We start from the raw sequence: 72,089 nt of genomic DNA, 5'->3' as shown, positions 1-72,089 counted from the left end.
GGTTTAAATCTTCTTTCGAATGATCAAACATGTACTGGTGTGCTCACAGACGAATCGCCTTCATGCCCGACCGATCGACTTTCCCATGACATGCCAGGAGCATAACAAATCGCTTGATCAAAGATATGGTTATCGCGCGTTTTGAAAACCCTAAATTCGTGTTAACGACAGCATGCTACTGTCGCAAAACGATCACGACCATCCATCTTCACTAGCAAAATTGACTGGCTTAGATCTAATTCCAAACGACCAATAGGATGCCAGCATGCTCTTCGGAAACCCACCTTTACGTCTGGCCAATCGGCCTGCTCAAACCAACGTTCAACGCTTTGAATCGATTAGCCTAAAGAGGGTTGGCCACACGGCTTCAAAACCCTAAATTGAGTCAGCAGCATTATCCAACTTCGCTAGCCTAGTCGTACGGTTTAGATCTGATTCTGTATGGCCAACATGGTAATACCGTGATCACTGGCCACCCCACTTCCATGAGGAGCAATCGACCAAGCTACAACTTGCCCATATGGCCCCAAACGATCGCCCAAAGGTGGCCAGTCGCGCCATTTGCATAAAATTTTAATAATTCAACGGAAGCCATTAACTGCCGCAAATTATCTCGGACGTCCAACTTCGCTAGCCGAGTTGACCGGCCTAGATCTAATTTTAGGCGACAATAGGATGTCGCCGTGGTCGCCAGCCGTCACTCTCCTATAAGGACCGACCGGACTGCCTTTAGTGGGCGCGAATGGCTCCTGACAGCTTCCCGAGAAGGGTCGGTCACGCTCCTTTTAAGACATTAAGCTCCGCGACTAACTTAAACGAGATTTGTACAACGATGTTTCAATATATCGATTATTTTGAGCTGCTTGCTTAAAAGCGATGCTTTTACAAATATCGAAGATATACGATATTTTATGAGTATCGGTTTCACGAATAACTTAGTTATTTAACCTAATAGTGTTACATGCTATTCTTTGCGGCAAGTCTCATGACTTGACTCGTCACACATGATCACCCGCCACCTGGCTTGCGCGTGATTGGTCAAAATAAGTAGGTCTTTCAAACAAGACCTACACAACAACCTGCTGCATATTTTCCCACGAAAATACTCGAGACATCAAACATGTCACAAACTGAGGGATGATCATCAGGGTATTGGTCTGGCGGTTTACAGCGTGCGGCGTGCAACACGCCCATTATGAGAAAGTGTCAGGAAAGCGGACAGTTAGTGGCGGCAGAGAAGTAGTGGGTGTAAACTGACCTATCTTTCCTTCATAGTAGGGACGTTGTTTTCTACATTTTCACACGATCCCACTTCTCCATCACTCAACCACTCCCACTTCCTATGAGATGAGGGTGCGTTCAACTATGACTTGCATAAATAGGTTTCAACCTATTTCAAAACCAACGACAGAGTTTTGGTTAAAAACACAGTATCCAGAAAACACCAAGAACTAATAGCTTACATTCTGCAAGCCAGTTCCATATTCTGATACAAGTCATAAAAAAACCACACCTTCGTAATTCAAGATTCTGATCCCAACACCTTCTTCGCTTCCCTCCCTAAGATCAACCCTTCTTCTTCACTTTGTGACCGAATTGAATCTGAAACGACCATTTCTTGGTTTAGGATAGAGTCTTACAGATTGATCTCTCGAATCTAAAAGTACTCATGTGCAGTACATTTGTTTAGGGTTTGAATTCGTTTCTCATCAACACACCCAAATTTACCAAAAACAGCAGAATCCGTTTTTACCCCAAAACACCATTGGTTTTTGAAAATTTCGAATTTGGGTCAACTACTGTTAGAGCACTGCTCGACTCGCATGCGTTGCTATCTCAAGCATGTTTGTCAATGTTAGTGATCAAAACTATAAGTCTTGATTTCTAGTCTACTATAGCTAAGTCCCGGACTAGGATAGAAAGTGTAGTTGAGCTCAAGAACTCCATGGCGATCATCATTCAAGACGAAGAACTACTCAAGGAACTGGTGGAACTTCATCGACTAAAAGGTATGTGGAGACTTGAACTTATCTATCACTCAAAAGTATATTTACTCTATCTCCTATCTTGAGACAAAAGTTGTTTTGCTATATAGACTTTGATTATACACATTTGCTATTTCTAGCCGAGTTTATCTCGCTTATCTATTTCTCGAAATATGTGTTGGTAAGCTTTCGCTTTGGCCAAGTTCATCTTTACCTAGTGATGAAAGTCATGTTATGTTTCAATCACTTGAAAATGGCTTTGACGAAAATAGTTTGTGAATAACAACTATATAACGTCCTCTAAGAATGTTTCAATGATTGAAATGAGAGTTTAGATTATATAACCATTTGTTTATGGGTGAAAACTATTCCTGCCGAATTTGGTAATTTGGGGTGTGTGGATGAGGAATGAATCTAAACCCTAAACAAATGCACTGCACGGGAGTGCTTTGTGATTGAGAAATCAATCTGTACAATTCTGGCCTAAACCAAGAAATGGCCGTTCCAGACTTGCTTCGGTCACAAAGTGAAGAAGATGGGGTTGATCTTAGGGAGGGAAGCGAAGAAGGTGTTGAGATTGTGAAGGTGTTGGCTATGTACGACTTGTATCAGAAAGCTGAACTGGCTTGCAGAATGTAAGCTATCAGTTCCGGTGTTTGAAGATGGTTGTATCAACACTCGCTTATGTTGTCTTGTCTTGTTTGAAAATAGGGAGGAGAACCTATTTATACAAGTCATTGAGCCTAACCCACGTCTCTCATGGGAAGTGGAGAAAGTGGAGTGATGGAGTAGTGGAGTTGCGTGTGTTAGTGTTACACGATCATTCTTGCCCACTTCTCCCATCATCACTAACCGTCCATAGCTTCCTGACACGTTCTTGTGATGGCGCGTTGTGCGCTGCACGCTGTAAACCGCCAGACCAATACCCCAGTATGTATCCCCCAGTTTGTGACATGATTGATGTCTCGATTGTGTGGATCGTGGGACCCACAGAAAGTAGCATGTAATGCTAGGTTAAATAACTAAGTTATTTGGGAATTTGATACTTGTAAAATATCACGTGAATTCTATGCATTAATGCATTGAATGTATTTAGCATGAGTGAAGCATCGCTGTTTTAAGGCTTAATGGAGTAAGTCACGATTAAGCGTCTTAAAATAGATGCATGTCTAGCCATCTTCAAGTGATCGTTTGGAGCTGTACAGGTAAGTCCTGACTTGGCCGATCACTTGGTGTGGTAGAGTGACGGATGGTAATCACCACGACACCTCATTGACCAGTTAAATCCTGACCAGGGTTGTATAACCAAGCATATGAAGTTGAACGGACGAGATGATCTTTGAGACACTCATCTGCGACCGTTAGTGGAATTAGGGTTTATGAAGAGGTGCGCAAGCATCACTCTTCAGCTTGATCGAATCCAAGCTTGGGACACGATTTTGGCAAGGCTGATCATGCATGCGTGTAGACGGCATGTCGGTGTACATGGCCATACCTCATTGTCCCGTGAAAGTGTGATCTAAGCCACTCGATTTTTCCGGTGAATAGGAGTGGTTAAGATCAATTTGCGACAGAAATCCGGTGCCGCAAAGGCCGCGCGTCATGCCAACTTCGGGCGCGCGTTTCGAGGCGACCAAGCCTGGTCGGTCTTGGCCGATTAGTATGGTGTGCAGACGACGGGCTGATGTACACGCATGTATTTAATTTTCCCATAGAAACGTGATCTAAGCCACTCAATTTGTCCGGCAAAGTTGAGTGGTCGAGATTAGTTTGCAATTGGGAGGTGTGACCACGCCTAGTTTGGGCGTGCGAATCAAGGCAACCAGGCATGATATACCTTGGCCGACCGGGTGTGGAGATAGATGGGCCCACGAAGATCATGTTGATGCACACCGGACCTGCCTAGTCTATTCCTGGACCCTTCATTCGTGCAGGAGAAAATGGACGCTGGTGATGTTCAAACCCTAATTAGGGTTTCACCGGCCGTGCGTCATGCCTTGTTTGGGCGCACGAATTGGAACGACCAACTATAGTTGGTCCTGACCGATCGGTCATGTACGTAGGCGGTCCCATGGTGATTGTGTTGACATGCTCTAGGCCCTTTGAATGTACATCTACACCCTCCATCTATGCCTGCGAAGATGGATGATTGAGACTGCTTTGCGACACATGTAATGTGCCGCAGACCCTAAATTAGGGTTTCTCGTCCGCGCTTCCTTGGCTGGACGATTTGGAAAATCATGCTACCCTTTTGGGGAGGCCGACCATGCGGGGCTCGCATTGGGGAGGCCGACCATGCGGGGCTCGCATTGGGTCGGTGGTGAATTCTCCAATACCTTCCTGGGGGTTATGGATCCGATCTTAGCCATCCTATCATACTGGTGAAGTTGGATGGTCGTGATCGTTTCTGAGACTGATACGGACAGTCCAGATGCTCGATCGGGCTGGTATAACACTCCGAGAGTTACAGCATGTATGGGTATTTCGTACATGCCTCCTTATTTAATGCTTGGAGATTCGTGTTGCTCTGCTGAGAGAGATCACTCAGTCGTCATGCCGCACCAATAATGAGAATAGAGTAGTACATGAAATACAAGGCTGGTCATGCATTAATTGGTAATGCTATAAGTTTATAGTGAAGAAGTATTCTCCACTTTATCAGTGGCTTTATCCTTTGCAGGATGTTAGGCGTATAGTTTTGGCTTTTACAATTTTAGCCTTAAATGAAAATCCACCATCAACACCATTGTTGGATATAAGCATTGTGTGGAAACACATACATGTATAAGTCCTTATTCCTTGAACCAAAGTATGCGTACTTTGCTGCTCGGGAAACCGGAACACAGTCCACGAACCCAGTCCGCGTACTGTCGGAGGTTCTCTTCCTGAGAAAATCTGCTGGAGTTTGTGAACTAGTTAAAAACTTATTCCGGGTACTTAAGTCCGCGTACTTAGGTTGGTTATTTTCTAAAAACGATTATCCGTGAACCTATACTTATACCAACTAAGGAATGCAAGTTTGCAAACCGTGGCTATAAAGTTCATGAATCGATTCGAGTGAATGAAATCGTTTTTGCTTCGATTGTGTCTTGTATCCTTCTATAGGATCTAATAAATTGAACAACTCTCTAACTAGTTCATTTGAACTAGTTATGGTAAAGAAGAATATGGTTGATATGAAAGTGCTCATATGGCTAACCATTTGGTTAACTACTGTTGAACCAACGAATGTACATGTTTGGGTACGGTTACACAAACCTAAAAAACGTGCATTTCATTTGTGTGTAACAAGCTAAGTTTTTGATCTTTGAAAGACATTAGCTTGAATCTAATCAGGTTTTCATCTAACGGTGAATATTGAATGCTTTGTTACTAAGCTAACATTGATTGCAAACCCTGATTTGAAAGACTATATATAGGAGAACTCTAGCAACTGAGAAACCTAATCCCCACACCTCCTGTGTGATACTAGTTGTATAAGCTAGAGTTGATTCTCCTTTAACCTTAGGTTTCTACCGAGACCCTGCAGGTTAACGACTTGAAGACTTCATTGGGATTGTGAAGCCAGACCGATACTACTTTCTTGTAGTTGTGTGATCTGATCTTGATGTTTCTATCGTATTGAGTACAATCGTAACGATTGGCTTGAGATTGATATCTACGATAGGCAAGATATAAAAGTAATCACAAACATCTTCGTCTCATCGTTTGTGATTCCATAATATTTTCTTTCGCCGCGTCGATTAGGATTATTGTGAGGTGATTGATAATACTAGGCTGTTCTTCGGGAATATAAGTCTGGTTTATCAATTGGTTCCTGTTCACCTTGATTTATCAAAAGAAGGAACAAAAACTCGTAGGTATTTCTGTGGGAGACAGATTTATCTATTATCGTAGACATTTTCGTGTGATACAAATTTTTTTATTAAAGCCTTCGACTTTGGGTCGTAGCAACTCTTAGTTATGGGTGAGATCAGCTAAGGGAATCAAGTGCGTAGTATATTTCGGGGATTAGAGACGTAGGAGCATAACTGTACCTTAGATCAGTGTGACATTGATTGGGGTTCAACTACAATCCATACCGAAGTTAGTTTGTAGTAGGCTAGTGTCTGTAGCGGCTTAATATAGTGTGTGTTCAATCTGGACTAGGTCCCGGGGTTTTTCTGCATTTACGGTTTCCTCGTTAATAAAAATTCTGGTGTCTGTGTTATTTCTTTCCCGCATTATATTGTTTATCTTTATAATTGAAATATCACAGGTTGTGCGTTTGAATCAATCAATTGGGAAATCCGACATTTGGTTGTTGATTAAAATTGATTGATACTTGAACATTGGTCTTTGGTACCGTTCGAGTGATTTCTCTTGTATTCAATTAGACTCGCAGATTTCTATTTGCTTGAGTAAGAGTTAAATCGAGAAAGAGAGATATAACTCTTTGATATACTTTATTAAGATTGAGTCTAGTTGATTCTCTTGAAAGTATATTGGAGTTAGTCCATACAGATTGCTAATCAAAATATTGGGTGTGGTTGTTGTACCCCCGCTTTTTCAACTACCACAATCGAAACATGAGAAATTGAGTACCATTGGTGTTGAAGGTGCTTAAGATAGGTAGATAAAAGAACATCTCGAGACTACCGATTGTACAATCGGTAGATAATAAACATCACAAAACTACCGATTGTGCAAATAGAGAAATTCAAAATTCCATTGGTTTTTGAAAATTTCGAATTTGGGGCAACTACCACAATCGGTAGATAAAATAACATCACGAGACTACCGATTGTACAATCGGTAGATAATAAACATCACGAAACTACCGATTGTGCAAATAGAGAAAATTCAAAATTCCATTGGTTTTTGAAAATTTCGAATTTGGGGCAACTACCACAATCGATAGATAAATGAACATCACGGGACTACCGATTGTACAATCGGAGGATAATAAACATCACGAAACTACCGATTGTGCAAATAGAGAAATTCAAAATTCCATTGGTTTTTGAAAATTTCGAATTTGGGGCAACTACCACAATCGATAGATAAATGAACATCACGGGACTACCGATTGTACAATCGGCGGATAATAAACATCACGAAACTACCGATTGTGCAAATAGAGAAATTCAAAATTCCATTGGTTTTCGAAAATTTCGAATTTGGGGCAACTACCACAATCTGTAGATAAAAGAACATCACCCGAGTACCGATTGTACAATCGGTAGATAATAAACATCACGAAACTACCAATTGTGCAAATAGAGAAATTCAAAATTCCATTGGTTTTTGAAAATTTCGAATTTGGGGCAACTGCCACAACCGGTACATAAAATAACATCACGAGACTACCGATTGTACAATCGGTAGATAATAAACATCACGAAACTACCGATTGTGCAAATAGAGAAAATTCAAAATTCCATTGGTTTTTGAAAATTTCGAATTTGGGGCAACTACCACAATCGATAGATAAATGAACATCACGGGACTACCGATTGTACAATCGGCGGATAATAAACATCACAAAACTACCGATTGTGCAAATAGAGAAATTCAAAATTCCATTGGTTTTTGAAAATTTTGAATTTGGGGCAACTACCACAATCGGTAGATAAAAGAACATCACCCGAGTACGGATTGTACAATCGGTAGATAATAAACATCACGAAACTACCAATTGTGCAAATAGAGAAACTCAAAATTCCATTGGTTTTTAAAAATTTCGAATTTGGGGCTACTACCATAATCGGTAGAAAATTAACATCACGAGATTACCATTTTAACTACCGATTATAATTTTCGTAACACAAACCAACATACATCAATATAAACTACCGATTGTAGTATTTTCTACCGATTATGGAGGGCATTTTAGATATTTCAAAAAATTTGAGATAAGGGGTGGCTTTATTTAGTTTTGGGTGACCCTATTTTGTCTTATTAGTCTCCCCTAATTCTTTCGGGGTCTCCCCTAAAGACGCCAAGAAATTACTCGAGTTTGAAGTTAATTTTCTTTAGAATACGTTGTTCTTATAAACCTTATTCTTACCAAAAATGAGCACATTCTAACACCACCATCTAATACTATGAAAATCAGTCGTTGGAAAAAAATTCAACTGTAAAAATCAAGCTTCAAATATATAAGTCGGTTGTCCTTGTGATGGTTCCCAAGGGTCAATAAAAGCACTTAGGTTTACATTTGTTTTTTGAGTTTCACTTAGGTTTACATTTCCATGATCTTGTTCAATAGTAGCGGGAAGCCTGCTGAAGTTCGACCCGGTTTTTTTGGGGTCCTTGGAGAGGGATTGTGTTAGAGCATATCTCGGATGAACCCACCAAGCGTTGGTATGTCAAGTTTGGCTGTCATATTTTAGTGAGCCAAAACTCATTTAAGAGTCGCTTGATTATGTACTAGAGTCAACTTCGGATAGGTTAGCTTGAAAGTATTAGGATATGAGACATTACAAGTATTGCGAATACTTGAAGAAGTGAAGAAGTAAGGAGCTACAACGACAACATCATCCTTCCACTTGAGGTTAGTGATATTTGACTTGAACAGTTTCATTCCCTAAGCGTATCTTTCAAGTCGTGCATATTGAAAATAAAACTGTGAAGCATGAATGATTATACTCTAGTTAGACATAGTATTAAGGAATACAATACGAGGTTTATTGCTTAACCATTAAACTTTGTAGATAAGGCATCGACATAATCGTTTGAATGCTATTTTGATTATGTATGGGTATAAGGTGAAAATTTCATCCTAGGAAACAATGTTTTACATTTTTTTTAAGGAAGTAAATTCATGAACTTGTTTTGTGAATCGAAAGAGAAATCGCCAGGCATTATTGGTATTGTTATTCATTGCATATCTTTTGAACTACCAATATGTGTGATCAGTATAACCGCTCATGACTTGTTTATGTTCTTGGTAAAACTATTCACAAAGGCCTGACTTTTGTATTGGTATGACTTTTATTGGTGAAATCGATCTTAAGTAATCACCTGAGATGGTATGATCAATTTTGTGTTATTGGTATGACCGACTCTGGGTAAAAGGAAACCGGTCGTAGTAAGAGGTGAAACCTATCACAAAGGGTAATCGATCCTTGTATGAGGTGCAACAAGTTTATAGCAGAAAGGGGAACCGATCCTATGGACATGTGCAACACGTTTTTAGGCAAAAGGGAACCGATCATATGGACATGTGAAACAAGTACAAGTTAGATACCATATATATGTGGGGAACCGATACTAGTACCTAGTCAACTGAATTTTGGAAAGCTAGTGTGACTATGCACAATACTCACATGGAGGTAGAACCGAAACTTGTTTTGGTAGAACCGTTAAACCCATGATTTGTGATTGAGTGTTCTTGATCAATCACATATTTCTTGAAAGTCAAATGAACCAATTCTAAACTTGTTTGGAAGTGTGGAAAATCGGTTTCAAGATTGTAAGTATGAAAGAGGACTTACAAAGTAAGGATGTTGACATACTTTGAACATGTGTAGTAACACTTATCTTTAATTGTTCAAAGTTATTCCTTAATAGCTAAAGGAAGAAAATCCCAGATCGAATAAAATAAATTGAGAATCTTTTATTTAAGGTTTTTAATTTTATTTTAGGAAAATGAAAATTAGTAATTTGCATTTACTAGTTGGAGATTTTCCAAGAGATTTTCGGTCAATATTTGGACAAAGCATTTCCAAGAATTATGGAAACCGAATCTGGAATATATTACATATCTTGAGAATATTTTCAGTTTTGGAAATTCCTTGGTGTCCAAACTTCCTTGGTCTATAAATATGAAAGTTTGCATTTCGAACAAACTAATCCTCGTACAGCAAGAACTATCTCAGTTGTGTTGCTATTGGTGAAGCCGCCTATTCGGAGAGGAGAGTAACCTAATTAGGAGAAATCTCTTACGACCGCTTAGTTTAAAGTATTCTTTGGGATTGAGAAGCTCTATTAGTACCGTTGGTGGAAAACTAGATAATTGCGGTTTATCTTTTGTTTTCTATTAATTTGATTGACTAACAGTGGTTGAACTTTGATTGCACTTAGTTTGTTTATGCTTGAGAATCTTCTCTTCTGATATAAGATTCACTCAAACTAGATCGAAGTTTCGACGGGGATCTTTAGGCTGTTTGTAGATCTAAAGACGTCTTGTGATAATCCATTGTTAACAGACTCTGTTCTGTGCGTGATTGATCACAAGAGATTCAAGTTGATTGTGTGCAGGTGTTTATTGAAGATCTAAGAAGATTTGAATACAAAGAAGACTTTGAAGATTTCTGATTTGGGATTCATAATCTTTGGTGTACACAATGCTTGTTTCGGTAAAAGAGGATCCAACTATAATCGTTTTATCCTTGTGGTAGATTAGATTGATTAGTTATGTAGATCGGAATCAATCCAATTCTTTGTGATTAAAAGTATTGATTGCAAAATCTTAACAATTACTTCGGTAGTTAATAATAATATAGATCTAAGAACCTGACGAAGGAGTTTATTGATATAAACAGAAGAGCCTTTGTCGAACTCATATCACTTGGTTGAAAAGAGTTGATACCAAACAGATTTGTTGTTCCTTTACTGTTTGGAATACGAACTAAAGGAATTGTTCCAAGTACGTGACTTATTACAGGTCGGAGGCGTGGGAATACAGACGAAACTAGGTGAACTATAGGTTTAGTTGCTTGGTCTCAACTATACGAAGTTGGTTTGATTTTGTATAGCGGCTTATTCCTGAGTGTATTCAATTTTGGAAAAGGTCCCGGGGTTTTTCTGCATTTGCGGTTTTCTCGTTAACAAAATCTTGTTGTGTCATTTACTTTTATTTTCCGCAATTATAATTGTTGTTATTATAATTTAAAGTAAATTACACAAACGTTAATTCCAATTTACTTGATAAGCAATCCTATTGTGTTTGGTTAAGTCCGAACCTTTTATCAAGTAAACATACTTCTTTGTTGTATTGTCTCGATCTCATATCCATAGAGGATGATCACACAAAGTGTGAACCGATTTGTTGTATTGTCTCAACTCAGTCCATAGACAATCACTTTTGGAGAAAGGACTTATAGGTGGAAAAGTTTTAGATTGAGGTATATTTGGGTACCCTCTTCTTTTCAGATTGGCCTTTCTAACTCCTATTGTATCTACAAGCATCTGATAAGTGCATAATTCATATGATTTTAATGTCCATTCCATACTTGCTTTAGTTATTATTCTTGCATATCTTCGTATTATTACTCTTGTTTTCTCTTATTTGCCTCTATTAGGTGAATCATCAAAAAAGGAGCTACAAAGTGATGAAAAGAGCTAAGAAGATAAGTATTCCAAGTATCTAAGTGCCCAAGTCCAAGAGAAGTGGAAGAAGTGCGACGAAAAGGAGCAAAACGCTCAAAATCAAGAGAAGGGCCAAATACCGATCTTAACTCATTCAAATTAAGGATTTTTCATCTCCATCTTGAAGAGAATTGGAAGATAAAAATAATGCAAAAATAATGAGGTCATTCCGAGTTCGGACGAAGAAGTTGTGGCCAAAACGAGTTTTTATTGAATACCGAAGACACTAGGGTACGCGTACGGGTACGCATACCCTAGTTCCGAAAATTTCTGCTGGAATTTGAGGTACGCATACGGGTACGCATACCTAGAAAGTAGGAAAACGTGTATAAACTCCTTGGATAGCCTAAGGGCACGTTTGGGAACGTTATTTTGTTATTTTGGGTCGGGTTCTTGAACCGAACTAAATACGTGAAGACCAAGCAATGTAAACCTATAAACATGTGTTAGGTTATGTAAAACGATATATATCATTAGGTCACGAAATTGTAAGTCTAGGAGAGGAGAAATGTCAAATCTAGGGTTTCAGAGCGATTATCAATCGTAACGATATCTCTAACCTTTTTTTATATGTATATCATGGATGTTTCTACATCCATGAGTAGATAAACACCTATTTGATTGAGGATGAATTCTAAGTTGTAAACAAGATTTGAGTTATTATATTAACCTACTTTTAAGTTCTTCATATGATTATCGATTGTTTATACTATTTGAATATTTATGATTGATTGATAGATTGTTTAAGTCGCCAACTAAATTGATTTGTTGATTCAATATATTGCTAGTATTGAGTTAGGAGATAAGTAATCGTCGAATAACTAGTACACAATTGGAGAACACAAAACGTTGCAAAGGGATTCTGTGGAGCGATTGTGTGTATAAACAACACTAAAAAGTGGACCTTGATCTAAGAGTCTAACTAGTAGGATCAACCTATAAATTCACAAAAGATAAAGCATTCGACTAAATTACACCTTGAGTGATCTACTACTAGGTGGTTTGGGTGAATAGAATTTGGTAGGCGAGAACTTCCGTATCCAGTGATATAAGGAATTTAGGGGATATCACTGATCTAGCTGTTATTCCACGGTTGGTGATAATCTATGATTAACGACGAGTAGGAAATTATAATAACTCATTGACGGTTTATATACGAAGAAGGATTCCTCGATCACATCTCTCTATTGAATAGAATACAATTTTATTTGCTTTGATTATTTACTTTATTGAAATCTAAAACAAAACCCCCCATTTGTGACACTTTGACAACTAAAACTCATTGCTCTTCGTGGGAACGATCCATACTTCCATTATATTACCAGTTAATTGTGTGGAAATAAGATTATTAATTTGTTGAGCCTATGACACCCATTAACATTTCCCAATTCATACAAGCGCTTTCGATCGAAGCATCAAGCAACGCAACCCATTTCCATTTGACTAAGCCCGTGCTCATCCAAGAAGGGAGTTTACTTACTTGCTAGAATCAGGATCCAAGATAAGAGTATGTCCTAATATAAGGGAGTTTTCTTTCTTTACCCAACTAACCTGTGGAACTAAGGGCACCGACCATACATTTATGAGTTCCGAATGAAGAATTTAATCCATGCTCTTTGGTTTTGAAGTTGGTAAAGACCCACCAATTGTTTCAGCCAAAATAAGTCGGGGCCCCCCGAACATTAGCTTCTCCAACTATTAACGGTAGCATCCCGTGTATATTCAATATTATAGCATGCAACTAGTTCAGCTTTCGTTTTTGGGATCAAACTAAGCTCGATTAGTTTATGCTAGACAAGGAATAAAAAAAATAACCAATTCGAGAAGAGGGAATACGGAACCATATTTACTTTTGCGCCATGACAATTTCACTCAAATTACAGGAACCTGCACATATTAGTATAATAATCAGAATTAGACCAATAAAGATTTCATAAGAGACTATTTGAGTTGCACACCGTAATGCTCCTAGAAAAGCATATTTCGACTATAGATGATTTCCCAACAATCAACGAGTTGATCATACCCCTGAGCATGTCCTCTGTCACCCCCACCGCACTGACGGCTCTGTACCCTAACCCAACTTGCTCAAGCCTTGAGTCTTACCTTCCTCTTCCTCAGGTATGCAGACCGTGAGAGTATGGAGGCGGTATCTATTGAAGATATATTCTTCTAGCGTAAGAGTCAAGACATATTCTTCTTACTTAGATGCATCCACATGAACTTGATTGTATAAACAATTACGATTAACTTTCCAAAAGAATGAAACTCATTTACAATAGTCTAAGAAGATTAAATACAAAAAATATTTGACTCCACTTAAGATTAAAAAAAAAAAACTAGATCAAAACGTGGTTGAGCTCTTTTTCATAGCTGCTATAGAGCGAAAGCAGTTGTACAAAGGAGAAAGTTGTGCTTAAACTTCAAACTTAACATGAGTCGTTTGTTGAACTTTTGTTGACATCTAAGTTAGTTTTTTTTGTAGCTTGGTCGAGTGTGTTTCTCTAGTTATTATGTAATGATATACCGACAATTCGAACCTACAACAATGAGAGGTCTTTTTTGCATCGGATGATAGGCTTCAAAAAGTACCTTTTTTTTTATCAGAGAGAAGCCTAAAGAATTCCTACCTAAGGCTTAGACCTATTAAAGATATCGGTGTGATTGACCAGACTGCGCTACACCTTGAGCAGATCTATCGTCCTCCTCATGATAATCCTCCTAGGATTAATTGCGTTTCGTAGGACTACGTGTTGTCTTTTCAATTTATTAGTCCTATGCATTGTCGGTACTATGCCCCAATCATGGCTACTAATAAAATTAACATATGAACCAAAAACCAGACGAAATAATAGGTATAAAGTAAATTTCCCAATGTTTCCAAATTAGTCCAACTTTGTATCTTTTCGGCGTAAACTGTATATTTCAGAGAGGTCGTCTGGATTGGTAGTGACGGAAGGGTTCCATTTTCTAAAATAAAGAACATTTCCCACTAAAGGATCAACCCAATAGTACGACTCACTAGTAAATAGCGCAAGACTTCTTCGTGAATCTCCGCTATTTGAATATGGAACATCATCACAAGGGATAGGAATGAAACAAAAATAACTCCTATATGAACTACTAGGAAGATCATAACAGAGAAGTTGAGACCTAACAAAAGAAGCAATGAAGTGTCACGAAAGACTAGGATGAGAAACCAAACGGAACTTACCGTACTTTTTGCACATACAACCATCAAACAAGAGACCAAAGCAGGGCTCAACAAAACATAAAGTATCATGGTACGTAGTCATTCCCTTAAATAGAACTTTCATGCTTGACCAATAAATGGCATAAAATTCGATCTATTACGACCAACGATGTTGTTCATTATTTCATTTTCTCTTCTTCCAAGCCGTTCTTAGAATCACTGAGTTACATAGATTCAAGTGTCTCGTGATGCATGATAGAATAACTATATAAACAAATAGAACTTCTATATAAACAAATATAAGATGTAGCACCTTGCATCAACCATTGTTCTATATATGTAGCGAGACAATTTAAGAACAACAACAAAAAAAAAATCACCGAGCATCAACTCTTGTTAATTAGATGCTAGATATTTAGGTGGTCATTCAATTCGACCAAGATGCCTTCTGCATTTCTATGAACTGAGGGAATTCTCCTGATCTAACATGTCAAACATGAAGAGTGAGGTTTCATATCTCAGAATTCGCTTGGTAGGAACATAAAACTTTGTAAAAGGGACATATCCATAAAATATTAGCTATAAATTCGTTATCTTTTAGGTTTTCTAAAAAAATGGCGTCTAAAATGTGAAAATGATAGTATTGTTGTGAAATAAAGAAGAATAAAGGGGAAGGAAAGAGAGAATTTCCTATTAATGCATGCGAAATACAAAGGTTTAGCGCTAAATTTGTAGTGTTTAGATACTAGATTTCCAAGTAATAAGGTCCCACAAAAGTAGGCATATACATAATAAAATTTTGTTTATAACCCTAGATGACCACCATATCTAAGCTAATTGCGTCGTTTAAACCCTTGTCAGGAAAATCCAAAGGCACAAAACCTGATCTAAGGGAAAAGAGTATGTGAGAAAAATTAGAGAAGAGTTGGACATGCATATGTCGCCTCGTTAAAACCTTGACAAGGGAAACACAGTGGGACAAAACCTTGACGAAGAAAAAAGAACATAACATGATAGTTTAGTAATATACCCGATGCTTGCTGTAAGTGAAAAAAATTACTCAAGATATTTCTCACTAGTTAACTAGTAGTAAAGCGATAGTAGGGATCGTTCCCGCAGAGAGATGTGTAATTGATATGTTATTTCGATTAACAAAATTATATTAAAAATAAATAATAAGGGAGATTGGTTGAATAGTCAACTAAAAAGAATAATAAATAATAAGATGAAAAGATGATTAGCAATCATTTGTCTTTACCAAACATTGATTCGCATAATATGTTGGTTTCCCTTTTCATTCTCGTTGAACTATCAGTTCTTGAGAACTGACAAGATTAACTTTTTCTTTTGCCCAGAACTTCCTTGTACGACGTCAGAATGACCTCTTTTTTGCGCCATCGGCTTCGTATTTTCATCTTCGAGATGATGAGAAGAAATTCTGGATTTTAACGAGTTCCACTTGGTATTTGTCCCTTCTTCACTTGTAGAGTTCACATTTGTAGCTATTTCCATTTATTTTCGGATGATTGACCTAACAAAAGACATAAACTAGAAAACAATCATAATACAAAGTAATATGCAAGACATATAGCTAAAAGAAGTAAGAAATTGACATTCAAAACATGTAAGTTTAGCATTTATCAATACCTCTTACTATGATGCATCATATGATAAATATTTCAGTTAAATTTTGGCTTGCAAATCTTTGATTTGAGACTCCCAATTTCGATGAACGAGTTTCTTGAATGCATAATATCGTTGGTGATGTCTTTTTTTGTGCTAGTCTTCTTAGTAGTGTTCTCGATTGTTCATGCTTCTTTAAATACATTGAGAACTTATGTCTTGGATTACTGGCTTCTTGGAGATGATTTTCAAAAGTAGTTGATGTAGTATTGTAATACCTCGATTTCGACAGTGGTTAGCAGATTGGGACATAATTAATAGTTTGTCCTTTCCTAATACCGAGGCTATTTCAGTATAATTGGCTCAAGAGTTGGCATAAAATTCTGCATAGTTAAGTGTGTTCGGGCGGGAGTAATCCAGGGATGGGTGACCTTCCGGGATGCTGTTGATGGATTAACATAAAGATCTTCACTGAAATCCGCACACTGCCGGATAACCGTAGTGGCCAAGTGAGGAAAGTATCGGTGGAGGGTCGGGTCATTACAAATGGAATCAGAATAGATGACCATTCGACTGCTGAGGGACAGAGAGTACTCTGGACGGGATATGCGAGGTGCTGGTTTCATGAGAGGCAGGGAATGTCGGAGATCTTGGATTGAATATATATTCTGGAGTGGAGGACGATTCCAATTTAAGGTGGTGGTATTATAATACCCCGATTTCGGTAAATGTTACCAGATTGGAACATAAATAATGGTTTGTCCTTTCCTAACACCGAGACCTTTTCAACACAATTGGCTCCAAAGTTGGCAGAAAACTCTGCAATTAAGCATGCCCGGGAGTAATCCAGGAGTGGGTGGCCTCCTGGAAAGTTGCAGCCGGATAACTGCAGCGATTCCCGTTGAAAACCCTACACTGTCCTATATCCCACTAGTGGAAAACAACCGATTTAAGATAGTTAGGTAGTGTCGTTTTTAACGAATTAAACGACACTTTCGGAATGTTGCTGAAAGTGTCGTAGATTCAGTGCCTTTTTATGGAACGACACTTTCTGAATGCCCCTGAATTACGATGCTTTCTGAGTGCCGCTACGCACGACATCTGAATATCGTCGTAGATTTAATTTTTTTTAATATAAAAAAAAGTTAGTCAGATCTGGCTAGCTGATTCCAGTTATTCAGACTGGGCTGAAATAAATCTGATTCAAATTCAAATTATACTAAAATGAAACTCAAATTATACTGAAATTTAAATGACAATTCAAATTCAAATGAAATTACTCAAGTTCTCAAATTCAAATTCAACTTCCATATAAAACCTGATTCGTCTAATACCAAATGACAACTCCATTACATTGAACTGTACTCACAAATTTAGTCCAAAATCATTAAAAAAAAACTTCTAATTATTAAGGTTTCTTAAGTGATACAAGTCCTGAGAATTTCAACAACAAATTCAGTCATTAGGATCTTGGCACTAGCTTGCGTGAGAGCAGAACTGTAGACGCACAACCCTTTCCAATATTTCCACATCTAGCAGGAACAACGATCTTACCATCAACCATGGCATTAGTTAGCCTCATGAGACAATCGGGAACAGAGTGACGACATCCATGAAGGTATCAAACTACATTAAGGAGAAGAGTAAGTCATACCTTATACCCAACAGAATTATACATAACATTCAAGTGCTCACTTTAAATTTATCTACCTCCATGTACTCCCCAGCTTCCTCTCCAAGATGCAACCTAATATCAGTTCCTCGTCCTAGTGGTTCATTCCATTCATCCTCAGAAACAACAATGCTTCAACATCCTTAGACTCTCATACGTACCTGAAACCAATATTATAAGATTGTAAGATAGTTTTAACTAGATCATGAAAAATATCTACTAATGCAATAATGTAAAACGCCAACTGTTTGTCATCATTGTGTTTGCTAATAACTTCGATATAACTGGCAACAAGATGGGCAGAGTAAAAACCAACTCCAAACTGCCCAATTAGATTGAGGTCACCACTTGTCTGCATTTTCTCTGTAGTTGCAGGAAATCCTACACTACACCCCTCACAAGATTTCATTAACATTCAACTCATTTTTGGATTAACAATCTTAATTTTATTGATGAATCTTTGAACAATCTTACAAGAAAAGATAAAGGCATTAAGAACAACAACCACTCTTGATTTTCTCTCTCCTAATTGTTTTTTATTCCTCTCTCTAAAAAGATCTCTCCCTTTCCTTTACAACTGAACGACTATTTATAGGGAATTATATAGTGGATGACAGCTAATCTGTCCTTTATTTTCGGATATGACTTGCGACATTATCGCAACCTTATAAATATCAATCTCGCAAAACTTCCTTATTTTCGCAGGACCGTCACACTTTTCTCATGATTTGGCTGATGTCGTTTACTATGTCGTTTCTGAAGTTGTTCTGCGACACTGTCGTGTTGTGTTGTTAATAGTTTCGTTGAGGCATTATTGCTGCGATATTCTGATCCTACATCTTGCCTCTTCTCATATCATCTCTGCGAAGTAGAGAACGATGTGAGAAATGCCGCAGCTATCCATCACTTCATATTCTGCATTTATCACACGTATCCTTTCTCCCATCTGTTTCTTGACACGTCTTCTGTAACCGCTGCTTTTCAACCGCTCACGTCTTTTCACATTAATTATGTTTATCTTCTCGAAAATCTCCTATATATATACTCTTATTACTCTCCCTTTTCTTCTTTCTTACTCTCTTTTTCATCTTCTCTACAACTTCATCATTTTCTCCGTAAATTCCTCTGCTGTAATTTTTCTTTTTTCTTCTTCATTCAATCTTTTTAATTTGTTCTTCATCTCCATACTGTTCTCTCTGTAGATCTTCACTGTTCGTAATTTTCTTCCTTTTTAATTTTTACGAATTAATCTTCCTGCTGGTGTTTTCCATGGATTCATCGAGGTTAGTTTTCTTTTTTTTTCTTTCTTATGGGTTTTGCTGAAATTGATCTTGCTTACTGCCTTATGTGATGTTGTTTAAGTGATTCCCATACTGTTTTTATTTCAGCAAAAACGCCTCTAACACCAAATTTATGGTTCAGAACCCTAATATTCCCAAATTGCAGCATAAGGTTGTTGTAAACAAAAGAAAGTCTGCGGATCATAAGGTAGTAAGAAACATTATTCTTTTCTAATAACAATATTGTTGCCTCTGTTTCTTATCTGGATTGTGATTCGCAGGGTGATAAGGATGCCAACAAACCTCTCAAGAAATCTCGCCACCTCAAAACCGTTGAAACCTCTGTTCCATTTCCCTTACTTATCCTTTCAAAATCTCCTGTGACATCTTCGCAAGTTAAACCATTATCTCCAATTCGCGAAAAGGTTGCCTCATATTTCATCCCTTCAATTGACCTTTCAATGATTGAAACCCCCCTTATTAATCCTTCTGTGAATGAAACTTATTCTCCTCCTATTGATAATGTTTCCCAACCTTCTATCATTGCCAGTTCTCTACCTGAGCCTCTTCCTTTTTCGAAAGAAACTGTGGAAGGAATAGATATTGCTTTCAAAGTTTTGTTTGAGGTTCTGGATGATGTTAAGAAGTATCCCATTGATCCTGTCAAGTCTGGTGTTTGCGAAATTCTGAGTAAGTATTTTGGCTCTGACAGAGCTGCTTCGCAAACAGCTTTTGGAAAAAAAGGTTGAAACCTTGAATAAGAATCTCCAAATGATGACTTTAGAGTGTAATGCTCTTCTTCTAGAAAATCAAAAGCTTCAGAATGTTTCGCTGGATCGCGACAATCTTCGCAAGAAGAATGATGAACTGAGAGGTATGATTTCCTTATCTGTGTCTTTAATTTGCCTTTCTAATGATTTTATCCTTTCCATACTTATAAATATTTTGTTTTGTCATGTGGTCTTATTTTGCCTTCCTAATTAAAGGTCTTATTATGCCACTTCTTGTCATTGCGACAAAATCGCAGGACGTCCTTGTATTTTCATGCAAAAACCCATTGATCTTGCCTTAAATTTTTTTTTTGTATTATTGCCTCTTCAGGATTATTGCGACAATATGACAGGCCTAAATATTCTTGCGAAAATAAATCCCCATGACATTGTCGTCGTGCGACGAAATCGCAGAACGTCTTCTCACTTTCATGCGAAAACCCATTGATCTCGTCTTATCTTTCTCTTTAGTATTATTGCCTCTTCAGGATTGTCGCACCAATATGACAAGCCTTAATACCCTTGCGAGTAAAAAGCCTCATGACATTTGCGTCTTAAGACACTTATCATCTCCCTAATGGAGGGTGTCGCCCTTATCTCCCCCCCTGGTTGCCCCTTCAAGGAGGCGTACCTCTACCATACAAGGTTGGCTCCTCCCATCCGGTCTTAACAACAACCAGTTGTTTTCGCAGCCTCTTATCCCTTTTACCTATAGGGTTTATGGTTACGAGACTGCACCCTAAGTGGGGTTTTCTTCGGGCCGAGTGCATTATAATCCAAGACTTGTCAAGAATGGCAAGGTACGCTCCAGACGCCCCTGGCACTCTTGACTCAATCGTGTACCTCGGCACCTTGGTCAGATTCTGCACTCCTTGGGAGAGTCCTTATTAACTTAGTCGCCCAACCTAAGTCATATGCTTAAGCTGAGAATCCAAGGTGCCTCTCCCGGATGGGCTTTATTGACCCCAAATCTCCATGAGTCAGGTTCCGGTGGCGGTGTAGCCTTTCCCTGAGGCATGTAACAGGTACCCCCTTATATGATGTACTTTAGGTCTTACATTTGCCTCTTGCAAAATTTTATTCACGAACTAGGGTGTACGCCATAAAGGTTCACCCCTTTCTATTTTGTCATTGTTCTCTGATTGTCTTTTGTAGAATTTAATATCTATGCGAAGTTCTCGTATATCATGATCTTTTTTTGTAGAATCTCGCAACTATTCTTTCATTGAATGTTTATTCGCAATCGTTTTGTTGCGTCATACATAACTTCTCAAAGCTTCTTATGGATAATATCTCTTTAAGTACAATCTGTTCCATGGTCTGTCAAGTCTATGACCAACATCTCTACCTTCTAGATCCATTAATTTATAAGCTCCTGTCCCAACTATCTCCTTAATGATGTAAGGTCCATCCCATTTTTTCGCTAACTTTCCACCATTTTCTCGCTGATATATTGGTGTCTCTCGCAGAACTAAATCTCCTGGTTGAAATTCGCGTACTTTGACACGTTTATTATATTCTCGGGCTCATCTTCACTGATAATTCTCCATATGCCGTAAAGCTCTTTCTCCTTTTTCTTCTAATTCATCAAGTTTGCTTAAGATCAAACCCGCACTAAGATTTTTCTCCCAAGCTTCTCTCTTTGTCGTCGGAATAACAACTTCTGTTGGTAGCACCGCTTCAACTCCGTATGTTAAACAAAAAGGTGACATTCCAGTAGCTTCTCTCCTAGTTGTGTTATAAGCCCATACTACATTATGTACTTGTTCGCACCATGCTATATGATGTCCTTCTAATTTTTTCTTTAATATATCTGCAATTGTTTTGTTTGTTGCCTCTGCCTGTCCATTAGCTTGTGGATACAGAGGAGTAGACTTTCCACATTTTATCTTAAATGCATTAAGTAACATTTCTATGTTATGTCCTTCAAATTGTTTCCCATTATCAGATACCAACTGCGCGGGAATTCTGAATCTGCAAATGATATTTTCGAATATGAATGTAAATATATCTTTGTCGCTAATATGTTGTACTGCCTTTACTTCTGTCCATTTTGTGAAATAATCTGTTGCGACTATTAAGTATCTTCTTTGTCCAGATCCTGACAAAAATGGCCCCACAATATCTAAGCCCCACTTTCCAAAAGGCCATACACTGGTTGAAGATGATAATGGTGCTCCAGGTGCATGTATTTTCTTTCCGTGCCGCTGACAATCTTCGCAACGTCTTGATATTTGTTTTGCATCTTCGTGCATGTATGGCCAGTAATAGCCTTGCATTTTTGCTCTATGTGCCAAAGATCTTCCCCCTTTATGATTGCCAACATCCCCACTATGTAACATTTTTAGCACCTTTTCTCCTTCTTCTCGTGTCAAACATCTGAGTGATGGTCTATTAAAGGATTTTCGGTATAGCAGCCCATCTCTTAATTCATAATTTGTTGCGCGACTTTTTAACTTGTGTGCTTCCAATCTGTTTCTTGGTGTTTCTCCTTTCGCCAAATATGCATGAAGTTTTGTTCTCCAATCTGCGATTTTGTTCGTTTTTTCTTCTTCTCCACCTTCCATCATCATTACGTTCACTTCTTCTTCTTCTTTATTGATTGATGGTGACAAAAGTGTTTGTATTTTTATGCATCTCGCAGTTGGATCTGTCATCAAGCTTGAGATGAAAGCAAAAGCGTCTCCGAGTCTGTTATCCTTCTTAGAAATGTGCCTCCATTTTATCTTTGGGATTTTCGCTGACAATTCTTCAATGAGCTTCTTGTATTTATTCAAGGATGGTTCATTTGTAGTGTACTCTCCCGTTATTTGGCGAATAACTATCTGCGAATCACTAGTGATCCTGGCATTTTCTAGTTTCATTTCTATTGCGAATTTTAAGGCATGTACCGCAGCTTCATATTCCGTTTCGTTATTAGTGGATGCGAATTCCAATCTGAATGAAAAAGCCATCTTCGCTCCTTTTGGTGAAATTAAAACAATTCCAACCCCATTGCCTTCCCCATTTGATGATCCATCTACCAATATCTCCCATCTATTTGGTTCTGTTAATAAGTATTTTGGATCTCCATGTTCTTCTTATATATCCATCATCTCCTCCACCGCTTCATCATCTTCTAAAGGAAATTCTGCTAAGAAATCTGCGACAACTTGTGATTTTGGTGAAGATAATATTTCATACTTGATTTCGAAATGTCCTACTTGTGCATTCCATCTCTCCACCCTACCTGATCTTTTTGAATTTTTCATCACTGATTCAATTGGTACTTTTGTTAGCACCCTTATTTTGTGTGCTTGAAAATATATGCGAAGTTTAAATGCGGCGTATACTAATTCTAAAATTAGCTTCTCAATATTTGAATAATTCCTCTCTGCAGCATTAAATGTTTTGCTGATGTAATAAATGGGCTTTTCCACTCCTGCGTCCGTTCGCAATAACACAGCGCTTAAAGCATGTGATGTTGTCGCAAGATAGATCAATAGTTCTTCTCCTGGTTCTGCCTTTTGTAAAATAGATGTATTCATAAGGTGTTCTTTGATCCTTTGAAAAGCTTTTTCACATTCACCAGTCCATTTGAATTTTGCACCCTTCTTGAGTATATTGAAAAAATGTTTACATTTGTCTGATGATCGCGAAATGAATCTTCCTAGCGAAGCTAAAAGTCCGTTCAATTTTTGTACATCCTTTATCGTTGCTGGTGTTGGCATGTCACGAACTGCTTGTACCTTTTCTGGATCAACTTGTATTCCTTCTTTTGGTACAATGTAGCCTAAAAAATTTCCCGATGCAACCCCAAAAATGCATTTTTCAGGGTTCAGTTTAATGTTATGATGGCGCATCTGTTCAAAAATCTCCCTCAAATCTTGTACATGATCTTTGGCTTCTTTACTCTTCACCAACATGTCATCCACGTACACCTCTAATGTTTTGTGTATCCATTTTGCGAACACCTTCTCTACCATTCTTTGATACGTTGATCCTGCATTTCGCAAACCAAACGACATTTTTGTATAACAATATAAACCCCTTGGAGCGAAAAAAGAAGTATGCTCTTGATCTTCTTCAGCGAGGGGGATTTGGTTATAACCTTTGTACCCATCTAAAGAAGACACTCTATCATTTCCCGCTGCTGATTAAACCATTTGAGGAATATCCGGCAATGGAAAACTGTCTTTAGGGCAAGCCTTGTTTAAATCAGTGAAATCTATGCAAATTCTTATCCCTTTATTTTTCTTTAGAACAACAACCATGTTTTCTATCCACTCTGGGCATTTAGCTTCTCTTATAATTCTCGCCTCAAGCATTTTCTGTAATTCTTCTTCTATTTGAGGATGGTAGGTCGTTGCGATTTTTCTTATTCTCTGTTTAAATGGTCTCACATTCTTGTTAATCTCCAACTTATGACATGCAATTGACGGATCTATTCCAGGTATCTCATCCATGCTCCCCGCGAAAATATCTCTATATTCCCGCAAAAGATTAACAGTTTTTTCTTCCTCTTCTGTATCCATCTTGGTTCCAATCCTCAGTATTAGGGGTTCTTCTATAGTCCCAACATTTTCTTCTTTTGTTGGTTCTGCCGGAGTGTAACTGGCCTTGGGTTCTCCCATTGGTGTTGGCTCTATCTTCTTCGCAGGTCCATCTCCTTCCTCCGAAATTTCGTTGGGTATTCCTTTACCTTCTTTTGCTCTTATCATGTACACTCTAAATTCTTCTTCTTTCTTTGCCTCCTTTGCTATTTTTCTGCGAAGTTGTCGCTTTCTTGCTCGTCCTTCATAATGCTTTACTTCAATTTGATAACATAATTTCGCATTGTCAATATCTCCTCTAATTTCACCTACTCCATTTGGCATGGGGAACCTGATGCATTGATGCAACGTTGATGCTACAGCTTTAATTGTGTGTATCCATGGCCTCCCCAACAACATGTTATATGGTGATTCCATATCCACTACGCATAGTGTCACTTGTGTTTCGATCTCTCCTAGTGGAATTCGCACCACTATTTCTCTTTTAGGTTTTGTTGTGGATTTTCCAAAGCCATGAACAAGATATGTTGAACAAGACATTTCTTCATCTTTGAATCTCATTCCTTTGAACGCATGATAGAATATTATATCCACTGAACTTCCTGTATCGACTAAAGTTATGTTCAATATCCATTCTTCCATGGATTTTGTTGTTGTCCCCTTCTCTTTTCGTGTAATAGGTATTGTAATAACCAATGGAGATGTGTGGCTCAAATTTTCTTTTGGTATTTCTGCTGCCATGAATGTGATTTTTTGCTTTTCCCAATCTTTCAAGGGTGATGTTTTTTCTACCGCCATAATCTTCCTTCCTTCAAAATCTCGTTTATGTATCCTTCCTTTGATGTTTTCATGGAATTCATTAACCATTGTTTTTCTTATCATATTACACTCCAATCTTTTGTCATCTTCATTGACTCTAATCATTTTTCTTTTAACTGGTTCACTGATTTGTTTAATCACTTTCTTGATTTGAACAATCTCAACAACAATCTTTAACTTTCACAGGTTCAATCCCTGTTTCTAGCGCCATTATGTAGTTGCAGGAAATCCTACACTACACCCCTCACAAGATTTCATTAACATTCAACTCATTTTTGGATTAACAATCTTAATTTTATTGATGAATCTTTGAACAATCTTACAAGAAAAGATAAAGGGATTAAGAACAACAACCACTCTTGATTTTCTCTCTCCTAATTGTTTTTTATTCCTCTCTCTAAAAAGATCTCTCCCTTTCCTTTACAACTGAACGGTTATTTATAGGAAATTATATAGTGGATGACAGCTAATCTGTCCTTTATTTTCGGATATAACTTGCGACGTTATCGCAACCTTATAAATATCAATCTCGCAAAACTTCCTTATTTTCGTAGGATCGTCACACTTTTCTCATGATTTGGCTGATGTCGTTTACTATGTCGTTTCTGAAGTTGTTCTGCGACACTGTCGTGTTGTGTTGTTCATAATTTCGCTGAGGCATTATTGCTGCGAGATTCTGATCCTACATTCTCCACAAAGGTTGTATGTATAGAAACCAATATTACCCATAGTTATCCATCATCCGATTAAAAAATGGAGGGAAACGTAAATAAAAGGTCCCATACGTAGAAAAATTACCAGAAGTTACTGATTTTGCAATAGTTTCCAAGTTCTTAATAAGATCTTCCTTTGTCATTCATATACCACGGTCACGAGTTGGCAGGATTTTCTTTTCCTCATCTAATTTCATCTGCAAATAAACAAAAACAAAAATATTTTTAGTCACGGTAGAAAAAGATGGTTATCAGCTCATACAAGTCGCAGAATCCACACTTGTATAAACTTCACTAAAAGAATTACTCACCGGAATCTCAAGCTTTGTATCATCACCTTCTCCTAGAATTTCCTTATCGGTAAGAACAAGGAGCCTAATCTTATCCAAAGCCTGAGAACGAAAGCAAAGTTTGACATTAAATTAGCTCCCTCAAGAAGATATCTTTGTTACTATGAAGAGAGTTGACAATGATATCCATAAGACGAGAAACCTCATCCAGGAACTCAAAATTCTCAGTGGATTTTCTAAGAGAGATTTCCTTGACATTGATTCTGACTCCCTGGTTAAAAACCACCATATTCAAACACCAATTGAACAAAACATTCTAATGATTATATGAATAGACAATAGAAAGAAAACAAACAAAAACTTAACACATACCTCTTAACAACTTCCGAATCAGTGGATAATCCATGAGGAACAACACCAAGCTTATCTTCAATCTTTGGTTGATCAACTAAGTTATCTGATTCACTTTCTTCGGCATCAGCTTGGTTCTTTCATCCTGTTATAATCCAAAGGTCATTTCAATTTCAGTCAGTACATGTGTATACAATCAATTTATTCAATCTTATGCGTTCTTAACATCAATAGAAACAAGCAATTACAATAACACTAAGAATCCTTAGTGAAAATCATATGATCTAAGTAACAATAACCTTAAAATAAAAAATCAAGAAACCCGGATCAGTAATCTAAGCAACAATAACCTTAACCTTAATGTAGTTCCATGATTCCATCCGACAAGAATATAGATCCAGATCCAAAGTGATGCACTATTAAGTACTACCATAATCTCAACTTGATTTACATCTCTATAGGATGAAATTAAAATATCAGGAGGAGTTCTAAAAGAACACTAAACAAAATCCATGCTTATCTCATCAAAATCCTACAACATATTTAGAAAAAAGAAAGAAAAAAAGAATGAAATAAGGCCATCAGGAAATCGCCTGGCTTAATATCTTAATGCAAGAAGATCTAGCATAAACTAATTCAAACCAATTGACCTGACAGAAGCATTCACAACCGCGATAAGGACATGACTAACAGAAAACTTTAGCACTCAAAAATAACAACATTATCAATACAAAGTTTAAGGAGGCTTACTCATTATCTTTAGTTCAAATTGGAGGACTTAACTATAGTTGAGATAACAACACAGAAATGATAACCATATTATGAAGCGAAAATGGCTTCACCAGAAGAACAATACAATATCAAAGTCCAAATCAAGATAACCAATCAAGGCTTAGGAATTTGGTGCTCCTTTCTCTGGATGCTTGTCGACTGAAGCAGCACTAGGAAGATCGAGTCCGCGAGGAATCTTTCCAGGATAGTTAGCAACTGAAGCATCTGACCCTATCAAACCACAAATTCAGAAGGAAAAAAAAGAAAGATTCAGCATCAAGAAAATAAACAAGGGGTGCCAACAGGTTTGTTCCCTTAGTTAAACCAGAGAAAGTACAGCCGAGGAGCGAATATGCTTACCCGGTATCAACGATCACCACAGAACGTAGCTCGCAGTTAGCAAAGCTGTAAACGAAGAGTAATAAGCCCAACAACTGTCAATGATAAAACTTACAAGAAATGTCTTGACAGGAAAATTCTGGGGCCAAAGTACAAATTGTCTTCTAAAAGATTCCCAAATGGTTATTTCCAATGTAAAATTCATTAACAGCTATTATTACAGGGAGATCCAATAACACTTACCGATTGCGGATTTCTTTCTGCACAATTGGGTGGCAGTCATCTTCAAATGCACTGAGGGTTTGAAGCAAGAATGCACAATGGGCCACAACTGCAATCTCTTTTTTTTTTACGAATTCACAACCTAAATAAGATATCAGATTTTACTATGTTAGTAATTATTGTCCTTAACTAAATCATTCCCAGCAATGCTTAAATTCAAAGGGGAATTAAAAACCAATTGATAAATTTCATTCCCCTGGCAGCAACAACTTTTCTTGACTCTCTTACATCAGCCTGCCACAAAACATCCTCCTCATCTTCTATCTGCAGCAGATACATAACACAGAGGTTGTAAGCTAACTGCAAAGCTTATTCAGTTGAAAAATTCATTATCATTTCAATGCGATACGTAAACTGTGTGTTAGTGGGATCTTATAGAGCATCATCAGATACTTGCCAGTGAAAAATCGATTGCAGGAAAGATGGTCTGATATTCGGCTATACTTCTCCTCCTATCACATGGGTGAACACCCTGTAATAAGAATTTCAAGTTAGAAATCAATCTCTCAATTGTTCAAAGAAATTAAGATTAAGAAGAAGAAATCACTGTAAATATGAATATGAAATCTTTGAAGATTAAAGTTTCCCACTCCAACTCCGTCACTTGTTTGTTCAACGCTAAACCACACAAAATCGCAAAAATCGAAAACCAAATCTCAAAAAACTAATAATCCATACTTAAAAATATGTAAGAAATGAAGAATTGCTCATTCGTTACCAGTACAATACCCCAATTTTAAATCCCCCAATTATAAAAACCTAGGGTTTCATTCTAATTAAAATCCACAAAATCGATTCCACGAGAAAACTAATTTGGTTGATTCTTCAATTACATCTGAACCCAAAACAACTAAACTCAAAACTAATCATTAAACTTACCCTGCTAATGATTTTTCATCAGTTATTAAGAGAAGTAAGTTAGTTGATTCTTCAATTGTTGGTGAACGTGAATCACTGTGAGAAAGAAAGAAGAAGAAGAAAAAGATGAAGATGTTGGTGGTGGTGGTGGTGAGGTCGTGGTAATGGAGGTGGTGGTGGCGGCTGGAGTGAGCGGAGAGGGAAGAGAGTCTGAGTCTCTGATGAGTAAGAAACTAGATTTAGGGTAAGAAACTACAGGAAATTAAGTTTTGCTGGTTAGTGGTGGTGACTGAAGTGAGTTTCATTGTTTTAATTTGCTGATTCCGTGGATGAGAAATGAAGTTGCAGATCTGGTATAGATTTTGGTTTGGTGTGAGGAAATGGTGGGATGAAGTTCGCTTCATCTGTGAAGGTGAGAGAGAAAAAGAGAGACTACAGTGAAAGGTGGAGAATAATATGTTTTCTCTCTCTGCATTGAGATAGATAAGCTGATCCAGTTGTTTATCACTTTTAAGAGCAAATCCTGACCATAGAGGTGGAATATCCTACCAAAGAAACCATACTACATGAATGGCGTTGTCTAAGTCAACAAAAGTCATAACCAACGACAGTTTGACTTTAGTCAAGGACACTATAGCTAGTATTGTTGTCTAAGTCAACAAAAGTCCAAACACAACGACAGTTTGACCTTAGTCAACAACACTTTGGGTATGTAGTTGAATCGCGACATTCCCTTATGTGTCATGTCATTGTGTCTCTGATAGCCATTTTCCACTAGTGTCCGAAATGGCTAAGTGGGGAGAGTATCGGTAGGTAGACGGGTTGAAATCACGAGGGTACCCAAGTACACCACAATCTTTTCGTTTGATCACAACCTATTCAAGACCACCATGTATAAACCTTTTTAAGAAACAATCACCAAAGGAATATTTCAACACGGTGTCCACTTGGAACATGGTTATTTCGGACTGGCCTAACAATGTGAGAAATGAAACCCAAGTGGCGAATCACAATACACTTTGTGTGATCGTCTATGGATACAAGATCAAGAGACAATACAACAACAAGATGTTCACTTGATAATAGTTACAGTACAAGACCGAAACACTATATGATCAATATCAAGTGCCTAGTTAATGTACAAGTGTATTTACTGTAATTATAATAATACAGAGACAATTATATTGCAGAAATAAAGTAAAGCACATACCATAATTTGTTAACGAGGAAAATTACAATCTTGTAGAAAAACCTCGGGACCTAGTCCAGTTTTAAATACTCAATGAATTAAGACGCTACAAAAAGTAAACCTGCAACTTCGTGTGGAAGAGACCAAGAAATCTAAAATCCTAGTTACTCATCTTTGGTAGTATTCTTGTTTTGATAACATCTAGCAGAACCGCAGTTCTCAATGGACGTTAGAATACTAGATATCCTAGCAGAACAAACATTCTCTTTAGGACTAGATATAGTAGATCTATCTAGTAGATCTTCTTAGTGGTTCACAATAACTTCTTAATGGTTCACAATCTTTCAAACGGTAAGACGAGATTTCTTTGGATCGTATTCCAAACAGTAAATGATCAAAACTATTTGGTAACCAAACTCACTTTCTAATCACAATACCGAAATATATGATAAGAGCACAGTTACAGATCTTCTATTTTTGAGATCTGCTATCAGATCTGCTATCAGATTTGAAGCTCCTACATTACGAGATCTAATAAGACAATGACTATCGAAATAATCAATCTTGACTACAAAGTTTGTGATAAAATCACAAACAACTTTTAGATCTCAAAAGTCTTATATTTATCGAAATAAACAACCTTTTAATCCTGAAAATCAAGTCATAGGACCTGCTCTCGATTTATTGATACATGTACATATCCCCATGTATATATACCCAATAGTGGGGGAAATAGACGTTTGATCCTAAGACCCATTCCTCAAAGCCCAACACATTGTTTTTGGTAGGTTTGTTAAACTTTTTGAGCTACTGTTGCTTACCTCTAGTAAGCCTCTTGAGTATATTCTAATCCTTCCTAGTCAAAAAATAATGACATAACACCAACGATATTAAACCGTTTAATCGAATAATGATTTTGGTTATGTTATTAGTTTTTTTGGTTGGAAGGGAACATGATAGAGAAAAAGAAAATTAGATTAGCTCAGATTTTTGTTTAACTAAGTTATAAATAGGTCAGAACTAATGAGTTGACTATCATTCTTAAACTTTCTAGAGCACAAATCTTAAAAGGGGAGGAGATACCCATAATATTACTCCCTCCGTTTTAAAAAAAGAGATATCATCACTTTTTTAATTTGACCTATTTTTATCTCTTTTTCAAAACCGGTAGTAATAATTTCTGACCAATAAGAACATGTACTAGCAAATTTTGAACTCAAATTCTCGGTATCATCACCTAATAACTTTATCACTTTAGAATGAATTTTAACAAATAGTAGACACCCCACAACAAACGATAAAGAAATTTTGATTTTCTCTCAATGCCTCTTAGATATTTTTTATTTTAGTTCGATTTTGAGTTATTTTTTCAGATTTATAAGTTGCAGATGATTAGATCTTCACCCATTTAGCTCCTTAATCTAATTGTTAGATCCTTTATTCCTTATCTTAATTAGTTCTCGTTTTTCGATGGGGGTTTTCTTTAGCTATTTGATTTATCTGTGTTTAATGGTGTTTTAATTTTCTTGCAGGCTTCTTCTGATTTGTAATGGATTATATCCTGTGTTGGATCTTTGTGCTATGGTTATGCATCTTTCAGTCGATATTATTATCAAATGTAGAAGTGTTGCAAAATACACCCCTCCTTCATCCAACAGTATTGCACAGTAAGAAGATATCAAGTTTGAAGCTTTCTCGGTATTAGACATACTTTCGTTTCCCTTGTCAATTTTTTGCAACTATGAGCAACCAGTGGATTAAACTGATCCAATACCCGATTCGTTATCAAAAAATTCAAAATTCAAAATTTCCCCCTAAACCTTCCCGTGATTTCAGTAGCCAGCAGAATTATGTGGATAACATGTAAATCATATCTACCAGAATATATTTTCTTCCTTACCCACTTTATTCTAGATTGTTAATTAGGAAACAATATATTCTTGGTGTAATTAGATTTGATCCCCTTTTGTGTATAAATAAGAGAAACAACTAGTGCCATCTTTAAGCTTTTCATCAACCATACCCTAAAATTTGTCTTCGTCTTTATAAAGTAATGGAAACTGGTATAACAACAACAACCTAGTAAAGATCACTGAGAGGATGAGGAATACTTCCATTAGAAGAAACAGAGGTGTTATTGGTTCTGTAAGAAATCTGAATGCAGCTGCAGTTGGATGGGCTAACAGTTTGATTGGAAAACTTATAACCAATGATGATGAAATAGAAACATCGCAGGTGAAAGATGATCTGAATATACTCTGGAAACAATACAAGAAGAGAGAAATGAAAATTGAGGTAAAGCATCTGTATGTTTTCAAGTTTAATACCCAGAAAGAGATGAAGTATGTGTTAAAAAAATCTCCATGGAATGTTCAACGAAGTTTACTGGCTCTGCAGGAATACTTCACAGTAACTGTGTATAAAGATTATGTATTCACTACTCAAGAATGAACTGTTTATATGAAAGGATTACTCCTTGAACATCACCATGAAGCAGTAGTCAATGAAGCAATATAAGACTTGGGTAGGAAAATCTCAACAGATCCTAAGAACTGCAGGCCTTGATCTGGTAATATGATTAAAGCTCGTATTGAAATTGACCTGAAAAAACCTTTGAAGATGGGAGAATGGTGGAACTCAAATTCAGGAGAACTGGTCTGGATCAGGTACCATTGGGTCAAGTAACTACACAATCTCTGTGATCAGTGTTATATAGTAGATCATGATGACACAACATGTGAAGAAGTTGCTGAGATTCTGAGGGAAAGAGAAATGACGCAGGATGAATATGAAGTTTATTGTATTGCAAAGAACCAAAAGGCTGAGCAAAGAATTGAAACTGAGACGGAAGACAAAGATCTCGATTATGTTCATGTTGAAAATGATTCTTTGAATGATGCTGAAGAGGATGAAGAGGCTAGACACACTAAGAGGGCTAGAAACCAACCCATGCATTAAAATGGCTCCAATCCATCTATACAAGGTCCCATACTGGCTGCTCATGGTGGGAACATTAACAACAATGGTGTTAATGAAGCTCATGCTGAATTTATGGAGGGGGTGGAAATTGATGCAAACACAGATAACAACACTAGCACAAAGCTGAATGTCATACAAAATCAGGAGAACCATGCAAGTCTTGTAAAAACTAAACTCATATCTTATTATTTTCTTAAATATTTTGTTATTGATGCTTTTTTAGTTAGTAGTTACCTGTTTGTCTTTGATACTAATATTTTTTTTTAGTTTCCACATAAATGCTATATCTCAACAATATGAGAGTCATAGCATGGAACTGTCAGGGTTTCGCAAATAAACCCACTGGGACCATCTTAGAGATCTCACGTCTAAATATGATCCTGATATAGTGTTCATATCAGAATCAAAAATAGGGTTAGACAAAATGAATAAATTCATTATACCTTATAAATATCCTAATAGTAAACTTATCCCTTCCAGAGGACTAGCTGGTGGTCTAATTTTACTATGGAAAGATAGTTTCAATTTTAGCATTGTAAATTCGGATACTTGGATCATTAATTGTCTAGTGCAGGATGACCCTTCTAAACCAGATTGGATACTCACTTGTATGTATAGGTCACCATACCCAAATAACAAGGAGAAGCAATGGATACGCATCAAAGATCTGAACCCTACAATTCATAATTCGTGGGTCATTATTGGTGATTTGAACTTGGTTTTTTTCAAAATGAGAACATGATTTCCGTTAGTAACAGATCCTCCAACACTTCTTATTCATTTACTTCATCTTCAAGAGATTCTTCCTTCGTTAAATTAATTCATGATGTCGGTTTGGAAGATATGAGTTACACTGGAAGGTCTTTTACATGGTCTTCTAATGTGCATGTAACTGGAGTTCGTAGATCAAGGCTTGATAGATCTCTTAACAATGAATATTGGGTTATTAATTTTGCAGATGCTAATTAAGCTTATTCACCTTCCACAGTTGGGCTCGGAACATTGCCCAATTATGCTTTATACTTCTTCTGCTGATGGTGATAGAAAACGTAAGTGGAGATACTTTCAATGTTATGAAAGAGATGAGACATTAAAATCTGAAGTTGTTGCTGCCTGGAATCACCAAATAAATAGATCCCATGCCTTCCAGTTATCAAGGCATTTGATTATTACAAGAAATATGTGGCTAAATGGAACAGGGAGAAGTTTGGCAACATTCAAAGTAATATATTCCTTCTTCACCAACAACTAGAAGTTATCCAGGGAGGAAGACAAGATCACAATGCAACCTCTCAAGTTCAACAGGTGGAGAACCAAATAGAACACTGGCACCAGGTACAAAATGAGTTTTGGGGGCAAAAATCTAGAGATGAATATTATCTCGAGATGGACAGAAATACTAAATACCATCATGCAAATTCTAATAAAACACGTTCGAGAAACAATATTGTGGCTTTGAAAGATGGAAATGGAAATTGGCGTACCACGAGAATAAAATTGGAGAATCTGCTCACACAACACTATGGTACTTTACACACCACTAGCTCACCAGAAATAAATGACCAGATACTTCAGTGCATTCCTCAAGTGATAAATGATGCAGATAATGCTAACCTGATGAGAATTCCAAACAATAATGAAGTTTTCAAGGTTCTATAAAAGCATGAAGTCCTGAAAAGCACCTGGTCCAGACGGCTTTCCTCCAGGTTTCTTCAAAACTCATTGGGATATTGTAGGAACTGAGGTGGTAGAAACAGTACCACAATTCTTCCGCACATGCTATATCCTCGAAAGCTTAAATGCTACAAACATGTCTTTAATACCAAAGACAACGAACAAGCAATTTACCTCAGATTTGAGACTTATTGCATTATGCAATACGTCTTATAAAATAATTTCCAAGATTATGGCAACAAGAATGAAGAAGTTAATGGGAAAAATAATTTCTCCTCAACAAGCAGCCTACGTCCCGGGTAGGCAAATCTCTGACAACATCCAACTTGCTCAAGAAAGTGTGCATACTATGAATAACAAGAATGAAACTACAAATTCTCTAGCATTAAAGTTGGATATGTCAAAAGCTTTTGATCGACTTGAATGATCTTTCTTGAAGGATGTTATGCTTCAAATGTGCTTCTGTCCAGACTGGTGCAATCTCATAATGCAGTGTATCAGCACTATCAAAATCTCAATCCTTTTGAACGGCGTTCCATGCTCTGCCTATCAGCCAACACGGGGTGTAAAACAGGGTGATCCCCTATCACCCAATCTATTTATTATTGTGATGGAAGATTTTTTGAGACATTTATATCAAGTTGAGCAGTTGAACCAGATTGAAGGGATCAAAATTGCACAAGGCGCACCATCAGTCTCGCATTTATTCTTCGCGGATGAATTTTTTTATTCTTAAATGCTGACCTCCATAACGTTAATAACGTGCTAAAATTTATTGAAGATTTTGGAGCTGCATCAGGTCAATTGGTTAACTTCAATAAATCAAGTGTATACTTCAGTGCTCAGGTACCTTAAAGATTCTGCAAACTACTGTGTAGAAGATTGAAGGTTCCAAGAATGAATTCAAATTAAAAGTATCTTGGAATACCCCTCATAGTTGGTTTGAAAAAGATCAAATGTTTTTCCCACCTGTTTGACAGAGTAAAGGGTAGACTCTCAGCTTGGAATGGATGCACTATGTTGCAATGTGGTAAGTCTTTAATGATAAGGAATATTACAAACACAATCCCAACATATTCTATGAGCTGCTTACAGATACCAATGGATACAATCAACAAAATTGAAGCTGCGCAGAGGGATTTCTGGTGGGGCTTCGAGGAAAAGAAGGGTACATATGTTACTTCCTGGAAAAGAGTGGGTATACACAAAAATCTGGGTGACCAAGGTTTCAGGGATTTGAAAGTTCTTAATCAAGCTTTATTGGTGAGGGCTGCTTGGTGAATCTGCGCAAACATGGAAGCTCAGTAGGTGAAGGAAATGCAAGCTAAGTATTTCCAATATACTAGTATGCTCCATGTAAATATTAAAGAAAATTGTTCATGGACATGGAATGGTGTACAAAAGCAGATAGGTTTTATAAAGCAACACAGTCACTAGAGGTTGGGAAGAGGGAATAAAATAAAGATTTCATTAGATGTTTGGGTTGTAGGTCTTAATATTCCACCTGTTCCGTGAGAAAGTGTGACAGACAGTAAGAAGTATGTTTGGGTACAAGAACTAGTGCTTCAAGAAACGAGACAATGGAACACTGAGCTAATACGACATCTTTTTGATACACAAACTGCAGAATTAATCATGTGTATGAGAATCCCTGCATCTGCTGAAGACAAGCTGGTGTGGAAATTAACAAAGAACGAAAACATCACACTTAAATCAACATACAACAAGTTGTATGAACTTAGTTTGGTAACATACAATTATCTCCTATTGTTCCTGGTACATCCGTTCGATGGAAGGATTTCTGGAGCATCCAAACCTGGCCGAGAATTAAACATTTTTTCTGGAAATGTTTAATTGACATTATGCCAACAAAGGAACGTATATCTAGAGAATATATTAACAGAAGTGCCTTTTATGCAATCAACATGATGAGGACTTAATGCATGTGTTGTTTAAATGTCGATTCTCTAGAGCAGTGTGGATGCTGATACCTGGAAGTTCTAACATTATTTCTGGAGTTCACAACAACATATCTGTTGTGTTTGAAGATTGGTTGCAGCAAAACCAACAGCAAGGGATAAGCAATAGTTAGTTATTTACACTTGGGTATGGCAGTATCGTGGACTATTTGGAATACAAGATGTGATGTAAATTTCCAGAATATGAAAGCTACTCCACAAGGGGTGGCGAGAAATCCCTTAAGTTTCTCTAGCTATATTGAGAAACTGTACAGTAGGCAACATGATTACAATAATATAGAACATCACACTATGCACACTACAACACATTGGAAACCTCCTGTCTTTTCTTTTCTAAAGATTAATTGTGATGCATCATTTGATCCTAACACTGGTCTAACAGGTATTGTACTTGTTTTACATGATTTTGCAGGGAAATGGAGGGGCTGCCTCTCAAAGTGCTATGCAGGAATAAAGAATGTTGAGCAGGCATAATGTCTTGCTTTCTACGATGCTGTCATTTGGAGATTGGAGTTGCAGCTGTCCCTGATAGTGTTAGAGACGGATCTTCAAGGAATTGAAGGCTATATAAATAAGGATGCTCCTGTGATTTCATGAGAGAATGAGACTATTCTGCTTGACACTATTGAAAGGCTAAAATCTATTCATAAATGGGAATGTCAGTTTGTCCCTAGAAAGTGTAATAAAACTGTTGATATACCAGTAAAATTTAGCAGAAAATTTGATGTCACTATGACCTGGTTTGAAAAAAAAAATCACTTGACCGCACCATAATATTTAGGCACAAGGGAATGTGGACTTTGCAACGGACTAGGGTGCATCTGAGTCAAAAGCGACCGATGACTTCTTAAATGAATTTGTATTGGCTTACCAAATTCTAAAGATGACTTTTGAAATGAATTTTGCTTATCATACTCGAACCAAAACCGATGGTGCTGGACTAAAGAGATCTTGCTAGAAGAGATCGATTGGATTAAGGATTTAATAATTAGTTGGTACAAAGTACCTTCTAATCTAATTTTGTAAATTTGTGCTCTTACCGTTAACATGTCAATACCCCTGTTCGTTTTTACTGAAATTCTAAAAACATAATAATGTTAAAAACAATTTAAAATATCGAACTAATCACGTGTACCTTATTCGTCGGTTTCATCCAACGGTCACAATTCTGATTTAAATCTAAATCATACAATTTAAGATAATATTAGTTCAGTGACTAGTCACTACCTAACCAGAAGTACTAGAGTACAAAACAAGAGAGCATTATAGAGTTGATTTTATTCATAAAATCGTCACTGATAGCACCATTTCAGCGGCTACTCCCATCTCTTTCTTGTGCTTGTATTTGGCGGTTCAACTCCTTTATCTTCTTCTCCTTCTATGTTTTTATGTTTAGGTGTATGACTATTTCAGTTGTTGAGTATTAAATTTCTTAGAAACCAAGTTCACTTGTTTTCCAAGTACTCTTAAATTTAGAAGACAAGTTTTAGACTACACATATTTTGCCGTATGTTTGTTTTTCCTCGTGAATTTTGTGCCTACGCTACTACTGTCTTGTTGATTGGGAAAGGAGTTTGCAGTTCTTGTCTTTCTCGTTTGATTTGATTTTGAAGAAGTTTTTTTTTCCTTTTCTTTTGGTTGTTTTCGAGTTTCAATTTCATGTCAGTCTGTCTTGAGAGTTTTCTAACAGAAGGAATTCAAGCTTCTGTCCATTGAGTTCCGTAATGCCTTTTGGGTTAGTCACAGCATGGAAAAGGAGGCTATCCAAGTCATCTGATCAGAATGATCCATGTATAGTTTTTCTACTTCTGTTCTTTTCTTGTGTTTATTGATGTGGTTTAGTGACTCATAATTGTGCACTTGGTTACAGGGAAGTATAAGTCTTTGGAATACTGGCAATTAGATGATCGAAGACCATCAGCAAAAAGACGACAAGGGTCGGCAGTGTTCACCCTGAAAGAAATGGAGAAAGCCACAAGTTCATTTAGCGATGAGAATTTACTTGGGAAAGGAGGATTCGGAAGGGTTTACAAAGGAATTCTATCTTCAGGAGAGGTATGAAATGTGCTTTTAGATAAACCATCTCTGGTTTACTACAGAACAGAACAGCTAATAACAAGCAATATATTGAGAACTTCAATTTTTCATCTGAAGGTTGTGGCAGTCAAGAAAATGGAGCTCCCGTCATTCAAATCAGCACAAGGTGATCGGGAACGTGAATTTCGTGTAGAAGTTGATATCCTGAGCAGACTGGAGCACCCAAATCTGGTTTCCCTGATAGGCTATTGCGCTGACGGAAAGCACCGCTTTTTGGTCTATGAGTTTATGCAACATGGGAACTTAGAAGATCACTTGAATGGTTAGTTCATCAATATGCTACAACAAGAATATCTACTGGTCCATATGGACCATATCAAATCTTAGCTGTCAGTGTACAAATTTTTGCATCTATCCAATATCTTAGAATGCTTATTCTTGGTTTAGGAGTTAGTGAAGTGAAGATGGACTGGTCTCAGAGGCTTAAAGTAGCACTTGGAGCAGCAAAGGGGCTCGATTATCTTCATTCTGGTTCTGCATTAGGAATTCCTATTGTTCATAGAGATTTCAAATCTACCAACATCCTTTTAAGTTCAACCTTTGAAGCAAAGGTAAAATGCTTACATGACTTGGGGTGAAAACATTATTTGTTTTTCATGACTCAAAACTGTTCTTGTTCTCAGATATCTGATTTCGGTCTTGCTAAGATGATGCCTGAAGGTCGCGAAATGTACGTGACAACCAAAGTTTTAGGCACTTTCGGCTACTTCGATCCAGAATACACATCAGTGCGTGTCTTTACCTGTTCAAAACTTGATGATATATCTTACCGACTTAACCTTCTAATTTGTCTGTCAGTTGTTAGAATATTCTACTAACGAATAAGTTTTCTGAAACCTGATTTTGTACACAGACAGGGAAGCTGACTCTTCAAAGTGATGTTTATGCATTTGGAGTGGTTCTTCTTGAGCTCTTGACTGGACGCAGGGCACTCGACTTGCACCAGGGACCGAGTGATCAAATTCTTGTACTTCAGGTACAAAATGAGATAAAACCTCCCCATCATCAACAGATTCTCTTACATCTTGGTATGTTTAACTGTAACTATCAAAATGTACCGACACCAGGCTAATAACAATATGTACTTTATTGTTCCCAGGTTAAACATATTCTAAATGAACGAAAGAAATTGCGGAAAGTTATAGATCCAGAGATGAGCCGGAGTTCATATACCATGGAGTCAATCACTAAGTTTGCCAACTTGGCAGCTCGCTGTGTTCGTGGTGAGAGCACCGAAAGACCTTCCATGGCGGAATGTGCTAAGGAACTTCAACTAGTCATATTTGTAAATAGAAAAGCCACAAGTACGGGGAAGAGAACAGTCTGAAAGTTTGTGTTGTTGGTGCAAAGCATTTGGTTATTGAGTGCATAGTGGAAGTACATAAAAATTCAACTACAAATAACTCAACAGTTTGTCAAAATTTATCTGATTCTTTTTCTTCTTATTTTTTGAGTCTTGTTTTGAGACTTTATATAGAGACTGAGTTCAACGGATGTGTATTAGCTACCTATTTCTAAGCTGAATATGCCATATGTTCCAAGTATTTCCAATTAGGTTTTCATTATAAGATGAAAGAAAAAATATCAAACTATACTTCAGAATTTACAGCAAAAAGACTATGTGAAAGGTACACAACAGAACTAAACAGTTACAAAGAAGAAAACGAGAATTGCCGAATGTGGTTGTGAATGAAAGAACTTCAAGTAGTTAAGGCAAGTACCTTCAATTTGCAGAGCATACACGGATTTCCGAGGATGGATCATTTCATAATGGAAATTCATGAAGAGGATAATCTTCTGAGCTCGAGGTATCTGATTCTGATGATGGGTTGCTGTAAATTGGCAGCTGTTTGCACATCAAGTGTTTTCGTCGTTGTAGTAGCAATAGGACTAAGATGCCATCTGTTTTGATGATATCATAACCAGCTTTAGTATACATACTGAATGGAGCCGTGTCGATCATTCTGCAGTGCAAGTACACTTCTCTCGAAGACTTACGCATCTGAGGTATCAGTTCTTCACTTGCCTTCAAAAGATGCCAACCAATTCCCTTCCTGAAAATTTCGAAGGTAAAAAAAAATTTAAAACTGAATAACATTTGATTATAGCCTACTTGAACACATAACGAAAGCTTGATAGAGCCAAACTTTTGTTAATAAACTACCAACTTTCTACACACTCCTTTAAGTGAAAACACACTACTATGGCAGAGGGTACAAATACAAATTAAACAGAACGCCACGAAACAGAATTTTTCGACCTATGGAAGATACCCCTTATTGTTTAGAATTCTGCCACTAGTCAAACTGAGTATCTGCTCATTTTCACTCATGTTTTTCTCCTCTTTTTGCTAATGCTCTGTAAATCAGCACCTACCCAAGCTTGAGCAGACTCGACTTATAACTTCTTCCTGCGAGTTATCAGAATGCATTAACATGATGAAATTGTGTCCAAACGTAGTTCCAATAACTGAGACTAGTAGGATCCTACCTCAGCACCTAAGCTATTGTTCTTAACATCTTTAAATGAACAATTATTTTCAACGAATACCAGCCTCGTGTCTCCTAATAATATTGAAGACACAAAAGTTCCAAACTACCAATGTGTTTGAGGGAACCAATTCTAACCCAGAATGCATCTCCAAGTCCAACAATCAAAAATACAGATTCATTGTCGACTGCCCAATTGCCTAAAAATGACATCTGTGATTTACAAACAACACTAAAACATGACAACATTCAACAGATTTAGCTCTTCAATAACCCCGTATGATATAAGCAAGCGCAACAGGAAGCCATAAAAATGAGACACAATTCATCAAATAGCAGAAGGATAGTGAACATTGCATACCTTCTAAGTTGCTTCTTGACTGTCATGTTACAAATATATGGTGAATCTTTAGGTGGAGTTGGAGATGGAGGATTAGTATTAGACCCCTTTTTATTAAATGAAACTTCCACAGTCCCCGCCAATTCCTCTTCTTCACCATCTTTCCCTCTATAAAACCCAACTAAAAACGCTGTATTCGGCATTAAACCTCGTCTCTCAATCATATACTGTTTAATCAAGAACCCTAATACATTCACATATCGTAATGGCAACATCATAGACTCGGCAAAAGATTCTGCAAGCAAACCAATAGTAATATCCATTTCATCTTCTTCCATAACTTTAACAAACAATGACCCATGTTCAAATTCATGAACATATCCATAATTCTTGAGGATTTGAAACTTATCTAGCTCCGGGGTAGTGAGAAAAATACTTGATTTTGGTGGGGGGTCATCAAAAAATGATTCTGAAGGAGATTGAGATGATGAACAAATATGAAACGTGGAGTAATGACGGTTGAATTTGTGAAGAAGAAGATATGGGTTTGAAGATTTTGATAACTTGTGGTGTGATTTGAAGAGATGGGTATTTGTGTAACAGAAAGATTTGTGCTTTTGAGTGTCTAATGATGAGTAAAGAGAGAAAGAGCAAGAAATGGTTGCAGCCATGGAGAGTGAGATTCAAATTTCTTCACTCATTTCTTCCACTTCATAGATCTAAATGGACTGTTAAGAACAAACTGTTGGTAATCAACTCAAATGGGTTGTTTTACGAGAAAAAACTCAAATGGTATCAAGTATTTGACGCGTCATGACTTTGTATAAGAATTTCGATGCAAGGATTGACACTCGATGAAAAGGGTTGTAGTTTTTGCTACCACAGATTTGATTAAAAAGGACAAAAGAAAAAAAAATTAAATAAGATATTGCATTAAAAACCTGGCGTTTTTAGGGGCCATCCCAAAGGATTTAGGGGCCATCAATTTATACCCGGCCAAAGACTCTAGTTAAGGGGTACCCTATATGATATTGAAGTTACATAAATGCCCTTCTGGTAAAACTGTATAAAAACCAAATCAAAAAAAATTCTACTCATTTCAACTCTTCTTCTTCCAGTTTCATATTATCTTCCGATTGTGGAAGAAAAAAAAATTTTCCTCGTTCAACCGAAACATCGTCGCGAATCGTAAAATCAAAACATCGTCGATATAAGAGAAATGAAACCCACAAACCTAGAACCAAAAATGTTGCTCGGGTATCGATCCAAACATTGGAATTTTAGCAAGAAATAAAGAAATTCTTGCTGCAAATGAAGAAGAACGCGAAGAAAGCGAAGAAGAAGTACCCGACAATGTAGTCGGTGGTGGCGATTCCGAGACTCAAACACTTCGTCAACTTCAAATGGCCCCAATTAGGTAAGAATCTATCATTTTTGGGGTTTATTTCGCTTTAATTCGTCGAATCGAGAAAAAAAATTTCTAGGGTTTTCGGTTATTTATCCATATTCGGACGATATGCATGCTCATTTACTTCCGAATGTAGTCGTGTTCTTCATTTTTCAAGAACATCGACAGTATTCGGGAGAAAGATTTGATGATTATGTGCCGAATATTGGTGGCCATATCTTCCTGGATACAAACTGCTAATAATCGGTAGTTTAATGAATTTTTTGGCTACCGAATATATTTAAGTAGACACAAAGTATTCGGAAGAACACTCACTACCGAATGTATATATTGAAAAAATCTCAAAATTTCTGATATAGGAAAAATCCCATTTTGGGGCCAGTATTTATTCGGAAGACAATATAATGTTTTATACCTCCGATTGTGTAGGATAAAATTTTAGAGTTTCTGAACTCCAGTTGATGAATATTCGGTTGTAAACATGTTTAGTTATATTCCGATTGTTTTTCATTCGGAAAAAATATGTGTCTTCTTACTTCCGAATTTGTACATTCGGGTTATAGATGTGCACTTTGTCTTCCGATTGTGTAGGATGAAAAATTTACAGCTTCTGAACTCCAATTGATGTATATTCGGTTGCAAATATGTTTAGTTAGCTTCCGATTTTTTTGTATTCGGGAACAATATGTGTCTTCTTCGCGTCCGAATGTGTACATTCGGGTTATATTTCCATACTTTGTCTTCCGATTGTATAGTTTGTAAATATTGTTCCTTTCTTGTTGTTTAGACAAAGTCGAGAAGGGAGGAAGAAAGTGACAGCTAGTGCTAGGAGGGAAAGGAGTGCCAAAGATAATTCAGGTGCTCAACAAAGCGAACAAGAACAAAGCAGTCAACAAGGAGTGCAACCAACTGTTGAACAACAAGGCAGTGAACAAGGGGTGCGACCAAGTGTTGAACAAGCCGCTCAACAAAGTGCAGGACCAAGTGTTGAACCAGTTGATCCAGTGGCAAGAGAAGAAGAAGGACAACCAAGTGGTACCCAAAAAGCCAAAAAAGGAAAAGATGTTGTAAGGAAGGATATTGCTAAGAAAGCATCACATCTTGTCCCTCAGCACTTGAAGAAGAAGGGTATTCCAGCAGGCACAATCCTTGGACTACCATGGATGGAGGAAAATTGCTATTTGGATACAAAGACTCATGGGCCAGAGAAATATATGAAACCGAGGTAATAAAATTACTATTTTTTATTAATGTATTGTCTATGTGTTATATCGTAATACTTGTATTAAGGATTTTTTTATGTACTTTAATAGGATCATCAAGATGCGGCCGTCTACTCAAACCTACCGCCGCACCAACAAAAATGCTTGCGTGGCCTTTATCCGGTGAATGTGAAAGGTTCAAGACAATTGTTGCCAACTCGGGGTTAGCTAATGCCGCCGAGAATTCATTGTTGGAACATGATCGTGTGGCCATATCGGCGTTCGTGGAGAGAATGTATCCTGAGACCGATACTTTCCATATGCCGTTTGGGGAGATGACGATCACCCGGATGATGTTGTGCAGATTCTTAACCTTCCCGACCAAGGCACAGCTGTGAAGTTTAACTACACAAAGCAGTTAAGTTGGGCACAACTTTATTCTCTAACTAAAAAGTGCTTAGGTTGGGATGAAGAGACAACAACAGCAGAGTTTAGGAGGCATGCCAGTTATAGAACAAGACAGATCAACATTACAGCTTTGATGAATATGTTCCGAGGCACCTTGGAGAAGGAAAAGAATGGAACGTTAACTGATGAGCAAGTGAACCAAGCTGCCACTGCATATCTCCTCTGTGTATTGGGATGTGTCATATTCCCCAATACTTCTGGCAACCGGATCGACGCCAACCTTATACAACTTTTGGATCCTCTCCATGAAGTCGGTGAATATTATTGGGGCACGACATGCCTAGCATTCTTGATGGAAGAGTTGAGAAAGGCGTCGAGGCTAGGAACCTGCCAAGTTGCCGGGAACGTGGCTCTATTGCAGGTTTTTTCTTTAACTCTATAACTCACTCTATAGTTATTCGGTAGACAATACATATGATGCATATTCATAACTCCGATTTCTCCAGACTATATGAGTTGGTATAACAAGGTAGACGAACCAACCGAGTTGCCGGGAGTTGGAGTTGTGCTCTTCTAGTGGTGATAATCTTACAATTGTTCACACAGGACCACCTACTGTTCTTGATAACTGGGATAAGAGGAATGACTTCATTATCGACATTGGTAGACGAACCAACCGAGGTGATGAAATTTCTCCAGACTATATGAGTTGGTATAACAAGGTATCACATCCTTTGGTTATCCGTGAAATCAAATCCAACACTACTGCGGAGGGTTCAAGTTATAATTGTATCATCAAAGACAAACCAGCTGGTTATGATAGACTGGTGCGTGTTCTTATATTTTTGTTCATTTTATATGATTCCTATAAATCTTAGGTAATTACCGTTTGATGTTATGTCATTACGTATAAAAAACAGGTGAATAGGTTCAAGCGTGTTTCCAAAATGTTAACTGCATGCCTGAAGAGCAAAGATCCCATGCCAGCTGAGAAGATCAAAGAGGCTAGAGATCTAGTTGATAATATGGATAACGAAGATTATGCTGCCCAGTTTGGGGAGAAAGTCACGAAGAGGCATCCGCCCAAGGTGGCAGTATCAAAGACGGGTAAAAGAACTCGAGCTTCATCGAGCGCTGAAGCTGCTCCAACTGAAGCTGCTCCAACTGAAGCTGCTCCAACTGAAGGTGCTCAAACCCGTGGTCGTGCAGGACTGGGAGGTAGTCACGGTCGTAAAGTAAAGAAGAGCAGATAAATGACAATGATTTTTGTTGTACATTCGGAAATTTGTTTGGGTAACTAAGTTAGACAAGTTCAAATGACAATGATTTGTGTGTTATATTCGGAAGATTTGGTAACTAATTTAACTTCCGATTATTTCAATTTCAAAATTTGTGTTTTTCCCAAATTCTGATTTTTGGGTCATCGTACAATCGGAACTTTACAAAAAAATTTATCCTCCGAATATTACAAGTTCAAAACAAACCACGCCATGGCTCTAGGTGGTTCAAAGGGCCAATATAGAAGGTTAGACAGCCCATATTCGGAAGTTTGGGTAACTGTTTAACTTCCGACTATTTCAATTTCAAAATTTGAAAAGTATCAGTTTTTCCCAAATTCTGATTTTTGGGCCATCGTACATTCGGAACTTTACAAAAAAATTTATCCTCCGAATATTACAAGTTCAAAACAAACCACGCCATGGCTCTAGGTGGTTCCAAGGGCCAATATAGAAGGTTAGACATCCCATATTCGGAAGTTTGGGTAACTTTTTAACTTCCGATTATTTCAATTTCAAAATTTGAAAAGTATCAGTTTTTCCCAAATTCTGATTTTTGGGCCATCGTACAATCGGAACTTTACAAAGAAATTTATCCTCCGAATATTAAAAGTTCAAAACAAACCACGCCATGGCTCTAGGTGGTTCCAAGGGACAATATAGAAGGTTAGACAGCCCATATTCGGAAGTTTGGGTAACTGTTTAACTTCCGATTAATTCAATTTCAAAATTTGAAAAGTATCAGTTTTTCCCAAATTCTGATTTTTGGGCCATCGTACATTCGGAACTTTACAAAAAAATTTATCCTCCGAATATTACAAGTTCAAAACAAACCACGCCATGGCTCTAGGTGGTTCCAAGGGACAATATAGAAGGTTAGACAGCCATATTCGGAAGTTTGGGTAAATGTTTAACTTCCGATTATTTCAATTTCAAAATTTGAAAAGTATCAGTTTTTCCCAAATTCTGATTTTTGGGCCATCGTACATTCGGAACTTTACAAAAAAATTTATCCTCCGAATATTACAAGTTTAAAAAAAAACCACGCCATGGCTCTAGGTGGTTCCAAGGGCCAATATAGAAGGTTAGACATCCCACATTCGGAAGTTTGGGTAACTGTTTAACTTCCGATTAATTCAATTTCAATATTTGAAAAGTATCAGTTTTTCCCAAATTCTGATTTTTGGGCCATCGTAAATTCGGAACTTTACAAAAAAATTTATCCTCCGAATATTACAAGTTCAAAACAAACCACGCCATGGCTCTAGGTGGTTCCAAGGGACAATATAGAAGGTTAGACAGCCATATTCGGAAGTTTGGGTAAATGTTTAACTTCCGATTATTTCAATTTCAAAATTTGAAAAGTATCAGTTTTTCCCAAATTCTGATTTTTGGGCCATCGTACAATCGGAACTTTACAAAAAAATTTATCCTCCGAATATTACAAGTTCAAAACAAACCACGCCATGGCTCTAGGTGGTTCCAAGGGCCAATATAGAAGGTTAGACAGCCCATATTCGGAAGTTTGGGTAACTGTTTAACTTACGATTAATTCAATTTCAAAATTTGAAAAGTATCATTTTTTCCCAAATTCTGATTTTTGGGCCATCGTACATTCGGAACTTTACAAAAAAATTTATCCTCCGAATATTACAAGTTCAAATCAAACCACGCCATGGCTCTAGGTGGTTCCAAGGGACAATATAGAAGGTTAGACAGTCCATATTCGGAAGTTTGGGTAACTGTTTAACTTCCGATTAATTCAATTTCAATATTTGAAAAGTATCAGTTTTTCCCAAATTCTGATTTTTGGGCCATCGTACAATCGGAACTTTACAAAAAAATTTATCCTCCGAATATTACAAGTTCAAAACAAACCACGCCATGGCTCTAGGTGGTTCCAAGGGACAATATAGAAGGTTAGACAGCCCATATTCGGAAGTTTGGGTAACTGTTTAACTTCCGATTAATTCAATTTCAAAATTTGAAAAGTATCAGTTTTTCCCAAATTCTGATTTTTGGGCCATCGTACATTCGGAACTTTACAAAAAAATTTATCCTTCGAATATTACAAGTTCAAAACAAACCACGCCATGGCTCTAGGTGGTTCCAAGGGCCAATATAGAAGGTTAGACATCCCATATTCGGAAGTTTGGGTAACTGTTTAACTTCCGATTATTTGAATTTCAAAATTTGAAAAGTATCAGTTTTCGATTATTCTAACCGAATATTACAATCGGAACCAAACAACACCATAATCGGAAAGAAAGTTGACTCATAACATAACCGAATATTATAATCGGTAGTTTGTTTAACAAAATAATCTACCGATTTCGTATAATCGGCTAGTTTTTATATTAATAATACTCCGATTACATCCATTACATAAAATTCAAACGGCCTTAACCTTACAATTTCGTCAAAAGCACCTAAATCCATACTCCTAATTGACCATAAAAGTATTAAAACAGATCATAACTTCCAGTGACCATAGAAATTGTCCCTCTTGATTTTGTAGCATCCTTCATGTTCAAATCGTTTCCCGTAGAGGTCCACATACCGGCGATCCGCAAGATTTCTCTGAAATTACGAATGAGTAACAAGTTAGTACTAACTTTTGTTAATGTGAGTTGGAGTTACAGAGATACTTACTCGTTTTTCATACGTCCACCTAGGAAAAGTGTTCCTAACAAGTTTGTCAATCTCCTTATCGAGCGCATTCTTTCTCATCTTAATGTCATTGGATGATCTTCGAATTCGATTACCATCTAAGGCCTCAAATACCATTAAGATACGGTTCCATATCTGCTCTTCGGATTCCGATTTGTGGATCTTGTGAACACGATCATGAGTAGTTACCACAACCCACGCTCTATAAATAGCACAATCTTCTTCTTCAGCAAAAGCAATATCCATGTTTTTTGTTATGAAAATTAAAACTGAAGAGAGGAAAGAGTTTGGTGCAATTGGGGTGATAGATATGAGTTTCTTCATATAGGTTTAGGGTCCAACGGCTCTTTTTGTTTTTCCCAAAAACTCCAACGGCTAATTTGATGAAAGTTGAATGTGGAGAAACCAATAATCGGTAGGTATTGGATTTAGCATATCTACCGATTATGGTAGCTTTCAAAATTTGAATTTGCGGCAACTTATAATCGGTAGGTTTTGTAATATATTTAACTCCCGATTAACGCTGAATCCAAAACACGAACCAAGAAATACTGCACCGACTACAATCGGAAGTCTGGGAAATATTTTGGCTTCCGTTTGCATTCGGAGGGTAACAATTTTATCATATCCTCCGAATATATAAGGGTAATTTCGCCATTACGAATTACGCGAGATAAGGGTTGGCTACATTTTCCCTGTGGGTGACCTTTTTTGTTTTATTGTTGGCCCCTAAATCCTTTTGAGTGGCCCCTAAAAACGCGAGGATTAAAAAGATTAAGACTCTAGGAAACAAAGAAAGAGTAAGGTTACAGAAACAAAGAAAGAGTAGAGCCATCTAATATGGGATTGAGAGAGTTCTTAATATTAGATTTATCCACTAGAAGATGTTTCATATTATAGACATATTACAGGCTGGCGGAGAAGTTCTCAATTCAACATTTGAATTCAAAGGCCTAACAGACTTTGCTAAAATATCTGCTACTTGATTGCCTAATCTAGGAATAAAAAAAAAACTTAAAAAGTTGTCGTTTTCGCAGAGATGAGCTATTCTATTTGCTTCGTTAATACATGCTTTAGCTCTCCAGAAGATGTCTGCACTTTTGTCATTTATGTAATTAAAGATACTCTGACAGTCTCCTTGTATGAATCTATGCTAAAGTTCTGAAGTTGTTTTTCTTTAGCTCAAATGGCCGTCTACAACACTGTTATAGCCTCTGCCTCTTGTGGTTCAGAACCTGCTTCTTGCCCTGCTCTTCCTCCTTCACAATCTCCTGTATCATTTCTCAAGATAAAAGCATACGTAGATGGTAATGATTCAGAGATCCAAGATACATCTAAATTGATCTTTAGTGTATCTGTATTCGGGGCTTTCCAAGTAGGGTACAATTTCTTCTTTTGCACTTGTTAAGACTTAGCAGTTTTTTCTTTTCGTGTAGACCAAAGTTCTATGTGTATTTGTATTTCTAAGGCTAGAATATTAGAATTCTTAGTTTTGTTCTCAAAGATTCTATCACACCTTTCTTTCCATAAAAACCACATTTTAGTGAGAATTAATTCAATAGAAATGTCAGTCCAGGGGTTAGGCATCCATTTCTTGCATAGATCTAGATTCGTATTTGAGATATCTAGATTGAGAGTGATAGGGTTAGGAGAAAAGTTTCATACTGTCGTAGCATATGGACAATGTAAAAGAAGGTGTTATGTTGTTTCTATTTCATTCCTACACATAGTATAGAATGGGGTGACATCCTTTACTTTACCAGTAAGTTTGACATTAGTAGGAAGATCATTTTGTAAGCATTTCCATAAGAAAAGCTTAATTCTTTCAGAAATATTTAGCCTCCATATAGATTTCCAGAAAGATTCTGGCAAAGATAGGCGGACTATATCCAAACCACTTTCATTCAGTTTCTCATACATAGATTTTACAGTGAATTCACCAGATTTAGTTAGATTCCACCGGAGTTGATCTTTTTTAAGGTTTTGATTATTATCTTTAAAAATATAATTTTGACTAATTTTATGTGCAATATCAGCAGGAAAGGTCGAAAAAAGCAAAGAAGTATTCCATGTACTTGTTTCTATATTAATCAAGTCTGAGACCTCAACCAAGTGACAGTTACTAGAATTATTAAGGTTATGAATATTTTATTTTAATCCTGGTATCCAGTTATCCTTCCAGATATTAATATCTTGTCCATTTCCTACTTCCCATACACTATATTTATGCACTAGTTCTAATCCTTGTCTGATGCAGTTCCAAGTCCAAGATCCCTTTACCGAGGTTTTAGTTCTGAAAGGCGATTTGTTTCCAAAGTACTTTGAACCCATAATTTTTACCCAAAGAACATCTGGTTCTTTTAACATTCTCCAAGCAATCTAAGTTAGCATTGCAATATTAAACTCGTGAGCATCCCTAAATCATAAACCTCCTCTAAGAATAGGTTTACAAAGGGTTGGCCATGCCTTTGGGCAGTAACCTTTACCTCCAGCGTCCTTGCCCCACCAAAAGTATCTTTGAATGCCATTTATTTTATTTATTATTTGCTTTGGTAGGATAAAGCAGCCCATTAGATAAGTTGGGATACTAGATAGTACTGCTCTGTTCAGAACTGGTCTACAAGGCTGAGCAAGAACTAAGCTTTTCCATCCTTTAGACTTGGATTCCATTCTTTCCAAAATTGGAGTGAAAGTTTTGATTTTTGACTTTTCCATGAAAAGTGGAGCTCTTAAGTATGGGTCTTTGAGATTTATATGTTTTATCTTTAACATTTTAGACATCATTCTTTGATGTTTTGGTTCAACTTTCCTACTAAAGAACACACCAGACTTTTCAAAGTTTATTAATTAGCCTGAGGCTTTACTAAAATTTGCTATTGTGTCTAATAAATTTCTACATTCTAATAAGTCAGCTTTTACAAAGAGCAAACAATCATCGGCAAAAAAAAGGGTGGGATATTGGTTCACTTTTGGGGGTTATCTTAACACCATGAAGAGTCTTATTTTGTTCCTGAGTTAGAAGAAGTATAAAGAAGATTTTCATACAGATTATAAATAAGTGTGGTGATAAGGGATCTCCTTGGCGTTAACCTCTAGTAGGTTTAAAGGCTTCGCCAGGTATTCCATTTAAAAGGACAGAGATAGAAATTGTTGAGATACATTGTTCGATAAGTTGACAGACCTCTGCATTGAAACCAAAGGTTTTAGGAGCAGATAACAAGAAACTCCAATTTACTCTATTGAAAGCCTTTGACACATCTATTTTAATCCCTAGGCCTCCCATTCTATCTTCTTTTTTTTTAAATGAATGAATAATTTCATGAGCTACAATAATATTATCAGATATTTGCCTAAACGATAAAAAAGCCGATTGGAAAGGTGATACAATCTTTTCCAGATAAGGTTTGATTATGTTGGCTAATAGTTTAGAAATAACTTTATAAACTGTGTTGCAAAGGCCTATTGGTCTAAACTGACTAGGGTTCTTAGGATGTTTTAACTTAGGAATCCAAAAAGGTGAGTTTTATTTAAATCAGGATTCATTTTTTTTCTTTGAATTTTTTTTGGATTGTATATGTCACTAGTGCACCCACTAAGTTCCAGTTATGTAAGAAGAAGCTTACTGAGAAACCATCAGGTCCTGGAGATTTATTTTGTTTCATATTTTTTAAAACTAGAAGAATTTCTTTCATAGAAGGGATGTCCATAATCCTAGAGTTGTCCATAGATGAGATGATAGATGGTATGTTTTCAAAAATTGGGTTGGAGATATCAGTTGCAGAAGAAGTTTCAGTGAAGAGGGATTTGAAGTACGAGGTTAAAACGTTATTAATTTTCTTTCTATCCTTGGTTATATCATTCTGATCATTAACTAGACTTTCAATATTATTCCACTTTCTTCTTCTCAAAATAATAATATGAAAGTATTTTGTATTTATTTCTCCTAATTTAATAATATTATCTCTTGATTGTTGTTTGGCTATAGCTTCCGACGTGTCATAAAGAATTTTTAGTTCTTTTAATTTTTTTTTTGTTGATACACCGTTATCCTATTTGATTGTAGTCTTTCAATCTATTTTAGAAGTTTATTAATCTTTTTAACAAGAAGACCAAAAATATTCTTTTTCCAATCTAATAAGTTCTTTCCTGCCTGACTAATATTATGAACTAAGCAAGCTAAAACATCTTCTTTAGAAGAAGAATTCCAAGATTCCTGTATCACTTAAATACATGAATGTTCTTTCAACCAGGTATCATAGAATTTAAAGACCCATTCATTTCTAGAGAGTTGTGTGTCTAAAGTAAGTAAAATAGGGACTATGGCCTGAACCTACTGCCACCAAATGAGATAAGGAAGCATTTGGGAATTGTGTGTGCCATTCTGTATTTATAACTGCTTTAACCAGTCTTTCTTGTATGTTTTGGTTACCTTCTCCGTGGTTATCCAAGTAAAATCATTACCTATGTAGCCTAGATCATATAAACCAGATCTTTCTTATATTTTTGAATAATATTCACTATTGGTTTTAATGAAAGGTAATCCTCCTCTTTTTTCTGATTGATCAAAAATCATATTAAAATCTCTTATAACTATCCAAGACATGTGTCTCTGGGAAACTTGTATACTAATTTCTTCTAAGAAGTCCCAAGCTACATTCCTATTAGTTGGATACGGACTACCATAAAAACATGTTAATGCCCATTGTTTGGTATCAAAGGAGGTATTAACAATTGTTAGAGCACTGCTCGGTCGAACTCGCAAGCGTTGCTATCTCAAGCTTGTTTGTCAAGTTTAGCTGCCAAAACTATAAGTCTTGATTTCTAGTCTACTTATAACTAAGTCTCGGACTAGGATAGAAAGTGAAAAGGCGGGGGTACAACAACCACACCCAATATTTCGCTTAGCAATCTGTATGGACAAACTCCAATATACTTTTAAGAGAATCAACAAGACTCAATCTATATAAAGTATATCAAAGAGTTATATCTCTCTTTCTTGATTCAATTCTTTCTCAAGCAAATAGAAATATGCGAGTCTAATTGAATACAAGAGAAATCACTTGAACCGTACCAAAGACCAATGTCCAAGGATCAATCGATTTCAATCAACAACCAAAGGTCGGATTACCAATTGATTGATTCAAACGCACAACCTGTGATATTTGAATTATATAACAAAATATAATGCGGAATAGAAATAAAACAGACACCAGAATTTTGTTAACGAGGAAACCGCAAATGCAGAAAAACCCCGGGACCTAGTCCATATTGAACACCACACTGTATTAAGCCGCTACAGACACTAGCATACTACAAACTAACTTCGGTCTGGACTGTAGTTGAACCCCAATCAATCTCACACTGATTCAAGGTACAGTGGCGCTCCTTATGTCTCTGATCCCAGCAGGATACTACACACTTGATTCCCTTAGCTGATCTCACCCACAACTAAGAGTTGCTGAGACCCAAAGTCGAAGACTTTAATAAACAAATATGTATCACACAGAAAAGTCTACAAAATAGATAAATCTGTCTCCCACAGATAAACCTACAAGTTTTGTTCCGTCTTTTGATAAATCAAGGTGAACAGGAACTAATTGATAACCCGGACTTATATTCCCGAAGAATAACCTAGTATTATCAATCACCTCACAATAATCTTAATCGACACGGCGAAAGAAGATATTGTGGAATCACAAACGATGAGACGAAGATGTTTGTGATTAATTTTATATCTTTCCTATCGGAGATATAGATCTCAAGCCAATTTTTACGATTGTACTCAAAACGATAGAATCAACAAGATCAGATCACACAACTACGAGAAAGTAGTACCGGTATGGCTTCACAATCCCAATGAAGTCTTTAAGTCGTTAACCTGGTTTTTAAGAAGAAACCAAAGTGTAAAGGAGAATCGACTCTAGCTAATACAACTAGTATCACACAGGAGGTGTGGGGATTATGTTTCCCAGTTGCTAGAGTTCTCCCTTATATAGTGTTTAAAATCAGGGTTTGCAATCAATGTTAGCTTGGTAAAAAAGCATTCAATATTCACCGTTAGATGAAAACCTGATTAGATTCAAGATAATATCTTTCAACCGTTAGATCGAAAACTTAGCTTGTTACACACAAATGAAATGTAATATTTTGGGTTTATGTAACCGTACCCAAACATGAACATTTGTTGGTTCAACAATAGTTAACCAAAGGTTAGCCATATGAGCACTTTCATATCAACCATGTTCTTCTTCACCATAACTAGTTCAAATGACTCAAATGAACTAGTTAGAGAGTTGTCCAATTGCAAGGAAATCTTATGTAACTACACAAGACACAATCGAAGCAAAAACGATTTGATTCACTCGAATCGGTTCATGAACTATATAGCCACGGTTTGCATTTAGCATTCCCTAGTTAATATAAATAAGTTCACAAACAATCGTCTTTAGATATAACCAGCTTAAGTTCGCAGACTTAGTTCGCGGACTTAAGTTCGCGGAAGGAGTTCTCAAACTCGAGCAGATTTTCTCGGGTCGAGAACTTCCGCCAGTTCACAGACTGGGTTCGCGGACTGAGTTCGCGGACTGAGTTCACGACTCTTGTTCCGGTTCTCTTGATCAAAAAAGTTCGCAAACTTCGGTTCAAGGAAAAAGGACTTATACATATATGTGTTGCCACACAATGCTTATATCCATCATTAGTTATATAATCTAAACTCTCATTTCAATTATTGAAACATTCTTAGAGGACGTTATGTAATTGTTATTCACAAACCATTTTTCGTCAAAGCAATTTTCAAAGTGATTGAAACGTAACATGACTTTAGTCACTAGGTAAAGATGAACTTGGCCAAAGCAAAAGCTTACCAACACATATTTCGAGAAATAGATAGGCGAGATAAACTCGGCTCGAAATAGCAAATGTGCTTAATCAAAGTCTATATAGCAAAACGACTTTTGTCTCAGAATAGGAGATAGAGTAGATAGACTTTTGAGTGATAGATAAGTTCAAGTCTCCACATACCTTTTAGTCGATGAAGATACACCAGTTCCTTGAGTAGTCCTTCGTCTTGTATGATGATCTCCATGGAGTTCTTGAGCTCAACTACACTTTCTATCCTAGTCCGAGACTTAGCTATAGTAGACTAGAAATCAAGACTTATAGTTTTGATCACTAACATTGACAAACATGCTTGAGATAGCAACACATACGAGTTCGACCGAGCAATGCTCTAACAATCTCCCCCTTTGTCAATTTTAGTGACAAAACTATCAATACATATGGAATACAAAAATAAATGAATTAACTTTTGTAGCTCCTATTCCACATGCCTAATTGTATGGGTTGTCGTAGGCACAACAAATTAATAAATATATTTCCCACTAATTAACTGGTAATATAGCGGTAGTAAGAGATCGTTCCCACAGAGGACTAAGATGCCATCTGTTTTGATGATATCATAACCAGCTTTAGTATACATACTGAATGGAGCCGTGTCGATCATTCTGCAGTGCAAGTACACTTCTCTTGAAGACTTACGCATCTGAGGTATCAGTTCTTCACTTGCCTTCAAAAGATGCCAACCAATTCCCTTCCTGAAAATTTCGAAGGTAAAAAAATATTTAAAACTGAATAACATTTGATTATAGCCTACTTGAACACATAACGAAAGCTTGATAGAGCCAAACTTTTGTTAATAAACTGCCAACTTTCTACACACTCCTTTAAGTGAAAACACACTACTATGGCAGAGGGTACAAATACAAATTAAACAGAACGCCACGAAACAGAATTTTTCGACCTATGGAAGATACCCCTTATTGTTTAGAATTCTGCCACTAGTCAAACTGAGTATCTGCTCATTTTCACTCATGTTTTTCTCCTCTTTTTGCTAATGCTCAGTAAATCAGCACCTACCCAAGCTTGAGCAGACTCGACTTACAACTTCTTCCTGCGAGTTATCAGAATGCATTAACATGATGAAATTGTGTCCAAACGTAGTTCCAATAACTGAGACTAGTAGGATCCTACCTCAGCACCTAAGCTATTGTTCTTAACATCTTTAAATGAACAATTATTTTCAACGAATACCAGCCTCGTGTCTCCTAATAATATTGAAGACACAAAAGTTCCAAACTACCAATGTGTTTGAGGGAACCAATTCTAACCCAGAATGCATCTCCAAGTCCAACAATCAAAAATACAGATTCATTGTCCACTGCCCAATTTCCTAAAAATGACATCTGTGATTTACAAACAACACTAAAACATGACAACATTCAACAGATTTAGCTCTTCAATAACCCCGTATGATATAAGCAAACGCAACAGGAAGCCATAAAAATGAGACACAATTCATCAAATAGCAGAAGGATAGTGAACATTGCATACCTTCTAAGTTGCTTCTTGACTGTCATGTTACAAATATATGGTGAATCTTTAGGTGGAGTTGGAGATGGAGGATTAGTATTAGACCCCTTTTTATTAAATGAAACTTCCACAGTTCCCGCCAATTCCTCTTCTTCACCATCTTTCCCTCTATAAAACCCAACTAAAAACGCTGTATTCGGCATTAAACCTCGTCTCTCAATCATATACTGTTTAATCAAGAACCCTAATACATTCACATATCGTAATGGCAACATCATAGACTCGGCAAAAGATTCTGCAAGCAAACCAATAGTAATATCCATTTCATCTTCTTCCATAACTTTAACAAACAATGACCCATGTTCAAATTCATGAACATATCCATAATTCTTGAGGATTTGAAACTTATCTAGCTCCGGGGTAGTGAGAAAAATACTTGATTTTGGTGGGGGGTCATCAAAAAATGATTCTGAAGGAGATTGAGATGATGAACAAATATGAAACGTGGAGTAATGACGGTTGAATTTGTGAAGAAGAAGATATGGGTTTGAAGATTTTGATAACTTGTGGTGTGATTTGAAGAGATGGGTATTTGTGTAACAGAAAGATTTGTGCTTTTGAGTGTCTAATGATGAGTAAAGAGAGAAAGAGCAAGAAATGGTTGCAGCCATGGAGAGTGAGATTCAAATTTCTTCACTCATTTCTTCCACTTCATAGATCTAAATGGACTGTTAAGAACAAACTGTTGGTAATCAACTCAAATGGGTTGTTTTACGAGAAAAAACTCAAATGGTTTCAAGTATTTGACGCGTCATGACTTTGTATAAGAATTTCGATGCAAGGATTGACACTCGATGAAAAGGGTTGTAGTTTTTGCTACCACAGATTTGATTAAAAAGGACAAAAGAAAAAAAAATTAAATAAGATATTGAATTAAAAAGATTAAGACTCTAGGAAACAAAGAAAGAGTAAGGTTACAGAAACAAAGAAAGAGTAGAGCCATCTAATATGGGATTGAGAGAGTTCTTAATATTAGATTTATCCACTAGAAGATGTTTCATATTATAGACATATTACAGGCTGGCGGAGAAGTTCTCCATTCAACATTTGAATTCAAAGGCCTAACAGACTTTGCTAAAATATCTGCTACTTGATTGCCTAATCTAGGAATAAAAAAAAAACTTAAAAAGTTGTCGTTGTCGCAGAGATGAGCTATTCTATTTGCTTCGTTAATACATGCTTTAGCTCTCCAGAAGATGTCTGCACTTTTGTCATTTATGTAATTAAAGATACTCTCACAGTCTCCTTGTATGAATCTATGCTAAAGTTCTGAAGTTGTTTTTCTTTAGCTCAAATGTCCGTCTACAACACTGCTATAGCCTCTGCCTCTTGTGGTTCAGAACCTGCTTCTTGCCCTGCTCTTCCTCCTTCACAATCTCCTGTATCATTTCTCAAGATAAAAGCATACGTAGATGGTAATGATTCAGAGATCCAAGATACATCTACATTGATCTTTAGTGTATCTGTATTCGGGGCTTTCCAAGTAGGGTATAATTTCTTCTTTTGCACTTGTTAAGACTTAGCAGTTTTTTCTTTTCGTGTAGACCAAAGTTCCATGTGTATTTGTATTTCTAAGGCTAGAATATTAGCATTCTTAGTTTTGTTCTCAAAGATTCTATCACACCTTTCTTTCCATAAAAACCACATTTTAGTGAGAATTAATTCAATAGAAATGTCAGTCCAGGGGTTAGGAATCCATTTCTTGCATAGATCTAGATTCGTATTTGAGATATCTAGATTGAGAGTGATAGGGTTAGGAGAAGAGTTTCATACTGTCGTAGCATATGGACAATGTAAAAGAAGGTGTTCTGTTGTTTCTATTTCATTCCTACACATAGTATAGAACGGGGTGACATCCTTTACTTTACCAGTAAGTTTGGCATTAGTAGGAAGATCATTTTGTAAGCATTTCCATAAGAAAAGCTTAATTCTTTCAGAAATATTTAGCCTCCATATAGATTTCCAGAAAGATTCTGGCAAAGATAGGCGGACTATATCCAAACCACTTTCATTCAGTTTCTCATACATAGATTTTACAGTGAATTCACCAGATTTAGTTAGATTCCACCGGAGTTGATCTTTTTTAAGGTTTTGATTATTATCTTTAAAAATATAATTTTGACTAATTTTATGTGCAATATCAGCAGGAAAGGTCGAAAAAAGCAAAGAAGTATTCCATGTACCTGTTTCTATATTAATCAAGTCTGAGACCTCAACCAAGTGACAGTTACTAGAATTATTAAGGTTATGAATATTTTATTTTAATCCTGGTATCCAGTTATCCTTCCAGATATTAATATCTTGTCCATTTCCTACTTCTCATACACTATATTTATGCACTAGTTCTAATCCTTGTCTAATGCAGTTCCAAGTCCAAGATCCCTTTACCGAGGTTTTAGTTCTGAAAGGCGATTTTTTTCCAAAGTACTTTGAACCCATAATTTTTACCCAAAGAACATCTGGTTCTTTTAACATTCTCCAAGCAATCTAAGTTAGCATTGCAATATTAAACTCGTGAGCATCCCTAAATCATAAACCTCCTCTAAGAATAGGTTTCCAAAGGGTTGGCCATGCCTTTGGGCAGTAACCTTTACCTCCAGCGTCCTTGCCCCACCAAAAGTATCTTTGAATGCCATTTATTTTATTTATTATTTGCTTTGGTAGGATAAAGCAGCCCATTAGATAAGTTGGGATACTAGATAGTACTGATCTGTTCAGAACTGGTCTACAAGGCTGAGCAAGAACTAAGCTTTCCCATCCTTTAGACTTGGATTCCATTCTTTCCAAAATTGGAGTGAAAGTTTTGATTTTTGACTTTTCCATGAAAAGTGGAGCTCCTAAGTATGGGTCTTTGAGATTTATATGTTTTATCTTTAACATTTTAGACATCATTCTTTGATGTTTTGGTTCAACTTTCCTACTAAAGAACACACCAGACTTTTCAAAGTTTATTAATTAGCCTGAGGCTTTACTAAAATTTTCTATTGTGTCTAATAAATTTCTACATTCTAATAAGTCAGCTTTCACAAAGAGCAAACAATCATCGGCAAAAAAAAAGGGTGGGATATTGGTTCACTTTTGGGGGTTATCTTAACACCATGAAGAGTCTTATTTTGTTCCTGAGTTAGAAGAAGTATAAAGAAGATTTTTATACAGATTATAAATAAGTATGGTGATAAGGGATCTCCTTGGCGTTAACCTCTAGTAGGTTTAAAGGCTTCGCCAGGTATTCCATTTAAAAGGACAGAGATAGAAATTGTTGAGATACATTGTTCGATAAGTTGACAGACCTCTGCATTGAAACCAAAGGTTTTAGGAGCAGATAACAAGAAACTCCAATTTACTCTATTGAAAGCCTTTGACACATCTATTTTAATCCCTAGGCCTCCCATTCTATCTTCTTTTTTTTTAAATGAATGAATAATTTCATGAGCTACAATAATATTATCAGATATTTTCCTAAACGATGAAAAAGCCGATTGGAAAGGTGATACAATCTTTTCCAGATAAGGTTTGATTATGTTGGCTAATAGTTTAGAAATAACTTTATAAACTGTGTTGCAAAGGCCTATTGGTCTAAACTGACTAGGGTTCTTAGGATGTTTTAACTTAGGAATCCAAAAAGGTGAGTTTTATTTAAATCAGGATTCATTTTTTTTCTTTGAATTTTTTTTGGATTGTATATGTCACTAGTGCACCCACTAAGTTCCAGTTGTGTAAGAAGAAGCTTACTGAGAAACCATCAGGTCCTGGAGATTTATTTTGTTTCATATTTTTTAAAATCTAGAAGAATTTCTTCCATAGAAGGGATGTCCATAATCCTAGAGTTGTCCATAGATGAGATGATAGATGGTATGTTTTCAAAAATTGGGTTGGAGATATCAGTTGTAGAAGAAGTTTCAGTGAAGAGGGATTTGAAGTACGAGGTTAAAACGTTATTAATTTTCTTTCTATCCTTGGTTATATCATTCTGATCATTAACTAGACTTTCAATATTATTCCACTTTCTTCTTCTCAAAATAATAATATGGAGTATTTTGTATTTATTTCTCCTAATTTAATAATATTATCTCTTGATTGTTGTTTGGCTATAGCTTCCGACGTGTCATAAAGAATTTTTAGTTCTTTTTTTTTTTGTTGATGCACAGTTATCCTATTTGATTGTAGTCTTTCAATCTATTTTAGAAGTTTATTAATCTTTTTAACAGGAAGACCAAAAATATTCTTTTTCCAATCTAATAAGTTCTTTCCTGCCTGACTAATATTATGAACTAAGCAAGATGAAACATCTTCTTTAGAAGAAGAATTCCAAGATTCCTGTATCACTTGAATACATGAATGTTCTTTCAACCAGGTATCATAGAATTTAAAGACCCATTCAGTTCTAGAGAGTTGTATGTCTAAAGTAAGTAAAATAGGGACTATGGCCTGAACCTACTGCCACCAAATGAGATAATGAAGCATTTGGGAATTGTATGTGCCATTCCGTATTTATAACTGCTTTAACCAGTCTTTCTTGTATGTTTTGGTTACCTTCTCCGTGGTTATCCAAGTAAAATCATTACCTATGTAGCCTAGATCATATAAACCAGATCTTTCTTAGATTTTTTAATAATATTCACTATTGGTTTTAATGAAAGGTAATCCTCCTCTTTTTTCTGATTGATCAAAAATCATATTAAAATCTCTTATAACTATCCAAGGCATGTGTCTCTGGGAAACTTGTATACTAATTTCTTCTAAGAAGTCCCAAGCTACATTCCTATTAGTTGGATACGGACTACCATAAAAACATGTTAATGCCCATTGTTTGGTATCAAAGGAGGTATTAACAATTGTTAGAGCACTGCTCGGTCGAACTCGCAAGCGTTGCTATCTCAAGCTTGTTTGTCAAGTTTAGTTGCCAAAACTATAAGTCTTGATTTCTAGTCTACTTATAACTAAGTCTCGGACTAGGATAGAAAGTGAAAAGGCGGGGGTACAACAACCACACCCAATATTTTGCTTAGCAATCTGTATGGACAAACTCCAATATACTTTTAAGAGAATCAACAAGACTCAATCTATATAAAGTATATCAAAGAGTTATATCACTCTTTCTTGATTCAATTCTTTCTCAAGCAAATAGAAATATGCGAGTCTAATTGAATACAAGAGAAATCACTTGAACCGTACCAAAGACCAATGTCCAAGGATCAATCGATTTCAATCAACAACCAAAGGTCGGATTACCAATTGATTGATTCAAACGCACAACCTGTGATATTTGAATTATATAACAAAATATAATGCGGAATAGAAATAAAACAGACACCAGAATTTTGTTAACGAGGAAACCGCAAATGCAGAAAAACCCCGGGACCTAGTCCATATTGAACACCACACTGTATTAAGCCGCTACAGACACTAGCATACTAAAAAACTAACTTCGGTCTGGACTGTAGTTGAACCCCAATCAATCTCACACTGATTCAAGGTACAGTGGCGCTCCTTACGTCTCTGATCCCAGCAGGATACTACACACTTGATTCCCTTAGCTGATCTCACCCACAACTAAGAGTTGCTGAGACCCAAAGTCGAAGACTTTAATAAACAAATATGTATCACACAGAAAAGTCTACAGAATAGATAAATGTGTCTCCCACAGATAAACCTACAATTTTTGTTCCGTCTTTTGATAAATCAAGGTGAACAGGAACTAATTGATAACCCGGACTTATATTCCCGAAGAATAACCTAGTATTATCAATCACCTCACAATAATCTTAATCGACACGGCGAAAGAAGATATTGTGGAATCACAAACGATGAGACGAAGATGTTTATGATTAATTTTATATCTTTCCTATCGGAGATATAGATCTCAAGCCAATTTTTACGATTGTACTCAAAACGATAGAATCGGCAAGATCAGATCACACAACTACGAGAAAGTAGTACCGGTATGGCTTCACAATCCCAATGAAGTCTTTAAGTCGTTAACCTGGTTTTTAAGAAGAAACCAAAGTGTAAAGGAGAATCGACTCTAGCTAATACAACTAGTATCACACAGGAGGTGTGGGGATTATGTTTCCCAGTTGCTAGAGTTCTCCCTTATATAGTGTTTAAAATCAGGGTTTGCAATCAATGTTAGCTTGGTAAAAAAGCATTCAATATTCACCGTTAGATGAAAACCTGATTAGATTCAAGGTAATATCTTTCAACCGTTAGATCGAAAACTTAGCTTGTTACACACAAATGAAATGTACTATTTTGGATTTATGTAACCGTACCCAAACATGAACATTTGTTAGTTCAACAATAGTTAACCAAAGGTTAGCCATATGAGCACTTTCATATCAACCATGTTCTTCTTCACCATAACTAGTTCAAATGACTCAAATGAACTAGTTAGAGAGTTGTCCAATTGCAAGGAAATCTTATGTAACTACACAAGACACAATCGAAGCAAAAACGATTTGATTCACTCGAATCGGTTCATGAACTATATAGCCACGGTTTGCATTTAGCATTCCCTAGTTAATATAAATAAGTTCACAAACAATCGTCTTTAGATATAACCAGCTTAAGTTCGCAGACTTAGTTCGCGGACTTAAGTTCGCGGAAGGAGTTCTCAAACTCGAGCAGATTTTCTCCAGTCGAGAACTTCCGCCAGTTCACGGACTGGTTTCGCGGACTGAGTTCACGACTCTTGTTCCAGTTCTGTTGATCAACAAAGTTCGCAAACTTCGGTTCAAGGAAAAAGGACTTATACATATATGTGTTGCCACACAATGATTATATCCATCATCAGTTATATAATCTAAACTCTCATTTCAATTATTGAAACATTCTTAGAGGACGTTATGTAGTTGTTATTCACAAACCATTTTTCGTCAAAGCAATTTTCAAAGTGATTGAAACGTAACATGACTTTAGTCACTAGGTAAAGATGAACTTGGCCAAAGCAAAAGCTTACCAACACATATTTCGAGAAATAGATAGGCGAGATAAACTCGGCTCGAAATAGAAAATGTGCATAATCAAAGTCTATATAGCAAAACGACTTTTGTCTCAGAATAGGAGATAGAGTAGATAGACTTTTGAGTGATAGATAAGTTCAAGTCTCCACATAACTTTTAGTCGATGAAGATACACCAGTTCCTTGAGTAGTCCTTCGTCTTGTATGATGATCTCCATGGAGTTCTTGAGCTCAACTACACTTTCTATCCTAGTCCGAGACTTAGCTATAGTAGACTAGAAATCAAGACTTATAGTTTTGATCACTAATATTGACAAACATGCTTGAGATAGCAACACATACGAGTTCGACCGAGCAATGCTCTAACAATCTCCCCCTTTGTCAATTTTAGTGACAAAACTATCAATACATATGGAATACAAAAATAAATGAATTAACTTTTGTAGCTCCTATTCCACATGCCTAATTGTATGGGTTGTCGTAGGCACAACAAATTAATAAATATATTTCCCACTAATTAACTGGTAATATAGCGGTAGTAAGAGATCGTTCCCACAGAGAGCTGTGTAATTGATAGGTTATTTGATCATCAAGATAAAGTAAATAACAAAGGGGGAATTTGGTTTAAAGAGTATAAATTAAAAGACAATAAAGAAAAGAGATGATCAAGGAATCCTTCGCTGTTACCAAGCGATAACTGGATTAATATACTTATCTATTGTTTGTAAAAACCATTCATCACCAACCGTGGAATAACATCTAGATTAGTATTATCCCCAAAAATCCTTTTATCACTGGATACGAAAGTTCTCGACTACCAGATTTTATCCAACGAACCACCAAGTAGTAGATCACTCAAGGTGTAATCCAATCGAACGCCTTAAGCTTTGTGAATTTAGGTTGATCCAAGTAGTTAAACTCTTAGATCAAGGTTTACTTGCTGGTGTTGTCTTCACACACGATTGCTCCAAAGAATCCCTATGTAAGGTCTCGCGATTTCTACTTGTGTAGAGAGTTAATCGACGATTACTTATCTCATAACTTCTACTAGCAATAGAACAATCAATAGACTAATCTAGTATACATCCCAAATCAATCTAAGAATCACTCATAAACCCTAGATATGGTAAATACAAACGATGATGATAAAAACTCTCAATAGATTTGTATTATTAATAAAGCTTCACGCTTAGAACATTGAATTCATCCTTAATCAATAAAGGATTTAGCTACTCATATTACAAAGAAGATGAAGAATGGTGGTTTCCCCCTAAAGGGGTAAACCTTAGGTTTTGATGTAGAACTTGTGATATGAGATTCGATTCATTTTACATAACCCAATACCTTTTTATAGGTTTACATTGCTTGGCCATCAAGTATTTAGTTCGGTTCAAGAACCCGAACCGAAATAACGAATCCAAACGTGCCCTTAGGATTTCCAAGGTATTAATACACATTTTCCACTTGTTAAGTTCACAAACCCAGTCCGCGAACTTCAAATTCCAGTAGAAATTTTCGGAATTAAGGTATGAAACCCGTCCGCGAACTTTACTGTCTTCGGTATTCAATAAAAGCTTGTTTTGACCACAACTTCTTCATCCGAACTCGGAATGACCTTATTCTTTTTGAATTCTTTTTATATTTCAATTATCTTCAAGATGGTTATGATAAATCCTTAATTTGAATGAGTTAAGATCGGTCTTTGGCCCCTTCTCTTGATTTTGAGTGTTTTGCTCCTTTTCGTCGCACGTCTTCCACTTCTCTTGGACTTTGGCACTTGGATACTTGGAATACTTGTCTTCCTATATCTTTTCAGCACTTTTTAGCTACTTTTTGGATGATTCACCTAATAGAGGAAAATAAGAGAAAACAATAGTAATAATACGAATACATGCAAGAATAATAGCTAAAACAAGTATGGAATGGACACTAAAATCATATGAATTATGCACTTATCAAATTCTAAATCAAACTAATCCTAAATAAAACAACTCCATGTATTGAGGATACGGTTACTCTTAGCATGAATAACAGTCCTTTAAACCCCTAGGTGTCCCTAGTGGACGAGTTATAGTGTCGTGAGGGTTTACAAGAGGTATACCCACAAAACCCTTGGAAGAACTGCTAAGGATAGATACAAAGTAGAAAGCCAAATAATTAGCTTGCATATGTTCTTTAGCTACAAACATCCCACATACATTCCAATCATCACACACAAGCAATTACTTATGTATGACAACCTGATTGCAAAACTCTACTTAGATAGTCATCGTACTTGTTGCAATGTTTATCACAACACTCGCATACTGAAATCACATGGATAGATAAGAGAATGGAAATAGAAAAGTGAAGTGTGCAAATGTTGACTAAAATGAAAGATGTTACCCACAATACTTGTATGAATGTCGTCAAAGGATTCTTATTTATAGTGCAATAGTTGAGAGAAGCACCCATTTAACTCGACCACATGATTAGATACTCTAAGCGCATGTTCCTTTTCAGCAAGTACATGATAGTTGCCTTGGATCCTGCGTTCCACGCTTGGTTAGGCGACGGAGACAGGGACAACGTTTCACACATACTGCTATCCAAGTGTCAAGAACCTCATCAATAGTCTTTTTAACTTGATATATAATGATGATATGGTTTTTCTTTCATCGACTATGATTAGTCCGCAATTCCGGACCTATCATTTATTAGTGTCGATAAATGAAGAGGAGCCTTATATAAATATTTCCTTTTTTTTTTCCCCGGCTCACTCTTTATGAGTGTTAGACAATTGTCTATGGGGCCTTCAAATACTCAACCAATGATTACCTTGCTACAACATCCACGGTAGTATCAGGATCCCACCAAATCACTTTAGAGAAACATAAAACTGCAAAGATAAAAAGAAAGTGATTCGGTAATGATTAATTGCGAGGATGAATCTTTCAAACGACTATCATAGCTTAGTTTCGCATTCAATTATGAACGTATATATTTAAGGATTGTGGAATGATAAAGTGGAACTGTTTCAACCTTAAAAGGTTTAGAGTGTCATCCTAATTAGCTCATAATTAACTCCAAAAGATGAAATCTCAAGAATGCAAGAAATCACAGAGTATTTATTATTTATTTTATATGCAAACCAAATATGATTAACTACTCCCCCACACTTAACTCAACATTTTCCTCAATGTTCAAAACCGAAAATTATGATTTCTAACGTAACATCCCTGAAAAACTCGAAAACTGTACAAATGGGTAGGGAACTAGGAAAAACATCCTAAACAAAAGTTGTTCACCTACGTTTTTTCTATAAGTTTTCAAAAGGGTACACTATTTTGATAAATGGTCTGACTTTTATGGTCTCCGTACTGACTGACATGCAATCTGAAAAAGTTCTGGAAAAATACTGAAACTCAAATGTCCAGGCCTATCGCTCCAACTTAACATACTCCAAATTAAGATTTTCTTTTTGTAAAAGAAAGGTGAGTGTGTCCTATTTAAAATTTGGGGTCAACCACTCAAATCGGACTTCGTATGAAGTCTCGAGAGCTATTTTCGTGACAACTGCGCAATCAAAATTTTCTGACGAGCGTCAAAACTTTCATTATAGAATTAGGACTTTGTAAAATCTAAGATGGGAATGCAAGATATGATATGAAAAACTAAGAAAAAATAAAAACAAAAGGGGTAGAAATACAAAACCGATGGGTTGCCTCCCACGCAGCGCTTGGTTTAACGTCGTCAGCCCGATGTTATTGTTATCGTCCGTACACCAACAATCTGAAAATTTGGTAATCCTTCCAAATAACAATCTGCAATTCAAATAACATCTTCACAAAAACATTATCACAAAACATAAATACTGAAGCTATCACTTTATTGAAGTTTCCCCCACACTTAGTCCTTTCTACACTCGAAAGTGGATAGAGAACATAGAATTCGGGAACTTCAAAAGGTTCCTCAGCTTGATGAACATGCACAATTCTTGAATCAAACACATCAAGTGGTGGATATTTAGAAGTAAAATAATTCGCTAAAACTTTGGAACCACACAACTCCAATCCTACGTGAGGTATTTTCTTAAAAGTTGGGTTAACAACTCTTTTAGAATCTACTTCAATTAGAGGAAAATGATCAATAGATATGGAATTATGAAAAAGATTAAACAAACCTTGTTTCGGATCGTCATCTTCCTTATTTAACAATGATGAATTATTTACCTCAAGTATATCGTGGTCCTCTATCGAACTATTATTATCTAGCTCAATTGGGTCTTCCACGACTTCAATCAATTTGGTTTCATTCTCAATCTCAATCTCTTCAACACTCTCGTCATCTAAATCAAATTCCGCTCTCAAGAACTCTTCTTCAGTGTAGATTTTGGGGTATTCTGTATGAGTATCCTTCGAGGGAATAATCGGGTCTACTTCTTACAAATCAACCGGCCTAAAAACATTGTAATTTGGACATTCATTGTAACGTTGATATGCATTCGAGTATGTTACACCGTTCATAACAATGGTTCGGTCATACCAAGGCTCCTCCTTTTGAATAGGCGAATGATCATTATTACGATCCGGAGCTGGGATAACTTCATCATCATTACAATGATTCTCCAAGGACTGCTCATCGTTTTCCAATTCTTCCTTAATTTGATTCATGTCTCTCCTTAAGTTGTTCATGCCCTCTTGAAGTTCTTGGAGTGTATCTTCAGTATTTTTATAGTATTCTCCCGTATTTTGAATGTATTGGTCCAACTTTTGATTATCCCGGTTCAAATTATCCATAAATTGGTGCATTAGATCTGCAAGACTAGAATAACAACTATCCCCCCATCCTTGTGGTTGCTTACTTACATACCCTTCAAAAGGTTATTGATATGCATGAGAATATCCAACGAACCACCAAGTAGTAGATCACTCAAGGTGTAATCCAATCGAACGCCTTAATCTTTGCGAATTTAGGTTGATCCCAGTAGTTAAACTCTTAGATCAAGGTTTACATGTTGGTGTTGTCTTCACACACGATTGCTCCACATAATCCCTCTGTAAGGTATCGCGATTTCTACTTGTGTAGAGAGTTAATCGACGATTACTTATCTCATAACTTCTACTAGCAATAGAAAAATCAATAGACTAATCTAGTATGCATCCCAAATCAATCTAAGAATCACTCATAAAGCCTAGATATGGTAAAGACAAACGATGATGATAAAAACTCTCAATAGATTTATATTATTAATAAAGCTTCACGCTTAGAACATTGAATTCATCCTTAATCAATAAAGGATTTAGCTACTCATATTACAAAGAAGATGAAGAATGGTGGTTTCCCCCTAAAGGGGTAAACCCTAGGTTTTGATGTAGAACTTGTAATATGAGATTCGATTCATTTTACATAACCTAATACCTTTTTATAGGTTTACATTGCTTGGCCATCAAGTATTTAGTTCGCTTCAAGAACCCGACCCGAAATAACGAATCCAAACGTGCCCTTAGGCTTTCCAAGGTATTAATACACATTTTCTACTTGCTAAGTTCGCAAACCCAGTCCGCGAACATCAAATTCCAGCAGAAATTTTCGGAATTAAAGTACGAAACTTGTCATAAAAACCCAAGGTTACCAAACTTGTGGTACAAAAACCCCACTCAAATGTTGGGATTCATTAAAACTCCATCTTAAACTAAATTGATACAAAAACCCCAAATTTCAAAATTGGTTTCATCAAATTTTATGATGAAACCAAAAATTGGTTTCGTCAAATTCTATGAGGTTTCATCAAAATTTTGTTTTTTTTGGGTTTTTTTGTTACTTTTGTTTTGGCGGGATTTTTGTGGATGGATAGTGACACCTTTGGGGTTATAACTCGCGGACCGATTAAAGTATGAAACCCGTCAGTGAACTTTACTGTCTTCGGTATTCAATAAAAGCTTGTTTTGGCCACAACTTCCTCATCCGAACTCGGAATGACCTCATTATTTTTGAATTCTTTTTATATTTCAAATATATTCAAGATGGTTATGAGAAATCCTTAATTTGAATGAGTTAAGATCGGTATTTGGCCCCTTCTCTTGATTTTGAGCGTTTTGCTCCTTTTCGTCGCACTTCTTCCACTTCTCTTGGACTTTGGCACTTGGATACTTGGAATACTTCTCTTCCTAGATCTTTTCATAACTTTGTAGCTCCTTTTTGGATGATTCACCTAATATAGGAAAATAAGAGAAAACAATAGTAATAATACGAATACATGCAATAATAATAGCTAAAACAAGTATGGAATGGACACTAAAATCATATGAAATATGCACTTATCACTAATATTCAACATTATTCGAAATCTTCGTCACTTCCAAGTACTCGAATGATCCCAAAGGTTGTAAGTTCAGCATCATCGTTGTTGAAAATCCGTAGCTGTAACAACGAGAAAACAAGAGTTCTCAATCATTGTTATACAATGTCATAGTATAATTATATAGTATCAAAGTTCAATTGTATCACAACTTTGACAACAATACTATGGTGATATGTATCACTCCTACTTAGTCAATACTCCATCTCACATGGAAACCACTCCCCCTTACATAATGATACGAAAACCATACGTATTTGTAGTGTGAACTACATATTAATTCTACCTCTTTTTGTCAATAAAATTGGCAAAGGTACGAAAACGGGATCCTAATGAAATTTCCAAAAGAGACATTTCATGACCAAAAGAAAGCACATATCATCTTATTTAGATGCAATCATATAGCCGAAGCTAAATGCATTCATCAAGGAGTTTATAAGGATACAATATAACCCCTAAAATATTCCACAACCGCACTCCCCACAAAGATTTGACAACTAAGCACAAGTTCAATTAAGAACTCTCCCCCATTATATGTCATTCCCGAAAGAACAACAAGAGCGACCTTAATTTCAAAAGAAAAAAAGGATTTCTTTGGACATAACAAATCACATACAAGTATGAATTTGAATCCAAAATACTCAATTAAATTAACCACAAGAGAACCCATGATTAATTTAATCGGAAATGCTCAACATAAGTGAACTTATGGAGACTCAAAAATACATAATTAGATTAATCACTAGAGAACCCATAGTTAATCTAATCGGAATACACAACCAAATTAACCACAAAAGTAATCAATTTAATTGGTCATGCTCGACATAAGAGAACTTACGGAGAAACAACTAAATAACCAAACGAGAATGATTAATTTAGTTGAATATGCTCGACATGAAGTACCTTACGGAGCAACAACTAAGCTAAAAATAACTCAGTCGATTGTGCTCAACATAAGACACCTTATGGAACAACACAGTATGTACATAAGAATTGTGGATCGGAGATCGACCTTATACCGTGGAATAAGCAAGGATTCATTCTATTTTCCATCACCATTTGCACAATGACATACAATAGACATAATCCTTGAAAACAAAAGATTTTAACCCATCTTCCATCAATAATTGACATAATAGTCTTAACTTTTGTATTTGCCAAAAGTCCATTCCTTCTTTTATCAACACATGCATATCGACATATAAAGGACTTAACTTTCGACAAGATATGAGACAGTCAGAGTTCACGGACGCAAGCATACATATCCCATAAACAATTGCAATATATAAAACCATAAAGATTAATACTGCAAAAATCATCTTCCAAACAATTTTAAGAATTAAACCAATAAATCTAAAACACATAAAGATGAAAACGTTGGACATAGCTATGTGTAATCACAATAATGGCTATTCCAAACTCTAGTTATTCTTCTAATCAAAACAAGAAAAAAGAAGATTTACTAGACATATAAACTCCTATAAAGAATTTCACTTACTTTTAATACTCTTCTCATATTCTTTGTATTCATCAAGCTCATCTTCGATCAGGTCAATTCTAGACTCCAGATGATCCATCTTTTCTTCAAGTTTCTTGGAAGAGGTTTCAAGTTCACTTTTTAGGGCACGAACTTGTTCCAAAACGAGATTCATGGTTAAGGAGAGCTTATCAAAATGAGAAACAGAGATGTTCCCGTCCAGAGAAGAGCCGTGAATGTCAGTGCTCATCGCATTATCAGAAGAATCAAACCGTATCTTCTTAGATGGAAAGAGAATAGTCCAAACATCACTTTCTTTGCTTGAAAGACTTGAAGA

At 36.5% G+C, this 72,089-nt stretch overlaps 2 protein-coding genes and 1 pseudogene across 3 annotated transcripts; 1 reads left to right on the top strand and 2 right to left on the bottom strand.

The window, feature by feature from the left end:
• Positions 1-17,524: 17,524 nt before the first annotated feature.
• LOC113279523 lies at positions 17,525-28,253 on the bottom strand (annotated as a pseudogene).
• A 9,701-nt stretch (positions 28,254-37,954) lies between these two features.
• Positions 37,955-40,274, top strand: LOC113282515 (probable serine/threonine-protein kinase PBL28). The gene is made up of 7 exons (XM_026531538.1): positions 37,955-38,444; positions 38,524-38,708; positions 38,808-39,012; positions 39,138-39,301; positions 39,374-39,478; positions 39,604-39,726; positions 39,850-40,274. Exons 1-7 carry the CDS (start codon positions 38,378-38,380, stop codon positions 40,075-40,077), a joined length of 1,077 nt encoding a protein of 358 aa, XP_026387323.1. The 5' UTR covers positions 37,955-38,377; the 3' UTR covers positions 40,078-40,274.
• A 9-nt stretch (positions 40,275-40,283) lies between these two features.
• Positions 40,284-57,898, bottom strand: LOC113282516. Of its 2 annotated transcripts, XM_026531540.1 has the most exons (3): positions 56,936-57,898; positions 55,981-56,139; positions 40,284-40,645 (listed from the first exon to the last, which is right to left on the bottom strand). In XM_026531540.1, the coding sequence occupies exons 1-3, from the start codon at positions 57,583-57,585 to the stop codon at positions 40,516-40,518; spliced, it is 939 nt and encodes a 312-aa protein (XP_026387325.1). In that variant the 5' UTR covers positions 57,586-57,898; the 3' UTR covers positions 40,284-40,515. The 2 variants fall into 2 exon arrangements, with proteins under 2 accessions (XP_026387325.1, XP_026387324.1); XM_026531539.1 differs by lacking the exons at positions 55,981-56,139; positions 56,936-57,898 and adding an exon at positions 41,601-42,443 and having other exon boundaries at positions 40,284-40,804.
• Between the last annotated feature and the right edge of the window lie 14,191 nt (positions 57,899-72,089).

Source organism: Papaver somniferum, chromosome 5, assembly GCF_003573695.1.
Source record: "Papaver somniferum cultivar HN1 chromosome 5, ASM357369v1, whole genome shotgun sequence".
NCBI classification, from domain to species: domain Eukaryota; kingdom Viridiplantae; phylum Streptophyta; class Magnoliopsida; order Ranunculales; family Papaveraceae; genus Papaver; species Papaver somniferum.
Note: the sequence above shows the minus strand (reverse complement) of the source record. Positions and strands in the feature narration are given on the sequence as shown.

Coding starts and splice junctions, on each gene's coding strand:
- LOC113282516 (XM_026531540.1), bottom strand. CDS start 57,585: ATGGCTGCAACCATTTCTTGCTCTTTCTCTCTTTACTCATCATTAGAC. Junction 56,140..56,935: donor GTCAAGAAGCAACTTAGAAG/GTATGCAATGTT, acceptor CGAAATTTTCAG/GAAGGGAATTGGTTGGCATC. Junction 40,646..55,980: donor ATCATCAAAACAGATGGCAT/CTTAGTCCTCTG, acceptor AACAGATGGCAT/CTTAGTCCTATTGCTACTAC.
- LOC113282515 (XM_026531538.1), top strand. CDS start 38,378: ATGCCTTTTGGGTTAGTCACAGCATGGAAAAGGAGGCTATCCAAGTCA. Junction 38,709..38,807: donor GAATTCTATCTTCAGGAGAG/GTATGAAATGTG, acceptor TTTCATCTGAAG/GTTGTGGCAGTCAAGAAAAT. Junction 39,013..39,137: donor CTTAGAAGATCACTTGAATG/GTTAGTTCATCA, acceptor TTCTTGGTTTAG/GAGTTAGTGAAGTGAAGATG.